Source organism: Vigna unguiculata, chromosome 7 (genome assembly GCF_037176805.1).
Source record: "Vigna unguiculata cultivar grain cowpea cultivar isolate G323 ecotype 2 chromosome 7, ASM3717680v1, whole genome shotgun sequence".
NCBI lineage: Eukaryota > Viridiplantae > Streptophyta > Magnoliopsida > Fabales > Fabaceae > Vigna > Vigna unguiculata.
In genome coordinates, this window is record NC_140798.1 from 32,063,521 (window position 1) to 32,135,609 (window position 72,089).

A 72,089-nucleotide genomic window follows, 5' to 3' on the forward strand; every position below is an offset into this window, starting at 1 on the left:
GGGTTTGGGATTTGGGGAATCGAGTTTGGGGTTTCGAGTTTAGGGTTTGGGGTTTCGGATTTCGGGTTCTCGGTTTCGGGTTACAGGTTTCGAGTCTCGTGTTTCGGGTTTCGTGTTTCGGGTTACGGGTTACGGGTTACGAGTTTTGGGTTATAGATTTCCGGTTTAGGGTTTCGAGTTACAAGTTTGGCGTTTGGGGTTTGGGGTTTGAGGTTACTGGTTTTGGGTTTTGGGTTTTGGGTTTACGGTTTGAAATTTCGGGTATCGGATTTGGGGTTTCGGGTTTCGGGTTTCGGCTTTTGGGTTTGATGTTTGGGGTTTCGGGTTTCGGCTTACGACTTTCCGGTTTAGGGTTTTGGGTTAAATGTTTCTGAGTTTGGAATTCGGGATTTGTGTTTCGGGTTTCGGGTTTCGGCTTATGAGTGTTCGGTTTCAGTTTTCGAGTTTCGTGTTTCGAGTTTCGGGTTTCGGGTTACGGGTTTCGAGTTTGCGGTTTCGAGTTTACTGTTTCGGAGTTGGTATTTCGGGTTTAGGGTTTGGGGTTTCAGATTTCGGGTTATGAGTTTCGGGTTACGGGTTTAGGGTTTAGGGTTTAGGGTTTAGGGTTTAGGGTTTAGGGTTTAGGGTTTAGGGTTTAGGGTTTATGGTTTAGGGTTTAGGGTTTAGGGTTTAGGGTTTCGGGTTTCGGGTTTCGTGTTTCGGGTTTTGGGTTTCGGGTTTAGGGTTTGGAATTTCGGGTTTCGGGTTTGGGGTTTCGAATTTGGGGTTTCGAGTTTCAAGTTTCGGGTTTCGGGTTTCGGGTTACGGGTTTCGGGTTACGGCTTTTCGGTTTAGGGTTTCGGGTTAAATGTTTAAAGTTTTGGTTTTCGGGATTTATATTTCGGGTATCGGGTTACGAGTGTCCGGCTTCGAGTTTCGGGTTTGGAGTTTGGGGTTTCGTGTTTCGGTTTTCGGGTGACGGGTTTTGGGTTTGGGGTTTCGAATTTTGGGTTTTAGGTTTCGGATTTCGGGTTACTGGTTTCGGGTTACCGGTTTCGAGTCTCGTGTTTCGAGTTTCGGGTTACGGGTTACGAGTTTCGGGTATAGGTTTTCGGTTTAGGGTTTCCGGTTTAGGGTTTCGAGTTACAAGTTTGGGGTTTCGGGTTTCGGGTTTCGGGTTTCAGGTTACGGGTTTGGGATTTCAGGTTTACGGTTTGGAATTTCGGGTACCGGATTTAGGGTTTGGGGTTTGGGGTTTCGAATTTGGGGTTTCAGGTTTCGGGTTTCGGGTTTGATGTTTGGTGTTTCGGGTTATATGTCTCCGAGTTTGGATTTCAGGATTTGTGTTCTGGGTTTCAGGTTATGGGTTTGGGGTTTGCAGTTTCGAGTTTGGTGTTTAGGGTTTAGGGTTTCGGATTTCAGGTTACAGGTTTCGGGTTACGGGTTTCGGGTTATGGGTTTTGGGTTTAGGGTTTCAGGTTAGAGGTTTTTGGCTTAGGGTTTCGAGTTACAAGTTTCCGTTTCAAGATTCGTGTTTCGGGTTTCGGGTTTGGATTTTCGGTTTTCGGGTTTGGAGTTTCAGGTTTCGGGTTTCAAATTTGGGGTTTATGGTTTCGGGTTTCGGGTTTCAGGTTATGGGTTTCGGGTTACGGGTTTTGGGTTACGGGTTTCGAGTTTGTGGTTTGGGGTTTCGTGTGTCAGGTTTCGTGTTTCAAGTTTATGGTTTGGTGTTTCGTGTTTCGGGTTTCGGGTTTCGGGTTTCAGATTTTTGGTTTCAGGTTATAAGTTTGATGTTTCGGGTTTCGGGTTTGAGGCTTCAGGTTACGGGTTTTAGATTAAGGTTTTCGAGTTTCGGGGTTCAAGTTTCAGGTTTTGGGTTTCGGATTTCGGGTTTCACGTTATGAGTTTTGGGTTTCGATTTAGGGTTTGAAATTTCGAGTATCGGATTTCGGGTGTCGAATTTGTGGTTTCAAGTTTCAGGTTTCGGGTTTCGGGTTAAGGGTTTCGGGTTACGGCTTTCCGATTTAGGATTTCAGGTTAAATATTTCCAGTTTCAGTTTTCGAGATTTGTGTTTCGGGTTTCAGGTATCGGGTTACGAGTGTCAAGCTTCAGGTTTCGGGTTTCGGGTTTCAAGTTTCGGGTTTTGGGTTTGGGATTTGGGGAATCGAGTTTGGGGTTTCGAGTTTAGGGTTTGGGGTTTCGGATTTCGGGTTCTCGGTTTCGGGTTACAGGTTTCGAGTCTCGTGTTTCGGGTTTCGTGTTTCGGGTTACGGGTTACGGGTTACGAGTTTTGGGTTATAGATTTCCGGTTTAGGGTTTCGAGTTACAAGTTTGGCGTTTGGGGTTTGGGGTTTGAGGTTACGGGTTTTGGGTTTTGGGTTTTGGGTTTACGGTTTGAAATTTCGGGTATCGGATTTGGGGTTTCGGGTTTCGGGTTTCGGCTTTTGGGTTTGATGTTTGGGGTTTCGGGTTTCGGCTTACGACTTTCCGGTTTAGGGTTTTGGGTTAAATGTTTCTGAGTTTGGAATTCGGGATTTGTGTTTCGGGTTTCGGGTTTCGGGTTTCGGCTTATGAGTGTTCGGTTTCAGTTTTCGAGTTTCGTGTTTCGAGTTTCGGGTTTCGGGTTACGGGTTTCGAGTTTGCGGTTTCGAGTTTACTGTTTCGGAGTTGGTATTTCGGGTTTAGGGTTTGGGGTTTCAGATTTCGGGTTATGAGTTTCGGGTTACGGGTTACGGGTTTCGGGATAGAGGTTTCTGGCTTAGGGTTTCGAGTTACAAGTTTCCGTTTCGGGATTCGTGTTTCGGATTTCGGGTTTGGAGTTTCGGTTTTCAGGTTTCGAGTTTCGAGTTTCGAGTTACGGTTTACGGGTTTCGGGTTTCGAGTTTGGGGTTTCGGGTGTAGGGTTTAGGGTTTTGAGTTTCGGGTTTCAAGTTATGGGTTTCGGGTAACGGGTTTCGGGTTTCGGGTTACGGGTTTCGAGTTTGGAGTTTAGGGTTTCGGGTTTCGAGTTTCAGGTTTCGTGTTTTGAGTTTGGGGTTTGGGGTTTCGTGTTTCGGGTTTCGGGTTTCGGGTTTCAGATTTTTGGTTTCAGGTTTCAGGTTTGAGGTTTCGGGTTTCGGGTTTGGGGCTTTAGGTTACGGGTTTTGGGTTACGATTTTCGAGTTTCGGGTTTCGGGTTTCGGGTTTCGGGTTTCGGATTTCGGGTTTCAGGTTACGTGTTTTGGGTTTCGGGTTTAGGGTTTGGAATTTCGGGTATCGGGTTTGAGGTTTGGGGTTTCGAATTTGGGGTTTCGAGTTTCAGTTTTCGGATTTCAGGTGACGGGTTTTCGGTTACGGCATTCCAGTTTAGGGTTTCGGGCTATATGTTTCCGGTTTCGGTTTTCGGGATTTGTGTTTCAGGTTTCAGGTATCAGGTTATGAGTGTCCGACTTCGGGTTTTGGGTTTCGGGTTTGGGGTTTCGATTTTGGGGTTTCGGGTTACGGGTTTGGGGTTTGGGGTTTGGGGTTTGGGGATTCGAGTTTGGGGTTTCGAGTTTAGGGTTTGGGGTTTCGGATTTCGGGTTACGGGTTTCGAGTCTCGTATTTCGGGTTTCGGGTTACGGGTTACGATTTTCAGGTTATTGGTTTCCGATTTATGGTTTCGAGTTACAAGTTTGGGGTTTGGGGTTTGAGGTTTGGGATTTAGGTTACAAGTTCTGGATTTCGGGTTTACGGTTAGGAATTTCGGATATCGGAGTTGGGGTTTGGGGTTTGGGGTTTGATGTTTGGTGTATCGGGTTTTGGGTTACGGCTTGCCGGTTTAGGTTTGTTAAATGTTTCTTAGTTTGGAATTCGGGATTTGTGTTTCGGGATTTGGGTTTCGGCTTACGAGTGTCTGGTTTCGGGTTTCGTGTTTCGGGTGTGGAGTTTCGGGTTACAGGTTTGTAGTTTTCGGTTTCGAGTTTAGTGTTTCGGGTATGGTGTTTCGGGTTTAGGGTTTGGGGTTTCGGATTTCGGGTTATGGGTTTCGGGTTACGAGTTTCGGGTTACGGGGTTTGGGTTTAGGGTTTCGGGTTTAGGGTTACGGGTTTCGGGTTAGAGGTTTCCGGCTTAGGGTTTCGAGTTACAAGTTTCTGTTTTGGGATTCGTGTTTCGGGTTTCGGGTTTGGAGTTTTGATTTTCGGGTTTCGAGTTTCGGGTTTCAAGTTACGGTTTACGGGTTTAGAGTTTAGGGTTTAGGGTTCGGGTTTCAGGTTATGGGTTTCGGGTTACGGGTTATGGGTTTCGAGTTTGGGGCTTAGGGTTTCATTTTTCGGGTTTCGGGTTTTGGGTTTCGAGTTTGGTGTTTGGGGTTTCGTGTTTCGGGTTTCGGGTTTCGAGTTTGTGGTTTGGGGTTTCGGGTTTCAGATTTTTGGTTTTAGGTTTCAGGTTTGAGGTTTTGGGTTTCGAGTTTGGGGCTTCAGGTTACGGGTTTCGGGCTACGGTTTTCGAGTTTTGGGTTTTGTGTTTCGTGTTTCGGGTTTCGGATTTCGGGTTTCAGGTTACGGGTTTTTGGTTTCGAGTTTAGGGTTTGGAATTTCGAGTATCGGGTTTGGGGTTTGGGGTTTCGAATTTGGGGTTTCGAGTTTCTGTTTTCAGATTTTGGGTTACGGGTTTTGGGTTACGGCTTTCCAGTTTAGGGTTTCAGGTTATATATTTCCGGTTTCGATTTTCGCGATTTGTGTTTCGAGTTTCGGATATCGGGTTACAAGTGTGCGGTTTCGGGTTTTGGGTTTCGGGTTTGTGGTTTCAATTTTTGGGTTTCGGGTTACGGGTTTTGGGTTTGGATTTGGGGATTCGAGTTTGGGGTTTCGAGTTTAGGGTTTTGGGTTTCGGATTTCGGGTTACCGATTTTGGGTTACGGGTTTCGAGTCTCGTGTTTCGGGTTTCGGGTTACGGGTTATGAGTTTCCGGTTATAGGTTTCTGGTTTATGGTTTCGAGTTACAAGTTTGGGGTTTGGAGTTTTGGGTTTCAGGTTACGGGTTCTGGATTTAGGGTTTACGGTTTGGAATTTCGGATATCGGATTTGGTGATTGTGGTTTGGGGTTTGATGTTTGGGGTTTCGGGTTTTGGGTTACGGCTTTCCGGTTTAGGGTTTCGGGTTAAATGTTTCTGAGTTTGGAATTCGGGATTTGTGTTTCGGGTTTCGGGTTTCGGCTTACGAGTGTCCGGTTTTGGGTTTCGAGTTTCGTGTTTCGGGTTTCGAGTTTCGGGTGTGGAGTTTCAGGTTACGGGTTTGTAGTTTGCGGTTTCGAGTTTAGTGTTTCGGGTTTGTTGTTTCGGGTTTAGGGTTTGGGGTTTCGTATTTCGGGTTATGGGTTTCGGGTTACGAGTTTCGGGTTACGGTTTTGGGGTTTAGGGTTTCAGGTTACGGGTTACTGGTTTCGGGTTAGAGGTTTCCTGCTTATGGTTGCGAGTTACAAGTTTCCTTTTCGAGATTCGTGTTTCGGGTTTCGGGTTTGGAGTTTCGGTTTTCGGGTTTGGAGTTTCAGGGTTCGAGTTACGGTTTACGGGTTTGGGGTTTCGAGTTTGGGTTTTCGGGTTTAGGGTTTAGGTTTTAGGGTTTCGGGTTTCAGGTTATGGGTTTCGGGTTACAGGTTACGGCTTTCGAGTTTGGGGTTTGAGGTTTCGGGTTTCGGGTTTCGGGTTTAAGGTTTCGAGTTTGGGGTTTGGGGTTTCGGGTTTCGGGTTTCGAGTTTGTGGTTTGGGGTTTCGGGTTTCGGGTTTCAGATTTTTGGTTTTAGGTTTCAGGTTTGAGGTTTTGGGTTTCGGGTTTGGGGCTTCAGGTTACGGGTTTCGGGTTACGGTTTTCGAGTTTCGGGTTTTGTGTTTCGTGTTTCGGGTTTCGGATTTCGGGTTTCAGGTTAAGGGTTTTTGGTTTCGGGTTTAGGGTTTGGAATTTCGGGTATCGGGTTTGGGGTTTGGGGTTTCGAATTTGGGGTTTCGAGTTTCAGTTTTCGGATTTCGGGTTACGGGTTTGGAGTTTCGGTTTTCGGGTTTGGAGTTTCAGGGTTCGAGTTACGGTTTACGGGTTTGGGGTTTCGAGTTTGGGTTTTCGGGTTTAGGGTTTAGGTTTTAGGGTTTCGGGTTTCAGGTTATGGGTTTCGGGTTACAGGTTACGGCTTTCGAGTTTGGGGTTTGAGGTTTCGTGTTTCGGGTTTCAGGTTTAAGGTTTCAAGTTTGGGGTTTGGGGTTTCGTGTTTCGGGTTTCAGGTTTCGAGTTTGTGGTTTGGGGTTTCGAGTTTCGGGTTTCAGATTTTTGGTTTTAGGTTTCAGGTTTGAGGTTTCGGGTTTCGGGTTTCGGGCTTCAGGTTACGGGTTTCGGGTTACGGTTTTTGAGTTTCGGGTTTTGTGTTTCGTGTTTCGGGTTTCGGATTTCGGGTTTCAGGTTACCGATTTTTGGTTTCGGGTTTAGGGTTTGGAATTTCGGGTATCGGGTTTGGGGTTTGGGGTTTCGAATTTGGGGTTTCGAGTTTCAGTTTTCGGATTTCGGGTTACGGGTTTTGGGTTACGGCTTTCCAGTTTAGGGTTTCGGGTTATATATTTCCGGTTTCGATTTTCGGGATTTGTGTTTTGTGTTTCGGGTATCGGGTTACGAGTGTCCGGCTTCGGGTTTTGGGTTTCGGGTTTGGGGTTTCAATTTTTGGGTTTCGGGTTACGGGTTTTGGGTTTGGAGTTTCGTATTTCGGGTTATGGGTTTCGGGTTACGAGTTTCGGGTTACGGTTTTTGGGTTTAGGGTTTCAAGTTACGAATTTCGGGTTAGAGGTTTCCGGCTTAGGGTTTCGAGTTACAAGTTTCCTTTTCAGGATTCGTGTTTCGGGTTTGGAGTTTCGGTTTTCGGGTTTGGAGTGTCGGGTTTCGAGTTACGATTTACAGGTTTGGGGTTTCGGGTTTAGGGTTTCGGGTTTCAGGTTATGGGTTTCGGGTTACGGGTTTCGAGTTTGGGGTTTGGGGTTTGGGGTTTCGTGTTTCGGGTTTCGTGTTTCGTGTTTCGAGTTTCGAGTTGGTGGTTTAGGGTTTCGGGTTTCGGGTTTCAGATTTTTGGTTTCAGGTTTCAGGTTTGAGGTTTCGGGTTTCGGGTTTGAGGCTTCAGGTTACGGGTTTCGGGTTTCGGGTTACGGTTTTTGAGTTTCGGGTTTTGAGTTTCGGGTTTCGGATTTCGGGTTTCAGGTTACGGATTTAGGGTTTGGAATTTCGGGTATCGGGTTTGGGGTTTGGGGTTTTGAATTTGGGGTTTCGAGTTTCAAGTTTCAGGTTTCGGGTTACGGCTTTCCGGTTTAGGGTTTCGGGTTAAATGTTTCTAGTTTCGGTTTTTGGGATTTGTGTTTCGGATTTCGGGTATCGGGTTACGATTGTGCGGCTTCGGGTTTCAGGTTTCGGGTTTTGGGTTTCGTTTTTCGGGTTTCGAGTTTGGGGTTTGGGGTTTGGGGTTTCGTGTTTCGGGTTTCGTGTTTCGTGTTTCGAGTTTCGAGTTGGTGGTTTAGGGTTTCGGGTTTCGGGTTTCAGATTTTTGGTTTCAGGTTTCAGGTTTGAGGTTTCGGGTTTCGGGTTTGAGGCTTCAGGTTACGGGTTTCGGGTTTCGGGTTACGGTTTTTGAGTTTCGGGTTTTGAGTTTCGGGTTTCGGATTTCGGGTTTCAGGTTACGGATTTAGGGTTTGGAATTTCGGGTATCGGGTTTGGGGTTTGGGGTTTTGAATTTGGGGTTTCGAGTTTCAAGTTTCAGGTTTCGGGTTACGGCTTTCCGGTTTAGGGTTTCGGGTTAAATGTTTCTAGTTTCGGTTTTTGGGATTTGTGTTTCGGATTTCGGGTATCGGGTTACGATTGTGCGGCTTCGGGTTTCAGGTTTCGGGTTTTGGGTTTCGTTTTTCGGGTTTCGGGTTACGGGTTTTGGGTTTGGGATTTGGGGATTCGAGTTTGGGGTTTCGAGTTTGGGGTTTAGGGTTTTGGGTTTCAGATTTTGGGTTACCGGTTTCGGGTTACTGGTTTTGAGTCTCGTGTTTCGGGTTTCGGGTTTAGGGTTACGAGTTTCGGGTTATAGGTTTCAGGTTTAGGGTTTCGAGTTACAAGTTTGGGGTTTAGGGGTTTCCGACTTAGGGTTTCGAGTTACAAGTTTCCGTTTCGGGATTCGTGTTTCGGGTTTAGAGTTTCGGGTTTGGAGTTTCGGGTTACGGGTTATGGGTTTCGGGTTTCAAGTTTGGGGTTTCAGGTTTAGGGTTTAGGGTTTCTTGTTTCAAGTTTCGGGTTACGGGTTACGGGTTTCGGGTTACGGGTTTCGAGTTTGGGGTTTCAGGTTTAGGGTTTAGGGTTTCGGGTTTCGGGTTACAGGTTTCGTGTTTCGGGTTGCGGGTTTCGGGTTTCGAGTTTGTGGTTTGGGATTTCGTGTTTCGGTTTCGGGTTTCAGATTTTCTGTTTCAGGTTTCAGGTTTCGAGTTTCAGGTTTGGGGCTTCAGGTTACGGGTTTCGGGTTACGGTTTTCGAGTTTCGGGTTTCGAGTTTGAGGTTTCGGGTTTGGGGCTTCAGGTTACGTGTTTCGGGTTACGGTTTTCGAGTTTCGGGTTTTGAGTTTCGGGTTTCGAGTTTCGGATTTCGAGTTTCGGATTTCGGGTTTCAGGTTACGGGTTTTGGGTTTGGAATTTTGGGTATCGGGTTTGGTGTTAGGGGTTTCGAATTTGTGGTTTCGAGTTTCAGTTTTCGGGTTTTGGGTTACGGATTTCGGGGTTACGACTTTCCAGTTTAGGGTTTGGGTTTAAATGTTTCCGGTTTCGGTTTTCAGGATTCGGGTATCGTGTTATGATTGTCTGGCTTCGGGTTTCATGTTTCTGGTTTCGAGTTTCGGGTTTCGAGTTACGGGTTTTAGGTTTGGGGTTTGGGGATTCGAGTTTGTGGATTCGAGTTTAGGGTTTGGGGTTTCAGATTTCGGGTTACCGGTTTCGAGTCTCGTGTTACGGCTTTCCGGTTTAGGGTTTCGGGTTAAACGTTTCCAATTTCGGTTTTTGGTATTTGTGTTTCGAGTTTTGTTTATCGGGTTACGAGTGTCCGACTTCGGGTTTCGGGTTACGGGTATCTGGTTACAAGTTTCCGGTTTAGGATTTCAAGTTACAAGTTTCCGTTTTGGGTTTAGGGTTTAAGGTTTCGAGTTAACTTTTTTGGGTTTTAGGTTTCAAGTTTCGGATTTGGAACTTCAGGTTACGGGTTTCGAATTTCAGGTTTCAGATTTGAATCTTAAATTTATTTTAGGTGTTCCCTGGTGAAGTGATTAACTTTATATGTATGGTAGCAAGTGGTACAAATGGAAAGACACGTTCTTAATTGAGAGCGTGACATTAAACTTTATGGTAGAGAGTACTTCTTATCTTTAAGTTTGTCTATTATGCATCATTCATTAGTTCATATTTTGTTCTCACATCCACAGCATATAGCAATCTTCTTGTCGAGGATGTTGCCATTCCTTGAAATTTAACACAGACAATATCTATATAACTTCAATTTTAATAAATTTGCAATCCGTTCGTGTTATTACTTACCAAAAGCTTATCCAAAATGCAAACATCTTAGCACATGAAGTTGACCAAATGTTAAAATTGTAAATGGTGGTGTTGACCCCAGCATTTTCGTTATGGGTTTATTAAATAAGAGCAATGACTAGACAGTAACCTCTTATACTAATTGCAAGGGAAAATAACTAGTGATCTAGTTGCTTAATATCAACCTTGACATTAGCTTCATAGAAATGAGTTGCATTTCCACATTCAAAATGCGGTAATGTCTCATTAGAGACAAAAAAGAGAAGAAAAATCATAATAACAAAAGAGTTGACAGATGACAGAACTCCAACTATACTTAATTATCAACAGGTCCCACCCTTGTATGCTTGACAGAATGCCGGGGCACACTCAAATGCTTAATTATTTCCAGCACCAGATTTAACTTTAAGGTGATGGCTTAACATTCCGACTAATCTCTTTTTAGTAAGAGACAGAAAATGAAAAATGTAGAACTCGATAAATAATTTTTGGACAATATTCCATTTGTTGTCTAGAGTATTGGAAAAGTAACGACTTATCAGTTACGTTATTTCATTCACTAACTGCCAATCGCTATCTAAACCAAATTGTCAGCAATAAAAATCCAGTATCTAAAGCAAAACTTAACTTATTTTGGGATCAAACCGAGTACATCTTTCTCAATTATTAATTTCCTACAGTGGCATCATTATTCATCCACCAGTTTTTTACCTACTTCATCGTTTTGGATACCCGGCCCCAAGTGATGTTGTAGTTTGAACCATATTTTGACAGAATTGCATTGGACATGTTTGAAAAAGTTGCGCCAAAGTTGGATGAAGGCTTGTACATATTGAAGGTGGATATAATTGAATACCCATCTCCAAATAAACATAATTAGGTATTTGTCCAGTGAAGAAGCCTCTAACAAAACCTTAATTTATAGTAACTTATAACTACAACTTGGTGAGTGCAAATATCCAGAATTGACAAAATTAAGTCAAATAGTCATGGAATGCAGCAGGAAAGGAAACTAGTTAAATTACATGGAGGATTGAGAGTATCTCTGTAAAATGAAGTACCGCATTGATCCTCCTTCAGGCTAACTGCAACATACCTGGAAAATATAGAGGCACGGTCACAGATGTAAAGCATGCAAAATACCAGGTGAAGTTAAATACACGATGAAAAAAGTTGAATGACATTCAGAACTCTAACCTTATCAAGACACAAAGCCAACTATTTCTTCTTCCTACCACCAGCACCCTTGGCCTTTTTGTTAGTTTCTTTAGCATTATTCGGTGGTGTTTCCTGTCCAAAAAAAGTTGTCAAAGCATGGTTCTTCCAAAGCATAACAGTAATTTGTTCGAGAGTGGTGGTTTGACTGCTCCCAGTATTTTTCATTGAATGCCTTATTTAACAGGGAAGAAGTATTTTGTTTGTTCAGTTTCTATCGGCATATACTTTTACAGATGGTTCTTCTAAAGCAGATCAAGGGTATAAAGGAAGGGGACCAACCCATTACTCGGGTTTTGCCAGGTAGCCAACCTAAAATGTTAATTTCACATAACCAACTCAACCACAAGTATAATGTCTATTGATCGTTACTGTGCCAATCCAACTTTAACGTTCATGTCGAGCTTTATAAAAATATAGCAATTAGGGCAGAAGCCAATAATATATACAATGGATGGCCTTTTATAATAAATAAGTTGGATAATAAAACATATAAAGAGAAAAATAGTAAAAAACAGCAAAAAAGAAAAAGATGAAATATCTCCTAAACAATGACACAGAATAACGGACATTCAAATAAGGTAAAACAAGCTATGCAGTCCCTAATGCTTTTCTTCCTAAACAAGTTTATAATAGTAATTGTCAAGATCCACAAACCCACATGCTAAAGGAATTAAAAGTGAAGCCACAGACAATAAATCAAAGGTAAAAGATATACATATACTGGCAATAAAATATGCTCGAGCATTGTAAGAAGGCTTGACATAGTTTTCAAAACTACTCAAGCAAAGTTTGTAGAAGAATCACTATAATATCAGAACAGATTGTAAAAAGCTATAATTTATCACTCGGACTGTAATCATGTTAACACTTATATGTTGGCCACTGAAAGATAGATTATGCATAAGCACAGAATGACTTTGGAGGTTCACCAGGGATATTCAGCTTCAGGCACCAAAGCAGACACCTCTAGACAAAGGTATGGAGCTCGGAACCCAGATTATACATTGGCAAGCTCAAGTTGCCAAAACCCATGGGCCTTGACCAGTTACAAGTTTGCAGAGAGAACATCTTATGCTCAATTGCTGGTTTGAAAGATCTAAGCATGAATTTGATTTCCTGCCATTAATTGTAGCCAAAATTATCTAGCATGTCGATTTTAAGATTTCTAGTAAATATGGCGAAAAAATTCCTGCTTTTGGTTCTTTTCTCTGATTTGGAATTATTACCAGTGAAAAGCATACATGAACAAGAAAGGGGGCTGAAGAGCTCAAAATCCACTTTAGGGTGAAGATGATATGATAAACATTTTGCTTGCACACAAACAAGAGTGTTTCTCATCGCATTTTTTTAGCAGATATTCAATCATAAGAAAACAAAGTGTCAGATTTGACACATGAACATGGCCTGTATCTGTACTTTAAACTTCCAAAAGTTAATACTCTATTCTTCACACAGATTATGTTAATGATACGTTTTCATGGAATGGGAGAGTTTTTTCATCATCCATATTAAACCTTAAGATGATGAATATAATGCAAAGAAACAATAGTTCATCATTTAGTTTCAGCAAGATAAATTAGGGAGAAAAAACAGATTAACTGAATCACAGCCAACCAAAATTCTGACCGTAAAAGTTTTGGTGAAGAACTTGCAAGTTTTCAGAAAAATTAAAATAATTACTGATGGCCACTTCTTGGTTGATGATAGACATAATAAATACATACCTTGCGTTTGATCGGTACTGATGGATTTGCTGTGGGTTTAAAAAATGATTCCAGTCTGTTATTTACAAAGAAAAACAAGGAGTTAAGGAGTTAGGTACCAGAAGAAAAGAGAAAGGTTTAACACTAATGTCCAAAGACTTATGAATCACCTACCGGCCTTGCGATGATTTGTTCTTTGCTGCTTTAATCTTTTCTATTGCCTAACATTCATATGTAAATCATTTGAATTTTCCTGAAGAGGCAATTGAAATCGTACTAAAGCAATCCAAAATAATACTAGAGAGCTCACCTTGGTCACTCTATCACTGTTGAAGCCATTCTCATTTACTAGAAATGTTATTAACCCCTGTAAAGCAACATAATACAACTTAATTATATTGCCAAAGAACATAATATATAAGATAGATAGACAAACAGATATAATGTATTTCGGTATAGAGTCCATGTGCATTTGAAATGATATTGAAGTTCTAAAACGGAATGTGTTACTTCTTCATCTGGAGCAGTCCATTTAATATCAAGTTCCTTTTCATCAGTTAAGACCATTGGTTCTTTAAAAAGCTGCCGAGCCTCCTGATATGGCCAATTATCTGGTATTTGGTACCTAACCAATGCACTCACTATAAGTACTTCCAAGGATGAAAAAGCAATATCATAATTAAATATCATGAACCTAGCCTTCAAAATAAGTATTTTAGATTTGTTGTCATAAAACAAGTAAACCTTATTCCACAAGGCTATGTCATGCGACTAACAAACTAAATTGCATAAGCAAAAGATGGTAATTTTCAATAGAAAGAAAAAACCTCTCTTTGTTTATGTTTTCCAGCATATTTTCGATCGAGCCATGTTCACGTATGAGTTTCAAAGCTGTCTGTCCCCCAATTCCTGTGGCACACATCATTTATCAATTACACCATATACATTGCATGTAGAGCTGATTCAAACATCATAAAACCAAGTTTAGATCAGACATCATACAAATAAATATGGGTTGAAATATACCTCGAATACTTTCACAATAATCACAGCCAGAAAGAATGCATACGTCAATAAATTGGTCCATGGTCAGATTTAGCCCCTCTAAAATCTGAAACCAAAGTAATGCCAACGTGAGCATGTCAGAAAGTAAAAAACTAAATTATCTTGAAAGCTAAAAGGACCTTTGCAGTTTCAAATTCCATCACTGGAATTTTTTTTGAGCTTGGATCCATTAAGTGGCGAAGAAATTTAGGAGCACCAAATGTTAAGGAATCCATGTCTTCAGAAGCCACAGCATAAACCTATAATATATAAATCATTCAGCATAAATTCTATAGAAAGCTTATATTAAAGGAAATGCTGCCAATTAATTAGAAGGAATGAGTTGATAAAATTATCTGAAGGCATGCTTATCCAAAGAAAGAGGTACGAAAGCAAGAACATAACTGAAATTTAAATGGATTTTATAAGAAAAAGTGGTAAAAATTTAAATCAGTATTCAATCTTTTTGTTTTCCGAGAAGTCTCTTTATTGTTTTAAAAGGATTAGCAATAACATTATCACTTTAGTTTTCAAGAAACCAGTTCAAAAATCATGTGAAACATAACAGGTATGAGCTTACCTTTCCAGCTTTGCAAAGTGCAGCACATTGAGCCTCTGCTTCTGAGGGTGCCTGTAGAACCCAAAATTTAATCAGATGGGAAAAACACACAGAACAATGAATACGTTAGTAATGCAATGTGACCTCAACAACGGGAACGCCCATAAGTCTTAAAAGTCTTTTGCAGTCATCATTATGCTGCTTTGTCACCTACAAGAATATGGAGATAGCATCAAATACCATGTACCAAAATCCATGTTTCTTTCTCCATCTACAACGTGCAAAAATTTTCAAATAAAAGCGAATAAGAAACAAAAAGCCCACCTTCACCGTCCGTTTACTGAATTTCTCAATGTCTTCTTTATTGGCACTCTAAATGACAAGAAGAATCCGTCCACGGATGAGAATATATTGATTTTAAGAGAAGAAAAATTACTGCCACAAAAGGAACTCAAGAGAAAAAACAACAACAAACTGCGCATATACCTCTAAGGCTTCTGATAAATCCTCAGTAGCATCTGCCCTCTTCGAATAACTAACAGAATTTCAGTATGAAAAGCATTATTGAGGAACTTTCTGTAAGTTACAATCCTATAGTAATATAACAACCCCACCTCATAACAAAGATCATAACTCTCTAAAAATAACAGAATATGCACTAAAAATACCGTTTTGCCAGCTCTTGTTTCTTCAAATCTGGTGGCTTCCCATCAAAAACATATCTGCACACCAGCAATAGAAAAACTCAGCAAATACAATCTATACAAAGAAAAACAAAAAAAAAAATCATCCTCGGAGGGTTACAAGAAAAGAAAAGCTTAAGTAAGTTAAAATCCATAGTTATGTACACTGGCTTCATCCCAGCTTCAAGAAGTCTGATTGTCCGTGAAAACATCCCTTGCAAATGACTACAAGACACATAACCAACACCATCATCATACAAAGCGAACCACATTTATCATCAAAAGGAAGACACTGAATCCAAAACCCCGAATCACAATTAATCTTGTCTAATTGTAAACATATGAAGTTATTACTGCACATACCTGGTAACTTCACCGGCTTCATTAGTGAGCATTTCGGTTCCGCTTCTTCCAACAACAATCTGCACCAAAATCCAAGACACGACACGTGATATTATTAAGTTAATAGCATAACTATAACGCATCAATATCGCTGTTGAAACTGCGTAAGTGCTGTGAAGGAAAGTACTGACAAGAAACTGGTAAATGCTCATGCTGGCATCAACAGCAATCTTGCGACCGAAGTAGCTCTCGAATTTGTTCTCCTTCATGGACTTTGGAGCATTGTCCGACAAAAGCTTAGTTAAACCCTAGAAAACAATCGTCATTAACAAAATTAATATTAATGACAATAAATTGAAAGGGAAACGAAGGAATAGGATGATGAAAAAGTGACTACCTTAATACCCATTTGGGTAGTCTACCAATGAAAACAGAAATTTGCAGAAAAAATTAAATGAAAGAGTGCTGTGTGACAGAAGAGAAGAGGAAGAAAAAGAAAGAGAGAGAACAAACTGTTTCCCGCGCACTACTCTCCTCAGCAATCGATAATTTATTTTTGCTGGGCCTCTCAGCCCATCCTGTCTATCGGCCCAAAATTCGAATGAAAAAGAAAACCCTATACATACTGCACCCATCAAATCTCTTTCCCACCCCATCAAGATATGCAACGGTAAAAGGAGGAATGTTTGTTTTTTAATAAAAAAAAAACCCGAAATTATTTATTGTATTTCAAAAAATAAGATATGATGGATTTACCAGGATTTTTATTCAATTTTTGTGTATTATAGCTTAAAAATTGCATACATAAAAATTTTAAAAAATATATCACGCTTGAAAACTGTTTTTCAAAATATATTATAAATACTTGAAAAGATCATTTGGCATTATCATTGTTAAACAATAACATAAGAAGTCAGATATATGGGGGTGTGGGTTATTGTAGTTGAATTTTTTCTTAGAAAAATAAAATAAAAGATGGAGACTTATGTTATATTTATTGTGTACATAAGATTTGTAATTTAAGTCAGTTTTAGTAATGCAGTTTTAATACCACTATTTATAATTTGGTCCTTTCTTTCTCTCTCAGTCTATATAAAATTATTTTCCTTATTTTCATCTTCCAAATAATTTCGTGTTTTTTTAATCTTGAATTTTGAAAAAAAAAAATCCATTGAAGAAACATTTTTAAAACAGAGTGCCACGCTGCGCCATTTGTCATTCACGTAAATATGTGTAACGTTGCTGCGTTGCCACAGTACGTTACATTATGTGACATTGGAAAAAAAAATTACTAAATAATAATTTTATATAATATGGTTGTTTTTATGTGAAGACTATGATCTGGAATGTAATTCATTAATCTTAAAAGGTTACTTGCCGTGGTTGGGAGTTGAGGGGAGCTTTAATAACCTGATACTTTATATATATATATATATATATATATATATATATATATATATATATATATATATATATATATATGTATATATATGTACATATATATACATACATATATATATATATATATTAAAAATAATATATTTAATTTTTTTAAAAATTTACATCCACTTATAAATAAAATTTTGAAAATTTTAAAATATTTTTAAACATCACTGGTTACTTGAAAAGTCATATTCAATAATGTATCAGAAGAAATATTACGGCTGAAACACTAAAATATAGAGAAAATTGAATTAAAATCAATCTTAACAAAAGATAAGTTATAAACTACGTTTAAATAAGAAAGAATCCTAACTATATAACAATTTAACAATAAATAATTAAAGTTTTGTGAGATCAGTCGGACATTTTAAGATTTCCAAGTGCGTTTTATTATAGGATAAAATAAAAAAAAATAGAAAACAAGAAATAAAATATAAATTGTAGCTACTAAACCTCATCTTTATAATTTTATTAAAAAAATAATTCAATATAATAATAGATTAGCCACTATTATATAAGTTAAATTCTTCAATACAAAGGTCTTCAATATTACAAAAGTTTTTAATAAGTATTTTAAAATAGTTTACTAAAAAAAACTTCTAATTCATAAACTACATGGATTTTGTTTAATATTAAGATTTTTTTTTCTATCACTATATTTTATATTTTGATATATTTTTTCATAATTCTTAATTTCTTATATCTTACAATATCCCATTTAAATAGAATAAATATACTAAATAAAGCATCACATAAATAACATATCAAAGAGCACACAACGAAGTACATAGGTACTAACTTAAATATTTTATATTGTAGTTATCCATAATATATTTGGAAAGAAAGTTAAGACACAAAACAATTGTCAATAACATAACAATTAAGTTAATAATTTTCCAGAAGGGTTTTAGCATAGTTATAAATTTCAGCCCTTAGATGGAGGATAGGAATCGTTTCTAGAAAAGAGTAGAATGAGAATGAGTGAGACTGAGTGGGAGTTCTGGAGGTCCCCGATGGATTGGTCTTGGATTTTCAAAAAAGAAAGGTCAGGTCCAAACTTTTTAAGAATAGAAAAAGGACTTACATATATTACTTGTTTCAATTTTATATAGATTAATTATTATACTATTTTCAATATTTGTTATGTTATGTATTAATCTTTTAGGCATTTTAAATTTAAAATATTACAAATAACTAACATTTAATTATAAATGTTTTAGGTAAAAATTACATACAGTGAAAACTATTCTTAGTTATTTATTTAATTATATATTGCTTCACTTGTTTAGACTTTTTTATCAACTTATTTACTTGTTGCTTTTACTTTTCTCTTCTATTAAACAATCTATAATACATTTTTGTTGATTAAAGAGTAATAATTGTGATCCATTTTGGAATAAGTTTGAGTTGTCCTTCAATACATGCATTTATTATAATAGAAGCGGTTGATGCTCTTTATCATTAACCTTCCATGGAGATTTTGAAGTAAAGTTTTTGATTACGAAAGTTTCTAAATGATTCAATGAATATCATATATGCATTTATGATAATGTAGGCTGTTCATATTCTTGACCATTGACCTTAAATAGGAAAAATAGAAAATTTTGAGATAAAGTTTGTGAAAATTTATGATTGAGTTGATGTATATGATAGATTAAAAATTAAGTTTAATAAAAAAAACAATATTATTAAATTGTTCTTGATTTTAAAAATAATTTAAAATTATAATTAGATGAGTTAGATTTATTTTTAAAAAATATTAAAATAAATAAATTAAAATAACATATTTTAATAAGAAAATATTTATAAAAAGTTTTAAAATTAATAATTAATTTTTAAACATTTTCTTATAATAATTTTTAAATTTTTGCTATTAATCATTTTTTAAACATAATTTTAAAAGTCTTTTTTCACATTATTATAATAATTAAATTAAAAAATAAACTGAACCCATAAATATAATCTGTCCTATATCTATCTCTTCAAATTATGGTCTAGGAAAGAAGATTGAAGAACAGAGGAATGTCATCTTCCTTCCTCTCTTTATCTCAAATATATTGAAATGAACAACTTCATCACTTACTAATAATTTTTTTTAAGTAAATCTGTGTCTAAGTGATGAGAGAATAAACCTAAATAGATTCAATCACTTGTTAGTCTTTTCAGTAATATTGGTTTGTGGTATTCTTTATGAAATCCATTATGTCCAGTGTCCCATGATGTTTTCCACACGCGGTAGAATCTTTTTAAAGTATTTGGTCTCACCTTTTCACGGTAGTGAGTGAAGTCTTCTAATCTTTTATCTTCTAGTATTGTCAAGACACATTTTTCAGGAATCATATTAATGTGTTATTTATTACACAATTTAAGCATGTGTAATAATCAATAGTTATAACCAAATAGTAGAGTCAAAACCAGGATAATAGTAAATTAAATCCATAGGTTGACATGTTTTTTGGTAATAGACAATTCGACATAACTTAACATTCTCTCTCTTTGATAACCAAAAAAGTCATTGATTTTGTACTGTTTTCTTAACTTAAGCTAAATGATTCAATTTAAAACAAAAACTTGATTTAAACAATAATAAACTGTGTTATAATTTTTCTAATTTTTTTTTTTAAATATAAACTTTAAAACTGAAAAAAAAAAAAAAAAATCATTCATGTTTCCAAAGTACACTCCACGTGTTACCTGCCCCAACCTTTTTCCCTAAGTTTTGTTCCTTGGCAATAATTAAAAGGAGTTTCATAGACACAAACCATATGCATGCTATACACTTAGGCGCCACCATCATTTTATACTTTACAATAACACCAACGCCACCAAGGTCAAGTCCCTTCACTTCCACAACACGAACTAAATAATCATCAATTTGAAGCGACACATGAGGCACTTACACTATACACCACACGCCAATGCCAGCTACTACTATTACCACCACACTATACTTCGATCTTAGTTTTTTGACTTCATTTTTTTTTTCTTCAATATTTGACGCCAGAACATAAAAAATAAAAGTTGAAGATTGGTTGATGAAGTTCCGTTTAACAGTGTCGCGTTTTGGAAGTTTTGTTAAACAAGTATTGAATTGAATGATCCTCACACGCATACGTAGGCACACTCAGAAGCGGACAGATTCTGGCACGAAGTCACAGCATAGCAGGAGGGTGTCGTGGACAACAAGAAACAACAATAGTGGAACTGCGAAGGTTGAAAACTACTGGAACACGGTGTATGTGTCTAGAAGTGGGAAGTCGTAGAAGAAAAAGAGAACAGAAGATGTGTGTAACTTGAGAGAAGAGAACACACACATGCTCAATCACTTTGGAAAAGTCATGGACCATTGTGAGTAAAAAAAAAGTGATAGAAAGGGTGTGTCATTGACAAGCACAAAGCATGGAGGGTGGGGTTAACAAATCAAACTTTATGAAAAAGAACATTTATGAACTAAGGACCATAACACTGTGCCTTTGATGAGATGCAGAAGCATCTATATAGCCTTTATCAAACTATTATTATATTCATTCATAGAATGCCACACACACGCAAAAAGGCTGTGTCACAGAGACTAAAAATTGATAGGTTTGGTCCAAATTTTTCAACTGCATTGCCAACTTCTCCCAACACTGGACCAAGGTGGCTATTAATTGACGCCCACCAAGGCATTAACATGTTACTTTTATCTTCCATCAAAGTGTAAATTTGAAACTCAATAACTCCACCACTCTTTCACCTGTTAGCCTACATTTATATATTGAACCAAAGAGAATTTGTTTCTGACTACATCTGATCCTAGTCCTACCTATGCTTTTAAGGAGTGGGATATGAGCAACTATATATCCTTCTTAGTTTTGAAGTCTAAGTTCAGAATTTGCTGGCAGTTTTGGCTGCTTTCAACAATCCTTAATTTTCAATTGTTACGATGTATCTTAACCAATAATCTAGAGTTTCAATCATGAATATACAATTATATGAAACCAAATCCAACTCCAGCTTATTGACTTCTACGATGCGGGACATTTATCACACGGAATGTTTTGACATTCTACTCAAAGGACAATAGCATGAGTTGGAAATTCTTTGACAGGAAGCCTTAGAATACAGATACTGATACTGCTCTGTGGTGTCCTTGTTTTCTCGGGAATTTGGTGGGACTGAGTAAACACACCAATCGAACAGGGTGGAACATACCAAAATTAAAGAAAGCGCTTTCCCATTGACAACGATTTTCAAACAGAAAAAGGTTTAGTATGATTGACATAGTAGAAGTAAGATTGCTATTTTGAAAGAGACAGTTCAAAGGAGAAGCGAGTTTTATCATTGGAACTAGACTAAACACCAAAGCAAAAGGCGAAACTGAGTTTCAATGAGAACATATAAGAAGGGTAAACTCAGGTTCGTGAACTTTTGCCTAACAATGGAGCTTCCTCGGACATGAAGGACAGCATATTAGCTGTATCATGTGACCCTTGGTTTAGTATTTGACTTAGGATTTTTTTCTGTTTTTTTACAGTTTTGAAGGCAGGTTGATGCTGCATGCCGGCTTGGACCTGCATTTTTTTTTTGTGTAACATTTTTCAAAAGGAAGCATTCAACTATGTCCTCTTAAAAATGTTGTTTTTTCTATATTTTTTGCGACCCAGATAAAATGATGGAGCTCCACTTGTCACTGGAGGATGAAAGGTCGATTTTGGAGAAATGGGCATGTTGAATTGTGGGTCTGGTAAATTGTAGGGGTAATTGTGGTTTTTCCCATAGCAGGGATAGTATTGGATCCTTTTCCTTCTGACAATGTTGTCTAGTGCCAAACCAAGGACAAGTTTGAACCCGATTCATTCTCTCCTACCCTGCATCACCAAAAATTAAAAATGTATAAACACGAGCTTTGCACATTTCAGCATCAATAACACTAGTGTAGAGTTACAGAAAGACTTAATGATGATTAATTATTCCTTATGAAGATTATGGAGAGGACATAATTAAGAGGGGATAATTAGGGAAAGCATGTGATATATGCAGGGTTCAGCTGTAAAGAACATAACAGTCTACGAATTTGATAATGTAGCCACTGGCACTGGATCACATGGTATGCATCAAGAGGGAAAAATGTTGGCATCCCCACTCCCAGTTTTTCTCTAAGTATACCCTCTTCCTTTCAAATTCACCCGTGAGCTTTACTCAAAAGCTTTCTAGTTTAGGAACACTCACACAGAGCCTCCTCAAACGGATTCTTCACCCAAGACAACCTTATACACGTTACAAACCAAAGCCTAAATATTTGTCTCGGTGCTTGGGTTGATTAGGTTTTAATAACTCTTTATTTTGTTTTCCAAAAAATTTAGTTTCATTCTTTTTTAGGTTTTAATGAATGTAAATGATCATAAAAGTTTATTTTAAAATGTCAAAAGTATTATTACTCATGAAAAGTTCTTAGAGAAAAAAGATAATATTATTTAAAAAAAAAAGATCTTCCTTGATATAACATGAGATGTAATGTGTGAAACCTTATATGCAATTATAAAAGTATACAGATAGAAATAATTTCAGGAGAAAAAGGGAGCAGTTATTGTGTAGGTAAATCAATCTGTTTGCTATGTTCATCTTTTGCTCAATGTAAAATTGAACTTGGAGCATCCAAAAAGATTAAATATATTATTCCAATTCCAATTTGTAAAGTTAAAAAATGAAAATGTAATGACCACTTTTTTTAATGTCATAACCAATAATAATACTCTTACAATAATTATTTGCTATACATTAAGGGAAGAATAGCTCAAATATAATATGTGGTCTTAGATGTGAAATTTTATTGGAATAATCTCAATTTAAGAAAATATTCTCTAAATAGACTATTTTCAATTTATTTATCCTAATATACCATTCCCTTTCCATCGATAACAAACCGTCCATTAAATTGATGTTGAAATCGGCTCTCCATATGAGTTGATTTAATATGCAGATTATATATATATATATATATATATATATATATATATATATATATATATATATATTTGGTATAATAATATGTAAATATAAATTTTAAAAATTAAATATATTTAGTGAATAAATTTGTAACATAGGTCATATGTTTTAATAGTATTAAATCATTTTAAAAGTATTTTAATTTAAATGAGTATAGATGTTCAAAATATTTAGCTTATGTTTGAATTGGATAATAAATTTGGTTAAGTTAACGAATAATTTGATGGATATGAGATAAAATAATATTTTAATAGATAAAAAATTATGATTCATAATAAAAATATATTGAAATTTAAATGAATTAATTTTTTTTTTTACTATTTTAACTATTTACTTATATTAATATAAAAATCATATTAATATCTTCTTTTTTTCACACACTTCTCTTACTTTCTTTGCACACAAGAGGGGGAAATTGCATTTTCTTTTTCACTTTTTGTACAATGCAGCTTTGGAAAATGAGCTTGTATTTCTTGCCTGTTTATTTATCCATAGTTAGACACAAACAATTAAAGATTATCAAAATCTAATTAAATTTTTAATATTATTAAAAATGTTATAGTAATTAACAGTTGTTTTAGTGGTATACATAAAAATAATTAAAAAAATAGCATTTACAATTAATGTAAATATAAAAGTAATTTCAATATAAAATATTAATACTGAATTAAAATGTAATAAATCAAATTATTAATAGGAAATGATGATTTTATTACTTTTGAATAAAAATAATAGTCTAATAATTGAACTACTGTTAGTTGAAAAATTGTAATTGACTATTATTATTACTAGATTCAGTGGGAAACGTATTATTTTAGAAAGTATAAAAATTTTAAAACTGATTTAAAACACCACAAAAGTAAATACTGAAAATTTTAAATCAGAATACACATTTTCCAGAATTTGTTGTGGGGCTCACACGATGATGGCCCTGATTAACATCATTGATTGAATCAGCATCCATAATTAAGCTTTAGCACCCTTAAACTAAAACTTTTAAATATCTCCACCATCTGTTTCAAATTTCTGGTGGTGAGCCTGGTGTCAATAATAATTCAACCAGTAATTTGTTTGTTTGTTTATTTGGTCATTTGAAACTGGTGCGCAAATCACAGAGTCCAAGAGAAAAAAGAGAGAAAGAGAACAGAGGGAACATGATAAATAGCATGGAAGACATCAGAAGCAAACAGTTTAAGGCATTGAACTAAACTTCTCTCTTTACCACATATCCTTGTCTGAAGTGAACCTTTGTCCCAAAAACCTTCCTTTTTCAGTTATATGTTCACCACCTCCATTTTCAATTGAAACTCAAGAATGGTAAGTAAGACTAGTCATTCAACACCTCATTTCTTCTACCTCACAGGGATGTTGTTGTTGTTGTTGTTGTTGATGAGTTTCAGATTTTCTCATGCAGGGAGACAAAGAGGTGAAGGAAGAACAAAAGGGTGGATTCAGGGCTTCCATGTTTATCTTCGGTAAGTAAGCACAATGTTCTGAAGCTTAGCTTGCAAACCATCCTCATCTCATATTTTTCTTCCTTGTTCATGCAGTGTTGTCAGCACTGGACAACATGGGTTTTGTAGCAAACATGGCGAGCTTGGTTCTATACTTTTATGGGGTGATGCACTTTGATCTGTCCAACTCTGCCAACACCCTGACAACCTTTTTGGGCTCAACTTTCTTGCTCTCCCTAGTTGGTGGTTTTATCTCGGACACATACCTCAACAGACTCACCACATGTTTGTTTTTCGGATCACTCGAAGTTTTGGTAAGTGCTAAACAATACTGTATATATTAATATTATTATCTCCGAAGTGTGTTATTATGTGAAAATTTCAAATCCCAATGGTCTGTCCGATGAGACAAAGGCGGTTCGAAAACGATAAAGTTGATTTCTTTGTGGTGTTTGTGATTCCCCACAGGCTTTGGTAATGCTCACAGTTCAAGCTGCTCTGGACCATTTACACCCGGATTCTTGTGGCAAGTCGAGCTGTGTCAAAGGGGGCATAGCTGTCATGTTTTACACGTCATTGTATTTATTGGCTTTGGGCATGGGAGGAGTGAGAGGTTCCTTGACTGCATTCGGTGCTGACCAATTTGATGAAAAGAATCCAAGAGAAGCAAAGGCTCTTGCAAGCTTCTTCAATTGGCTTTTGCTGAGTTCAACCTTGGGATCAATTATAGGGGTCACTGGGGTTGTTTGGGTTAGCACCCAAAAGGCTTGGCACTGGGGCTTTACCATAGTAACAGTAGCTTCCGCCATTGCCTTTCTCACTCTTGCTCTTGGCAAGCCATTCTACCGCGTCAAAACCCCTGGTCAAAGCCCCATTTTGAAGATTACTCAGGTCAGTTAAAAATCATTTTTCAGTTCAGTTATACAACAACTTTAATAAATTACTTTCGGTGAGTGTTTTGTCAGAAGTTTATCCAAACCTGCAAAATCAAACTGTATATGCAATAAGCACCAAACCAACCTGGTTTTTCCGCTGCAGGTTATTTTCGTGGCTTTCAAAAATCGGAAGCTACCACTGCCAGAGTCACATGAAGAACTTTATGAGGTCTATGAAAGTGCTAAGTTAGAGAGGATTGCACATACCAACCAAATGAGGTAACTCCTTGTGTACATGGTCAAAATTCATGGTTAACAGCTTGCAAAATAATGTAACACATCCTAATGATGTTCTGTGAGCGATGAGACAATTAACTAATACATGGTCCAGCACATTGGCGTGTTGAGATTCTTTTCTTCACGTACGACGTAGTAGGTAGTGCCAAGGACTCTGGGCCTACTACTATCACTGCTGCACGCTTGGAGCTGCAGCTATGCAGAGAATGATCAATAGGTCACGGAAAATATATCTGAACCCCTTGTAAACATCACACAAAATAAATAAGTTCCTGACAACAATAACTCGGTGAAAAAGTTTTAAAACTACAGTACTATCTGCAATCAACCTCTTTTGTTTTTCTTGTTGGCTTAGTTCCCAGTACTTCTCTGATAAAATGAAAAGCAATTTCCTTCTCAATACAAGCAGTATCCTCAATGATTTGATTCTTCTTTCTTTTTTTTTTTTTATTGCTTTTCAATGGCTAACTCCCATGCATGTTAATAATTGATGACAACGTTGTTTTTTTTTTCTTTCTTATTTGTTTTAATGGTGTTGTTTCTTGAATCAGGTTTCTAGATAGGGCCAGCATTCTTCAACAGAACATTGAGCCAGAAGCATGGAAGGTGTGCTCAGTGACGCAAGTAGAAGAAGTAAAGATCCTAACCAGAATGTTACCGATATTAGCCAGCACCATTATAATGAACACTTGTTTAGCACAACTTCAAACATTCTCAGTTCAGCAGGGGAATATGATGAACCTGAAACTTGGTTCTTTTACTGTGCCAGCTCCATCAATTCCAGTGATCCCCCTGCTTTTCATGTCCATCCTAATTCCCATCTATGAATTCATGTTTGTGCCATTCGCACGAAAGATCACTCACCACCCTTCTGGGGTTACTCCACTTCAAAGAGTTGGTGTTGGGTTAGTACTTTCTTTCATTTCAATGGCAGTAGCTGGCATAGTAGAAGTGAAAAGAAGGGATCAAGGACTAAAGGATCCTTCAAGGCCAATAAGTCTGTTTTGGCTATCTTTCCAATATGCTATATTTGGAATTGCGGACATGTTCACTCTTGTAGGACTCCTAGAATTCTTCTACAGGGAAGCACCTGAAACAATGAAGTCACTGTCAACTTCTTTCACATATTTGTCCATGTCTCTTGGTTACTTCTTAAGTACAGTCTTTGTGGATGTCATTAATGCTGTCACCAAAAGGGTCACTCCAAGCAAGCAGGGATGGTTGCATGGCTTAGACTTGAATCAAAACAACCTTAACTTGTTCTATTGGTTTTTAGCAATCCTAAGCTGTGTAAACTTTTTTAACTACCTTTACTGGGCCTCTTGGTACAAGTACAAAGCTGATGAAGACAGCAATTCAATGGTGAATTTGAAAACTCTCAAAAGTGTTGATGAGGAAGAAAAGAAGAATGGAAAAGTTAAGGCTAAAGAAAGCAGCCAAACAAGTGAAGCCAACACTGAGGGACCCTCCTCCTCTGATGAAACAGATGATGGAAGAAACTCTAGAGAATGGAAGCACAGATAAGGTCATGAGGCTCAAGACACCATTTGGTATTAAGGATTAGATATGATAAACATATTATGTGAAAACACTGGAATAGATAGTGCTTCAAATCTCTCTTATCCTACATGTGTGCTTATTGTATGATTGATTGACACTGTTCATTCTGGCACCATCTGGGTGTCGGTTCTGAGCAGAGTCAAACTTTTTTTTTAATGTGTTCTTTTTAGTTCATAAGTTTCTTAATTATTCACCTTAAACTGTAATTGTCTACTAAGAGGTGCTTAGTTCATTGTTTAATGAAGTCAGAGAATCTATACTCGTTTCAATACTTAATACAATAATAATAAGACATACCATTGCAGTTAAACAATTACCCTTTCTGAAAAAAAAAAAAAAACAAATTGGACATTCATCTGTTAAAGGAACATATGAAAACCTATTTGTAGTCACATTCACCATTCATCTGTGCCATAAACAAAATCTAAATTTCATGTTATGGATCTACCGACAAAAAATTCAATTAGAAAACAAAACTCTTCACGAGCTGTCTATTGTATAAACTCTGTATAGGGTCCCGTATTCAATTCAAATGTGAATTTTACGATATCGTCTGATAACTAAATTTTCAATCAAAATATCAATCATAACAACTCATGCTTGTAAGAATGTTGACTTGAGTACCACACCAAACATCTTAATATAAATAATTGGCATCATAATAACAAAAATATCAATTCACTGTTAAAGCAAAAGATGAAGTAAGAGAAAAAAAAAACTGATCTTACTGAGTAATAGAGAAGTGCAATAACACTCTTCTTCTCTCAAGGATGAACACTGTTACTTAAAGAAAATTAAAAAAAAAAAAAATTATCTTTAAGTAGATTGAGTTTACAAAAGAAAGAAATCTACCTAGCTCTTAAAAAGAATTGGTCGTGAAGTTGGAATCCAACCAAACACAGGTCTTCCCTTTCTAATATTCTAATCCTTAAAAAAGCTATTTATTTGATTGAATATGAAACCTACAACAGGTTCAAAGAGTGATTAAAATCTAATCAAAATCATTGATCCAAGTGGTGATTAAAACGATGATTGAATGCTAAGTTAAATTTTTAGTTTTGTTGTTTTCTCGTTGTTTTGAAAGGCAATTAAACTTGTTCATCTTGATCAACAAATATTAAATGATAAATTGACTCTATTTCACCAACTTGTAATTTGATATTTGCAATTACTTATATTTGTAATTTTATTTTGGGTTAATTATGTTTTTGTCCTTTAACTTTTACTTATAGTAAAAATTGAAATTAGTCCATTTTTAAAATTTTTGTTAAATTTAGTCATTCAATCTTAAAAGTATGTGGATTTAGTCATTTTAATCAAATTTTGTTAAGGGTATAGTAGACATTTCGCTTAAGTCCGCACTCATTTAAGTTTGTATCCCGCATAAATCCGCATTTGAAAAGAGAAAATTCTCAGATCAATAATTTTGGGATTTTATTTTAAAAAAAAAAAAGAATAACGTAGAATCATTTTGTAAAATATGACGAAGGGTAAATAGCGTACCCTTAATTTGATTTAACTTATCCTATGATAAATAAAAAGAATCTTTCAACTCACTCACATTAACATCAAGAAGGTTGATAACACTTTCTAATGATTTGAAGATAACATCGTGCTGGTCAACTTTAACTTTGTCAAAATCAATTACTTATATTATATATTCTATTACATTTTGTTATATATATATATATATATATATATATATATATATATATATGTATGTATGTATGTTTGTGTGTGTGTAATATGAATAAAATAAAATAATAAGTTCATCAATATATCTCTTATATCTTATATCTCTTATATTTTCATAATCTCTAAAAATTTCAAATATCCATAATATTTCATACTGTAATATATGACCCCTAATATTTTGTAATATAACTCTTAAAATTTTATAAACCGCATCTTAATTAAGTATGCATCAAACTCTCAAGATCAAAATGCGGACTTAAGCGAATGTTTACTGTATTTGACGTTTCAATCATGTTTTATGATAACATTTGAGTTGTTGACACTGTTTGACACACGTTTCATGAAAAGTATTTAAGTTAACTGAACTTAACAAAATTTGATTAAAATGATTAAATTCACACATTTCTAAAGTTGGAGAATTCAATCGGGTCAAAGTTTCAAAAATAGATTAATTTCAATTTTCACTAAGTTAAGGGATCAAAAACATATTTAACATTATTTTTAGTTGATGTCAATATAACTAATAGGAAGCGGTATATTTCTCAAGAATGGAATTAGACATTAACGAGTGGATAATAGGTCACACAATTAACTTAAGAAACCTGCTTAAATAAATTTTAGATAACTCTGAAATTTAAATCTAAATCAACCTTATAAAATAAAAAAATAAAAAAGGTTTAGGTCACTTATATAAATCAAAAATCGATATGATATCTTATATTATCAACGGCAATCCTTAGAAGATTTACCTTATCTCTTTTTTTGTTTACTTCAATCTATCTATCTCCAAATACGCCACGTTAAAATTCAAATTGCGCTTTCTCTTTTCTCTATGCCTTACGCTTCATTATTTTCCTGGTTTTATGCCAGTTGTTGTTCCCGTTGTGGTATCATACAGTGGCAGCACCCTTTTATGGAAGAAATGGTGGAGAATTTGGATCCATATGGAAGATGAAGATGGGAAACCTAAAGGGTAGTGTGTTGGAATTGGAGGCAAAGTTGGTGTTGACAAGCCATTTCTTAGACAGCGATACTATGCCAGAGTCATCGCAACTGTAACACTGCCTTTGTTTTTTCAGCTTTCGCAACAAAACTTTGAATTATGCAGTTTTTTTTTTTCACATGTGAAATTCACAGATCATTAATTTTTCTTCCAACTCTCATTCGTTTAATTAGGCGAAATTTGACTGAAAAAGATACATCTTTGATCAATTATATAGTCTGTAAAAATAGTATATATAAGCTGTCAATTTTACCTGTATGAATAGGAGACTCCAATTGCAGCATTGTTTACTATTTAACTTATTCTGTATGTGAATTAAATCTAAATAGTATTACATAGAATAGTCTTAGGTAAAGTTAGATTCAGACATGCATGCATGGTTACTGTCTCATAGTTAAACATCTTTAGTATGACAAATAGTTTGAGTAAAACAAAGAGCATGTACTTTTTCAAGTTTTTCTCGAACAGGAAAATTCCAGTGAAACATTCATGAACTAGTTACATACCTTCTTTTATATGACTCGGAAAAGTGACCATTCAGAAGTGTTCGAGAGAAAGAGTTTAATTGGTTCAAGTTTTATGAAAACTGACTAATACTACAGAAAGCTAATAGGTGAAAAATTGGTTGTTTGAATGTCTTCTTTAAAGAAAAATGAAATTAACCTGATTCTGTGTTGTACATTTTATAAAAGATTAGATGCATGTATGATTTATTAGAGTCTTTATGTAGAAAGTATTAGTATTACTGTATTAAACACTACTGTAAACTTTAGTTCAATTTTGTTTGCACAACTTACCATAAAAGTAGAAGCATAGACATGATACTATACAAACCAATAAAAGATAAAAATTTCCACAAATAGATAATCTAGTATTTCTATAATGTACTAAGTCGTTTAGATATTCACATTTACAATAAAAATAATATATCATTTTATTTGTTTCACACAAATGTTTAGAAATTAATGTAACATAGAAAATATCCAAGTAAGTTTGTTTGCATGAACTTATATTATATACAAGTATTTTTTAAAAAGAAAAATTCCTTCATATATTAAAATTAGTTTATATGTAAAAATTCTTTCATATAATTTTTAAAAAAAATAGTTTTAATTGATGCATAAACTCATTTTAAATTATATTGAAGTAAATTTTATTTTCTCTCTCATATTTTTCTTTACTAAAAATATCTTTGAATAACTTGTCAAAACATGTATTTATTAAAAATATAATTGCATATAAAATATAGAAGAAATTGTGGTACCAAATAAGGAAGGGGAGAATCCAAAATTAAATTTTATAAAACGAATAATTGAATAGAATAAGAAAACGTAGTGATAAATGAAAGAAGATAAAATTGAAAATGATTATATCTTTATGAAGTGAAACGACAATATTTGATATATGAGATAATTGATTTAAAAAGCTAATGGCCATGTAAGAAGTGACAAAAAAAATTAGGTGATGAGTTAAATTCTTAACTATCTTATTTTAGTACATGTACAGTTAATTATGTCATTTTAAAATTTAGGAGTATTTCGAATTTACAACGTTAGGAATGTAATATTTCTTTTTATAAGAATCTTGGATTGAGCAAGCACTTACAATAAAATTTAGAAAATTTAAATAAGTTAGGTGATATTCTCACACAAAAAGAAAAAAAAATCTTATATACTTTTATTTTTGTTATTAACAATATCATAATATCTACAAGTTAAAGTTGGACCAAAAATATCTGTTCAGATAGAATAGTGCCAATTGGAACTTGGGCCCAAACATATGATTGAACGAAGAATACGAAATGGGCTCATTAGGTCTTAAATTGGATTCGCCATGAATTCTAGTACATTTTAATAAATATGTACATGTATAAAATACCATAAGAATACTTTTTAAATATTAATTATATTATTAATTCTTTAAAATATCAATATATAAATAGATAAAAAGATAAATATATTTTTTTAAAATTTAATATTGCAATATCAATTATTAGTTTTAGATGTTAAAAAAGTATATTATGTCAAAGAAATATAATAAACATTACTATTTATGCAAAGTGATTATAAATGTTAGCAAAATATCTAATTAATTATTATGTTGTAGAAAAAAAATATTTTATTACTCACTTGAGAATAATAGAATCGTGATCACAAGTATGCACGAAAACAAAAATTAATAAAGGTATATTTGGACAAAATTTATTGTAATGATTTTAAAAAGAAAAATAAAATAAGAAATTAATTTATTAAGTTATTATTTAGACGTTTTATCATTTATTTTTTCAAAAAGAAATATTTTTAACTTATGTATATGTTCAGAACATTATTTATTTTTCTCTACAAAATCTTATGAAGAAGTCTATACACAATATCCATGCAAGGTAAAAGAATGTGTCAAAGTGGTGCAAACGGTATTTCCATGAAACAAAAAATAAATTAATAACACAAAAATAAATTGCAAAATAAATTTTTTATAATTTATTTTAATAAAAATACTACTATAATATTTATACAAATAATAAATTTAGTTTCAACTTCAAAATGGATAATATTACTCCATTTAATGGAAAAAATTGGATCCGATTAAATAATAAATATATCAATAGAAATTAATTTATTTATAAGACAATAAAACTTAAAACGTGAAAGTGACACTCACACCATCTGACATGTGAAAAATAAATATTGTTGAAAAAAAATTACAAAAATAAAAAAGAATGAAAAAGAAAACTATGAATCGATGTAATATGTCTTTAACATCTAGGGGTGGCAATTAGGGCCTGACCCGACGGATTGACCTGCAGGTCTGCACAAAATACGCAGGGCGGGTTTAGAAGTTGAATCCGCAAACTCGTCACAACCCGGTTTGCATAAACATGCAGTCCGCGCGGGCCGGTACGCAAGTCCGCATAAAAAAAATGTGTACTTGTGTATATTAGTTACTTTTTTATGAACTCTTGCATTAACGTTCTAAATTCTTGTATAACTAGAAAAAACAAGTATTATATATTTTTAATGTGTTAAAATTTAAAGAATACATTGTGTATGCCATAGTATAAATGTGAATATGATAAAAATGTTGAATTATCAATTTATCATTCAATTTCCCAAAATCTTTACTTAATTTTGTGAATTTCTTAAAGTTTTCCAATTTTTAAATATTTAAAGTTTTATTATAAGAATTGAAAATAATTAAGAAAAAAATAAAAAAAAAGCGAGCCAACCCGCAGGCAGACCAAGTGATGTGCGAGTGATTGCAGCCCACATAAATTGTGCGAGACGGGACAAGTGGACCGGGTCTAAACGGACCAGGTCGACCCGCATTGTCATCCCTATTTACACCCAAATATCCATGTTTGAAAAGTAATTTAAAAAATAACTCATTATTGTATTTTATTATTACAAGTTTTGTATGCCTAAAGGGAATAGTATTATTATAAAGACTAATTAAAAGGTAAAATGCACCTAAAGCCTCGTCATTTTATCAATTGAAAAAAAAAAACACAAACAAATAAATTCAAACATTTTACTAAAACAGCCGGATCTATGTATAGGCAGAATTTTTTATCTCTCCACAAATATATCAAAAAAATAAAATGGACAAGACACTTTATTAAGTTGATAAGTTGGTGTTATAATTTACTATTATATTAAATACACCAACATTCATATTTTATACTCACAAAAATTGCCCAAGAAAATATTGAAAGAGAAAGATAAGTTAACTACAATCAACAAATTAAATACTCTTTTTTCAATTCCTATTTACTTCTCTATAAATTTTTAGGATATTGTTTGAACAACTTATATTTATTGGGGTATTAATTTGAGATAAGACAATGATAAACCATTATATATTAGGTAAAGAAATAATACTCACTAAATTCTCTCATAAATATATATATATATATATATATATATATATATATATATTTATATCAGAATATTTGGAGTGTTCCAATTTATATACAAAATGATGTACAATATTTACATTTGCAATCCAAATACTTCTTTACTATATATTCCAATCTTGATAATGATATTCATAACTCATAACATATTAATTACACAAACAATCTTCCTACATAATGTGTTTATTTCGATGACCATTGTCTTGTGTTATGTCCATGCAGTACTTATATCCAACAAGGTTTTATCAATACCATCTAATCAAACATGGCCTTGGAAATTTGAGTTTCTCATACGAAACTTTTGCACTTCAAATCTCCTTTGAGTGATGTTCTTCTCTCACTATGTATTTGATTGGTTTTAGATCCCAAAGGTTTTGACCAGAATTTCCTCCCAGGTAAGCCTTCATTCTCTATTCATTTTCCTGCAAAAAAATCCTCAAGACTAGATCGTCTGAGATTTGTTAGTCCTGGTTAATTATGCCTTTTATGCAGTCCTCTACTTTATTGTTCTATTATCCAAATGCCTACTTATAGTTTGTGCAAAGTAGCTTGTGTAGACATCTTATAACAATGTTTTAATGTAATGCAGAGGATATAAATACCAGTCAAAATATGAGAAAGATATTGTTTTTATTTACTCCTCATCCAAGACTATCATTTGGGTCATATATATGATTTCTTCTTCATCTTGCTTTGTTTTTCGAAACAAAATGTTGTTTCTTTGATTTCATACACTTTGTTGGTGTATGGCTGGGTACATCCCGGCCTAATAAGACAGAAATAGCCGGGATCACCGATGAGGCACATTCGTTATGGCCCAGTCACTGGGGTACCTACTTTTCACCTTTTCTCCAACACAACACGGAGGGCCCAATAAGTGTAATGGTCGGATATATCTCGGTCCCTCTTGGCCGAGTACATCCCGGCCCAAGGGAGTGGCAGATGGAACATGTGATTATGACGCAGAGGTACAGAGGAGCAACAGCGTGCAATCTTAGGCAAAAAAGGAAGGAGTTGATATTTGAGAAGTACAGACGACCAAACCCCAAAAAGGAAGGGGTTGATCTTTGACAAAAGTACAAACGGACAAATCTCAGAATGGAAAGAGCTGATCTTTAACAAAGACACAGAAGAACAATCTCAGCCAATAAGGAAAGAACCGATGCATATGTAACCTCAGTCGGAAAGGTAAAGAATCGATCCTCGGATACAAATGGCCCACAAATAATAATAACAGGTTCATTAAGAAATTAGTATAAATTAAGGCCTAGTGAACAGGTAAAAGTACGCTTTTCTCACTAACCAATTACACCTCATATCAATCACTTTCTGATTTGAGCGTTGGAGTGCCTGCAGGTACCCCCACCCCCGGAGTGAGGACGGCAGGGAGATCCAGGAGGAGTCCAGGGAGGAACAGGAGGAGGTTCGACACAAAGGGTTCTTGAGATCGTCTGATTCCGCACCGAAATAGTATCGATCAAGTACACACTCCATATAATAGTTATCCATGTACTTTTTTTAGATTTAAAATGTAAATACTGATATGTTTGTTATTTCAAATATAAATTATAATTTCATTCTTTGAATATAGTAATTGTAACATTTTTTAATTTTTTATTTGTACTAAAATCTTTTTTTTTTTTGGAAAACTTAAAAACTTTATTGTCTTAATTTATGAAAACCAAAAAGAGGTGTCTATTCCTCTCTTAATTTTTGCTAAATCATGCAAAAATATCTATAACTATGATTACCTCTTTTGTGTTTACATTTCATAATTTCAATTTTACCTTCTATAATGTAATTATTTGTTAAATTTTAAAAAATGAACGGTTATTTTCACAAGTTTTTTATGAAACTGATTACTTATCTATTTTTTCCCTATTCATCAACGGTTATTTTTCTCATCTTTTCTCCATATATTTCACTTTATTTTTGATAAGTATAATTTTATTTTATTTATTAACTTAATAGCATTACAGTATCATCACTTACTAATATAATATCATACATATTTAAAAAAGGGTTAAGTATGTTTTTAATCCCCAAACTTTGATTCAAAATTGAAATTCGTCCCTATTTGAAACTTCGATACATTTTAGTCCCTAAACTTTAGAAATAAATGAACATAGTTCTTTTAACCCAATTATGTTAAATTTTTTTGACGTGTTTAACGCTTCTCATATTAGTATTAGAGTTTTTTACAGTGTTTGACACATTCTTGGTTCAATATCTACTGAGAAATATGTTTGACACTTAAAAAAAAATTAATGTAATTGAGTTAAAAGAACTATATTTATTCATATTTAAAGTTTAGGGACAAAAATATATTGAAGTTTTAGACATAGATCATAGACGAATTCCAATTTTGGATCAAAGTTCAGAGACTAAAAACATACTTAACCCTTTAAAAGATGTGTACACACATATAACATACTTAACCCTTTAAAAGATGTGTACACACGTATACTATCGTGTCTATGTTTAAATTAGTCATAATAATTACAATTATCAAGATAAATTCTAGAATTTCACCGAAATGAAAAATCTGGAATGAGTGTGATTGTTAAATTAAATTTGACATTTCTAAATAATCTTTCTGCAAAACACGTTTATATTTCCAGATTATGATTTCCGGAACACACACCACCCGGTTCCGAAATTGTTTTTCTGAAACATAAATTTAACATTATTATTACGGAATTAAATTTACTAAAATGTGTTGGATTTTTCAATTTAAAACTCTACTTAACTAATTCTGGAATGATCCGATTGCTACATTCCTCTTCCGGAAACACATTTTTCGCTTCTCACACTTTATTTTGGATCACCTAAATACACCTACCAATATTTTTTGGAGTAATTGGTTGCATTTAAAATACCAAGGACAAAGCAGGAACTCCAATAAATGATTGGTTGCATTTAGAAATTGATGGGATACAGGAAGCGAGAACAATAACAGATGGACAGTTCATTTACAAAATGGAGACAAGCTCTTTTCGGTGGTTGGTTACTCCTACTCGCATATCAATAATAATAATAATAATAATAATAATAATAATAATAATAATAATAATAATAATCTACAACTATATATTTATAATTGTATATAAAAAAATTATCTTTTGTATTCACAATTACTTATTTCTAATTTATTTGTTATGATATAATTATTTATTTATATTTAAAAGAATAAAAATTGTTTGTTTTTAAATGTTTTTTATAAAACTATTATAATAATTTTTTTAGAGTTAAATATATTTTATGTCCTTTAAATTTTAGTAAAAATTAAAATTAATCTCTTTTTGAAACTTTGGATCAATTTAGTTTCTATCTTTAAAAGATTTGGTGAATTTAGTCATTTTAATCCAACTTTGTTAATTTTAATTGAAGTTTTAAAAGCGTCAACTAAATACCCGTATTTCTAATGTTGGAGACTAAATTAGTCAAAAGTTTTTGAAAAAGAAACTATTTGCACTTTTCACTGAAAGTTACATGACAAACAACATATTTAACATTTTTTTTATTCATTATCAGTTTTTTTCTCTATTTATTCCACTTTATTTTTAATAAATACAAATTTACTTTGTATTTTAACTTAGTAATATAATAATATCATCACCTATTAATATAATATCATATATATTTAAAAAATACATACACACTTGCATGCAGTAGCGCTTGTGTTTATAGTAGTAACCTATAATGAAGACTCTTTTTTTTTTATGTTCATAATTACTTATTCCTAATTTATTCTTTATGATATAATTATTTTTTTATTTTTTAAATATTAATAATTATTTTTTACATGTTTTCCATAAAACTATTTTAATAGTTATTTTTTTCATTCATTTATTGTTATTTTCTTTTTTTTATTTCACTTTATTTTTAATAAATATAAATTTATTTTATATATTAATCTAATAATATTAAAATATCATTACCTCTGCTAATATAATATATATATATATATATATATATTTCACAATAAAAATTGAAGAATTTTTTATAAATAATTGCCTATATTAGTAAGTTTCTTTAATTTATAATTAGCACTTTTTGAATTTAAATAATTGGTGAAAATAAGATACATATGTAAACCATAATTTTATTTATGAGTAACTACTATAATTAACTTTAGTTTAATATGGTTAAAAACTTGTTGATATGAGTGAAGTACTTACTTTATACCCATGGTCTGTGGTAGGGAGATCAATAGGGTGGATAAGATACGAGTAGTAGCTACCCCGTACTTTATCCGTTGGATAAATATTTGTCCCGTACCCGTATCCATATCTGTCGGATATTCGTTATGCGGGTACTTGTATAATATTTTAATATCTATGGGTACTCGCGGGTATTTACAATAAATAAAAATAAATATTTAACAATATTTTATAATCATAAATTCAAATAAAATATAATACATAACATTCATATATTTTAAACAAAGTCCAAATAATCCATTTAAATAGTGTTAAATGACAGTTTATAAAGAAATGATTTTTTTAAAACTAATTGATAAAAAAAATAACTCATTCAAAATCAATAGATTAATATTTTAATCATATTTTTTTTATAATTTAAATTAGAGTATAGCGGGTACGAGTATCCACGGACACAGATACTATGATATTTGTTAACATGCGGGTATTAAAAATATCCGTACTTGTTACCCGTGGATATCTATTTACAATATCCATTTTCTATCCATTGAGGGTTTTATGAGCGGATACCTACGGGTACAGATTTTTTTTGACATCCTTAGTTGGTGAAGAGAAAAAGGTATGAAAATTTTGTCTTTGTAAATGCAACAACTTCTCTTCCGTTCTCAACACTAAATTTGGCTCAACCAATGTGGATACCAAATAAATGCTTCCAAAAAATATTATGTCTAATAAAAAAGTATAATACAAAAGACAAATTACCCTATATCATAGTTGATAAGGTACTAAGTGAATTAACTTTAGTTAGTTACCGTGAATTATCTCATACATGTTTTTATATATTGTTGTAGTTCCTTAATTTTGTAAGAACGTTATAGTGTACTTGAAAAGGAATCATGTCCTACAATTTTTCTTCTTTTACATAAGATAGATGATGCTTTGACACTTCACCAACAATGTATAAAAATATGTATGGGGATAGTCAGAAAAGAAAAGAAAAATCTATTATATTATTTGTGTAAAGACAATGCATGTGTAGAAACAAGTATTTTGTCTTCTCATAAAAACAAAAAGAGAAAATAAATAAAGGAATGGATTTTTTTTTTAAAATTAGCTGAATATAAATTTGATAATGATTCGAGATCCAGATGCACGGTTTGTCCTCGTGCACTTCATCTTTCTCTCATTATAATCTGAATTGAATGCAGTACTTTCATACTATCTTTAAAATGTTTGTTTGATAAAAATATATGAAGAACACGTTTCTCTGTCCAAGGATTCTATGGACCTAAAATATAGATATATAATGATATAATATACTCTGTATCTTCAACAATTTAAATGAGCAAGAAGATTCTAATATGACCCTACAAGTTAATAAACCCTACAACTTTAAATTCATTAACTGAAAATGCATATATAACTTGTTTTTACTTTACATCTCCATTAATTATAAATCTTGTTTTAACACATTTTCTCAGGTAAAACTATTTTAACTTCCATACTTTTTCTTTGACTTTGTAGAATTTATTTTAATTTTTAAGATGAAAGATAAAAATAATTTGTTACTCATGAATTGCAGGAACTTCAGTGTAGTTATTATAATAGTATGCTTTTTATTTGTTAGGGTTAAATTGTTTTTTGTCCATCAAGTATTATTGAAATTTGAAAATAGTCCATCTTCAAAACTTTTGACTAATTTAGTTTTTCATATTTAAAAATGCGTGAATTTAGTCTTTTTAACCAGATTTTGTTAAGTTTATATGATGTTTCAAGCGAATTTTATGATAGTATTTGAATTGTTTACACTATTTCACACATTTTAGTTTTAATGTTAACTCAAATATTATCATAAAATATATTCAAAATGTCAATTAAACTTAACAAAATTTGGTAAGAATGACTAAATCCACGCATTTCTAAAGATGAAATACTAAATTGGTATAAAATTTCGAAGAGGGACTAATTCCAAAATTCACTAAAACTTGAGGGACCAAAAACATATTTAACCATATTTTTTATGTAGGGACCTAATGTGTATTCAAACAATTTTGTCATGTTCTGTAGATATTTACTCTAATCGTACGTCTAGTGTTCTTGTCGTTCAGTTCGCCTACTCATCGGTGTATTTGTTAAAGAGGCTCTAATGTTTCTATTTATAGTTTTCTATATGAGCACGTGATTAGGCTTGATCTAATCATGAACCAATTGCATTTTAAGCTGATTATCAACTTGTTGTACAATAATTGCGATGTTTGTCTGCTCCAACCGTCGCTTTACATGGGTCTCACACAGCATTACTACGCGAACCATCAACGACTGGTTGATTGATGTTACACATATTTCCATAATATCTTAAATGATCACCACACGATCGACAAATGGCCTCTTAATGTTGCATACATTTTCATGATTTCCGAAGTGATTGTCACACGACTGGCGGATGGTCGCTCGATGTTGTACATATCTTCATAATTTCCAGAGTGATTGCAGGTCGTTTGATGACAACATAAGTTTGATCCTCTTCAATCATCGGCACATGTTTGCACATGTACGAAATAAGACTAATTATCCAAATTTCTTTGGAGTAATTTCAACCAATCGGTCCATACATTACATTTTTGAATGTATTAATCTATTAATCGATAAAAATACAACATATGCACCTGAAATAAAATATAAATACACGTACCTGTTATTTGTCTAGAAAAAACTAAAGCTTAAAAAAAGGTTAAGATATGCATTTGTTTTATACTGTTACACTGTGTTCTTTTGAATGGATGTAATATTCACATGGAATGAAAAGCAATGATTAGGGAGTGAGTAGCGTGTTCTTTTGGAAGTGATACAAGGTGATGGGAGGAGATGGTTAGGAGGATTCACTGAAGATTCAATCTTACTATCCATAGTGAGATTAGAGAGTGACACTGTCGAATTTACCAAATCACCCCTTCATTATTTAATTTTTGTTGCATGTGGTGTATGTAGCGATAAAAATTAATACCGGAGATCTCAGTTCACTTTTTTATTCTATGTTAATTGTATTTTGTTCAAAGACAATGTCTTTATGACTATTGCAATTACTTCACTTACATTCATTCTCTTTATTATGAAAATACAAAAATAATATAAATTAGTAACACAAATAATAATTTATTATGGTTATAATAAAAATTTATTACTTCTAAAATTACTATTAAAAAAAAAAAAAAATTTAATGTAAATAAATTATTTTTCACCTTCTATATTATGTTTATTTTCATACAAAATATATCGTATTATTTATTTTTTATAAATAATTCTTTTTATATTTTAAATCATTCAATAAAATTTACAAAAATAATTTTAAATCATTTATATGTGTAATTTTATATTACATATAATAATAAGAACATTTTGATAATTTACCTTTTTTATTAAATATTTTTTTTAATATATTATATAAGTCAATTTAGGTAAAACTTGTACAAAAATTACTCTTTAATTTATTTTAAAATCACTTCTGAATCCCTTCTAAAAAACAACATTAACTTCACACTCTAATATTTTAAAACTTTTTCTTAGAGATCTAAAAGTTAAAATATTTGAAATGTTTAAAATATTTTTATTTTCTTTTCATCAAAGTTAAAATCTTAGTTCCCGTCAATAATCAATCATCAAGTCCTAAACATTGACTTATTATATCTTATTAGTACTTATCAGTAGAGAAATCACATAGATAATAATATTAAGAGAAAACAATAACTAAGAGAGAGAAACTGGTGTACCACCACCGACACATCCACATGGTTATTTATTTCACAACTGCTAGGAAATCTTAATTCTTCTTAAATATATATATATTAATCTGCTACTTGAGGCATCAAATTAATTAACCATTGAAAATAAATAATTGTTTGGATCTAAGTTGATTACACGAGTAACATGATTTGACCTATGTTTAAAATGGTGGCCAGCCAAACTTAATCTGTTCTTATGTCTGACTGCGGCTTCTTCTTCTTTCTTATCTTGCCGTTTCTAAATTTTATTATATGCTTCTGGATCTAATTAGTAATTTTTTTTTTGCTTTGTATGTTTTTTTTTTAAACTTTGGCTTGTTTTATTATTAGTTTTACATATTTTATTGAGATAGTGACACGATATTTTAAAATAAATATGTTAGAAATCACACATTAAATAATAATAAGGTTAGTTTATAGTATATAGAAGAATCAATTGTTTTTTAAGATTAATAGGTTTAAAATTCAATTTTTTATGAATATATTTGAAGTCACAGTATATAAAAATGGAAAGAAAAAAAAAATCAAAGACAAATCTTTACTTTTCTTAGATATTGATTAAATGGCTTATTTTAATATATTGAGTAATCTTGCTGCGTATAAAAATCAAGACAAAATACACTTTTCTGTTAATCTTCTTAGATGCATTTTAAAGGTAGAATATAGTATTTTGTATATAGTAAGTAATTAACGTTAATAATTAAATAATAAATAATACTTAAGCATAATGTAATATTAAGACAAATATTTGTTATATTTATTAAATAACTAATTGTTCATAATTTGTAAACACAATTTTTTAAAAAAAATGTAAATTTTATTAGAATGAATAATTTTTACTCGAATCACATGTTTTAAGCCGAAATTCAAGCATTTAGTTTTCTTTGTCTGAATTAGGGCCTGCTAACATTTTTTGTGCACTACAGCAAGCAGCGAAACTGTTGAGCTACTTGAGCTGCGCGCGTAAAACCACTGGGATTCCACGATCGAAAATGATGGTTTAATAAATTTTTTTTTAACAAAAACTAATCATTTAAATAAACAAATATTACTTTATTATTTTATTTTGGTTAAAAAATAAAAAAATTAATCTATTTTAATTCTATTTATAAAAACTTTATTAAGTCAAATTTTTTTTTATCTAAACATAATTTTCCTTCCACAATACCAGATCTCACATGCACCCATACCATCCTTCTCTCTATTTTATTTTTAAATAGAGTAACCAAAAACAACACCAATTTAGTTTTTGGATTCTGTATGGGACGCATATTCTAACCACACAAACGCTATGATTAGTAGTTTGACACTGTGTTCATCTGGCTTACCTTGATAAAAAGTTTATAAGGGTCATTAGTTGAGTATTTGACACTCAAATGAAGTTTTAGTGACGTTGCTCATATTGATAAATTTGATTAAGACATAGATAGTTACATTGAAAACAAACTCATAAAATAATGGAATTATGGGTAAACATATGGGTTGCATCGAGAGTATTAGAGGACCCATAAATGTGCCCAAAAATTGGTTTACTTACGTTGCGTGGAAGATTGTGCGAACCGCGTGAATGTATGTTTAGGTGTCTTCAACCGAGACACAAATTCTATGTATTAGATAGACACAACACAACTACAATAACAAAAGGAAATGTTACGTGAACGAAACGAAGACAACCAGTGTCGTTTTTTCTGGGCCAGTGACGCGGGGTTCGTTGAAAAGTTATTGTTGTTTATCACTTCACCAAGTATTTGCATGCGTTTAGTTCATAGTTTTATATATATAAAAAAAGAAATAGAAATTCTTACTAAACTAGAGATTAATTTCAGCAACCTTGGTGACCCAATGTGAGTGTGGGCATTGTTGAAAATGAGAGGTTGGTAACCGTAGTAATTATTAGGAATTCAAGCGTGAGTCTAAGTTTTACGTTAAGTGAAAATGAAAAAATAGAGTACTATATGAAAATAAAGATCTATAAATTAATTATTTTAAAGTTTTTTTTATTAAGAGTGGTGTCAATTTCTTATGTCGTTATGGTTGGACTTAAATCTCATTCATTTTGTATCTCTCTGATAAACGTCTATGTAAAAACCTAACAGTATTAGCCTAAGAAGGAAAGAAAAATAAAAGCAATTTGTTGGTTTCAGAAACTCTAAACTTGGCGTGGCATGAGGTTTAGGAAATATAAAAGGTGATTCAAGAAATTTGAAATGTAGCACTGTGTTTGTTTCTTTGATTGACTGGGTTGGCGATTCCGAACTGTGAATTGGGTTGCAGAAGAACTTGATCCAGTCCACGTCAAATTGTTGTCACGTAACGTAACTCATTGATGTTTACTTAAATCATGGTTCCTTTCCTTTAAACAATAATTCAACCAACTTTGAAACTTTTCAAGACCAAGTCGTCAAAGTTAATTATTTATTATTATTTTTAATTTGCGGTTGATCTCACTCCCGATAACTTATGGCTAGTAGAAAGTGTGAATCTTCCATTGATAATATTTTTATCTATTTATACTATATAATTAGTCATTTATAATGATATTCAATTTTTTATTAAAGTTATCAAAATATCAAAATGAGTTTAATTTAAAATGAGTTTAACTTAACATTATGTTCACATGTGAGGATTGATTTGGATAAAGGAAGATAACAAATTTGAGTGGATTAGATGATGACGTTTGTGTTTTTATTTTTAAAAGATTTAAGGGTAAAAATGAGTGGATTTAGAGATAAAGTTTTGAATGATTTGATTGGTCTAATATATTAAAAATTAAGTTTCGAAAAAAAAGTAAGATTATAAAATTGCCCTTTATATTAAAAGTGATCTAAAATTATATTTGGATGAGCTAGATTTATTTTATAAACAATATTTAGATGAATAAATTGAAACAAATATTTTAAGAAAAAATAATAAAAATACCATATATTTACATATTGAAAAAAATTTGGTAAACAGTTTAGAAATTTGGATACTAATTATTGTTAGGGATGACAATGCGGGCAAACTCGACCCGTTTAGGCCCGGCCCGCATAAAGTCTGCACAACGCGGGCTGGCTCGCCCCAACCCGCACACTTTATGCAGGTTGAAAACACTGGTCCGCCCCGCATACTTCTTGGCCCGCGGACCGGCCCACTTTTTTTATTATTTTTTTTAATTTTTTTAAATTTTTATGATAAAACTTTCAATATTTAAAAATTGAGAAACTTTAAGAAATTCACAAAATTAAGTAAAGACCTAATTATTGTTGTAAGCATAATTTTAAAATAAACGAGAAATGCACATGCACATGAATAAAAAATAGAAATGAATTAAGTGTATAATCGCATTTTATCGTTAATCACCATCAAATCAACCAATGTAAGGAGAGATAGGAAAATAAGAGAATTTCTCAATTTCTTTATTTCTCTCGCTCTCAAATACCAGCTAATAAATACATTTGTTACCCTCATATCATGTCTCCCTAATTCTTCTGAAGAGTAAATCTTCACAAGTAAACACATTTAAGTGTGTTTGAATTACTATCGAAAAAGTTAGTTTGATAGAATAAAACTGGAAAAAGAAATTAAATGTGTTGCTTTGAATGCAAGCACAATTTAAACCTTTTCAATATTCAATAAAACGGAAAATTAAAATTGCAAAATAAGCGGGTGTGACTTTTAATTATTTTCAAGTGACTTTTAAGTTCTCAAATGGTAATCTAAACACTTCCTAAGTCTATGAATCAAATGAAAAGAAAATTTAAGGAACGAGCTAATTTAGACAAAAAAGAAAAATTCAAAATCCAAGTACTTTTTTTCTCATTCAATATGGAAATTAAATAAATTTAGGTTTGATTGTTATGTAAACTTAACATTGTTATGAAATAATAAGTACGTTTATTTTAAATTGAAGTAATATTATGTTAAAATATGTATATATTTTATACTTCCATTTTTTTAAATTAAAATTATCATGACTTCCATTTAAAAAAAATATGTTTCACTTTTTAGATGTATTCTTTTTTTTTTTACTTTTAAAGTGAACTGAAATGTTTGGTTGGCATGATATAAGGCATAGAAAAATCAATTTTATCGTTTGAAGACCCAAAAGCCAATTGAAGAACATTAAGCCAGTTGAAGAGCATTGAGGGTATATTCTTTTTGATACATTATTTTGGAGGAGAGGGAGGTAGAGATATTGATAGATTTGAGGGTAAAGTTGGTGTTGTTTCTTTTGATGGATTTAGAGGTGATTATTGGGTGAATTTGGATTGAGGTTTGTGAAAGTTTGAAGTTTGTGAGTGAATTGATTGATATGACAAATTAAAAAAAATTAATAAATAAAAAAGTTAAATTATTAAATTGTTCCTTATATTAAATGTAATATAAAATAATACTTAGATGAGTTAAAATTATTTTTTTAAATTTTATTGAATGAATAAAATTATAAAAAAAATTATAAAAAAATAAATAATACAATGGTGCACAAGAACTCCTCTATTGGCCATTCCACTTCCTGAAACATGGAACATGATGGAGGAATGTTGGAATCGATACATGCTCAAGGAAACCATTCCAAGCACATGCAGAAACAAATTGGAATCGTTCCAAGCACCACATGGAATCGTTTGTTCCAATGTGGTGGAATCATTCCAAGCACAACATGGAATCGTTCCAATAGGGAATTGTTCCCTAGCAACATGTTCAAACATGGAATCCTTCCATGACGAAGGCAATGGTTCTCTAGCATGTTTCGTCTTCTTTGTTTTCCTCACGGCGGAGCACTGCATCACACTTCACTTGCACAACACCATGGACTCTTATCTATTTCCAGAAACACACCATGACATATACATGTATACATGTGAAAGTAGGAAATGAAGATGGGATGAGGATAATTTAGTAAATGTGACTTGATCACCCTCAAATCACCCTATATACAAGGGGTAGGTTTTTTGCACAATCTTGCTGATCATCGCTTTCCATCACCTTCTCTCACTCTCAAAGGAATTTGAAAATTATGCGCTATTCTTTGCATTCTAATCCTTTTGTACAATAGATCTATGCAAAAGAACACAGTGTGAAAGTCACACCCACTTTTTTGACATTTTTTTAAAGCTTCATTGAATATTAAAGAGGTCCAAACGTTTCCATTAAATTAAATACACTAAATAAAGATTCAATAAATGAAATTGAACTTTTAGCCATAATCCAAACATATACCAAGTGTGTGTTTGGTTTTCAGTTTGGAAGCTCAAATCCAAGTTTACTTTGCATTGAAAGTCACAAATGATGTTTGGCAAATTTTTGTTCAGTTTCATTAAGCTCCAAACGTTGGTTGCTTTCAAAGCAACATCATATATGTGTGTGTTTGATTTTTAGTTTGGGAGCTCAAACCCAAGTTTACTTTACATTGAAAGTCACAAATGATGTTTGATAAATTTTTGTTTTGTTTCATTGAACTCCAACCATGGATTATTTTCAAAACAAGACAATAAAACTTTTCCTTTTAATGAAATCTCCGGTTTCATTGAACAAAACTTAATTTTTCTAACTGCAATCCAAACATTTCGTGAAATGAGATTTTCAATCTCATTCAACCAAACTTAATTTTTTTAACCACAGTTCAAACAATCCTAAGTAGTTATCACAATATATTCCCAATTTTAATATCTATACTTTACAAGATTCCTTTACAAATGTGAAATCTTTATTAATAGATAGAAGATTAAATATTTTTAAAATAAGATTAAAAAATTATAAGTAATATAATATTGAATCATATATCATCCATGCCTATTTAATTTCGTACATAAAATATTTAATTCTCTCATTAAAAACATATATGAGATATACTACTTTGATTACAAGTTTAATTAAATCAACATAATATATATATATATATATATATATATATATATTTCATTTATAGATCAAAATTTTGATATTATATAAGATCTAAAATTCATGCCTAGATTTAAAAATATTTGAGTGTCTCTTTTTTTTTTCAATTTGTAGTTAAAATGTCACCTTATTCAAAAAGTTCATTTTGACAGATATGAACGTGGAGGCTACCAAAAAATAAAAAATAAAAAATTATAAAGCTATTATTTCAAAACTAATTAGGTAAATTTTGGATGAGCTATATTATTACTTGACGAATTTATTTGTTTATAATATTAATTTTCAAATAACTTTTATTTTTTATAATGAAATTAAAATATCTAATTAATTATTTTAATTTATGTTTGGAAAGATGTGTGTTAAAGAGTTTACATCGTTTAAAAATAAAATAATTTCACATCTACATAAATAATTACAAAGTTCATCTTACAAATAAAATTGAATTAAGACTAAATTCACTTCTAAGATAAAAAAAACAAAAAAATAAAAATGAAGCAAAATATGTAGAGTAGAACACTTCCTAAAATGAGAACAACAATATAAAATATTTAGTAACAACATCTCTACATGTAAAACCAAGCATATGCAGACTTTTATAATCTTAATAACAAAATCTGTTTTTAAGAACAAAAAATCATTGTAATTAATTATACAAAATAATTAATATAACGCAGGCAGATAACATCATGTTAGGTAGAAAACAAAAAGTAGAGATGCCACCTTTCGTTATTGAATGAAATCAATAAAGGAAAACGGATCAAATTGTCAGGATATCAGGATAAAATAGAACATACTAAATGACAAGATTTTTGTGTTTAGAAAGTTTCAAACTTGTTTTTACATTCTTCGTAACATCTTTTACATCAATATGAAAGATCGAAGGAGATATACAATAAAAAAAAAAAAAGAAGGAAGAAAATGTTATAAAAGATATCTTAAGAATAATTATCAGATTCCTAATTAAAGATATTTATATACGTTATCAGAGATAATATACTTCTCTCTGTCTCTTCATTGAAATGATAAATAAAATTTATGAATAATATTATAACTTCCAAAATTTGCAGTAATTAAGAACAATTTATATAAATCGCAATTAGTTGACATGTGATGTGATACCGTGCATATGCAGACTTTACATATATATCAACGTCTATGTAAAAAAATGGATATATAATAAATGTTAAAATATATTTTTAGTTTTCTAACATTGGAATATACAAGTTTATTTTTAGTTCTTTCATTAATCCTAACACTTAGTTTTGCAATTTTAAAAAAAAAAAATCTGAGTTTCTCATCCAAATGAATATTTTCAAAAGAGATAATAAAATATTTAATGATAAAATGCAAAAGTTACATAAATAGTTTATATTGTAATATTTTACTCACAGAAACAAAATATTTATGGTATTTAAAGGAAGGGACAAAAGCATATTTTTCTTTCTACTTAGAGCCAAATATTTTCGAATAGATTTCAACTACTATTTATTTTACAAATTCAGAAGTAGAAATAATTATAACATTTTAATTTTTTCTAGGTTTTTAAACATTAATAGATTTTACATTAATATTTAAGAAAAATCAAAACAAACCTAGAGCACTGGAACTATGAAATCGTGATTGTGAGAGGCGTGTCTTTGAATGCCCAGTGTGAGAAGAAGTTAAACTAGCTTAAGAAACTTAAATCCAGATTTATAAGGATTACATATTTTTTTAGTTGAATCTTGAAACGAAATTAGGATTTGTTCTTTGATATATTTTTACATCTAAATTTTAAAAGTAATATACATAAATTTTTATTTAATTATGTTAAATTCTTTTGACATATAAAACGTATTTTCCAATTCACATAGAAGCAAAAATAATCATTCAAATATTATTATAAAATAAAATAATTATATCTATTTATTTTTGTGGTTTTGGAATTAAAATATATCTAAATTTTAAATACATACGAATTTCAATTTAAGGTGGGGTGATATTTAACGATTCGTAAAGTTGTGTTTGTTAATTAAAATAAAACGTTTCAACAATACGAGGAAATAAATGTTAGAGTAACTGTTGAAAAATAGTAATTATTAAATAAATTGTAATTTAAATCCTACATCAAGTGAAGACCGTGTTGAATTCTGTCCCTGGTGAAACCTTAAGATCCTAAGCGCGCAGGCTGTAATTAAAACCTTAAAAAGCCCGGCAAACACTGTTCTGCGTCTATAAGTACCCCTCTTCTTCTTCCTTCTTCTCTTGCCATAAAACCTTCCCACATTTCTCTATTGTGTGTATTTGGCACATAGTGCATTGTTTGGCCCATTAATTAATCAAGGAAGCTCTACCTTCTGGCTTCTTCTGCTGTGCCAACTGTGCATCTGTGTGTTGTTTCTGTCACAAACTCGCACCAGCAGCAAAGCCAGAATGGGAAACCTCTTCTGGGCTGCCATTGTTGCAGCACTTGTTTTTGGTTTCTGGGTTGATGCCTCTTCAGCCTATCAATATCACCACTTCAATGAAACCGAGTTCTCTTTGTTGGAGGCTCAAGAACAAGCCTATTCCTCCCTCCTTGGGAGGTCTCCTCTTATGGTAGGACTCACACTCATTCCAAGTGCTGCTGCCAAAGGTGCAGGTACCATATAACTCCAACCTCTTTATTTTTCATCTCGTAAGAGCTTGGAACAGAGTTCATCAACTGTTCTGTTGTTGTTCTGGTGAGATCCATTGTTGTTTAGAATGTAGTTTGTCTATGTCTTGTTGCACATGGTTCATCCCAATTAATTTTTAATTGGTTAACAATATGAGGGCATGTACCTAGAGATTAAATCATACATAGAACCAGGTGAGTGGTTAAGGTTCCGCTATGAATTTTGACCTTTCCCATGGGTCTAGATTTGAATCCTGTGATGAAAATTTCTCTGCTTGGTGAACAATTCTTTCTTGTAAAATCCCCTGACACCTTGGCGGATCTCTTCATGCATTCTCATCATGCCATTGGTGTCCTACCTAGCAGTATATACTGAATCATTACCCTGGAAAAAGGAAGCATATTCCGAGCCTTTCTTTTGGGTGATAACAAACATTTTATTGCCCTTTAATTTAGCTGAATATACCTATTTTCTTTTGTTGTGTTGTGGCAGTTTGCTTGGATGGAACATTGCCTGGTTATCATTTACATCGAGGATATGGATCAGGAGCTAACAGCTGGATTGTTAATTTAGAGGTATCAATGAAATGGATTTGGGTTTTCATACTGATCAATGGCACGTGCTTGTTTTTATTTCTACTTAATAGATTTAGATGTGTCCACCAAAATAATGTCCAATGAAAGTTTACTAGTATATAAAGGTTGTTGTGTAAGCATTTATAGTTAAAATAAAATACTGTCGGAGTCGATCTTTATTGTGTGTGAAAAGACAATGATTGAAATACTCTTATAAATAATTTGGGATCCGAACATGTCATGTACGACAGTTTTGAAGTGTGGGTGAAGCAAGTTCCCTTTTGTTGTGCTATAAAGAATTCTGTGGATATTTAAGTGAGAATCCTGTGACAGGGAGGTGGGTGGTGTAATGACGTTAGATCATGTGTTTATCGCAAGAAAACACGGCGTGGGTCATCAAGATTCATGGAGAAACAGATACCATTTACAGGAATATTAAGCAATAGTGCTGAAGATAATCCAGGTTTTCATTCAATTAAACAACCGAACTACTCTATTTTTGCTTTCTACATCTCCAGCCCCCTTTCCCTCATGTCGTGTTCCCTGTGGTTTCAGATTTTTTCAACTGGAACAGAGTGAAAATTCGTTATTGTGATGGTGCATCGTTTGCCGGGGATAGTGAAAATAAGGTAAACTTTTATGTTTTGATCTTATTGAAAATTGAAATCATGTTGAAGTAGCTTATAATAGTAGTTCAGTGTGTGCAATAACATTCTTTGCAGTAAGTAGATTTGATAATTCCAAAGGACAATACACAAGATACCTCTCTTATTTCTTAGCTTTAGTTGTTTTTTGAAACTTTCATTTTTGACATGTTTCATGGAGATGTCTGCAAGGCTCTGGTTTAGACAAGACCTTCATTTTCTTTGCTGTTATCCAACTTTTTTCCTTCAGTTTCTATAGTTGTAACAACATCTGTTAATGTTAAGGGTTATCATAAAATTTCTGAGTGTGGCATGTGGAAGAAAAGATTGACATCACGTACAGTGCTTTACATTAGACAATACTTACTTGCAAATATCATGTCATAGGCTGCTCAACTGCAATTTAGAGGACAACGTATATGGTCGGCTGCAATTGAAGATTTGATGTCAAAGGGAATGAGATTTGCCAAGCAGGTTGTACACACACTCATGCACACATACAATGATGCTGCTACTTAATCTTTCTTCTCACAATAGATACTACTATGTTTTCTTCAGGCTCTGCTTTCTGGATGCTCCGCTGGTGGTCTGGCTACTATTATACACTGTGATGAATTTCGAGGGTTTTTCCCACACACTACCAAAGTGAAGTGTCTCAGTGATGCAGGGTTATTTCTTGATGCGTATGTGGCTAGCTGCACTATTTCATTCCATGAATGCGTTTCCATTGTTACCACAGGATTTTTGGTCCTTCAATTTTTGGTTAATGCCTCCCTTGAATTACAGGATTGACGTGTCTAGGGGACATACCATCAGGAATTTTTTCAGTGGTGTCGTAGGGCTGCAGGTACCCCAACATCTCCTGTTTTGTGGTCATCTTATTGACTCATAGTATTTGGTTTAACTATTTGAAGTAAGCTAATATCAAATAAAACGCCATTTATACTCAAACTCCATGTTGGATACATGCTGTTTTTTATCATGGACTTTTGGCAAGGTTTTTCACCAAATCTGAGTAGGAATTGTTGCCAGTTAAATTGAATTTTTAAAATCTTTGTTTAATATGAAATGAGGATCTGCCAGTTGCCAATTAGTTAGCAAGGTTTGAAATTTGGCCATTTTGTCATGCTTATAACTCTTTACTACTTGATGGTAAATAGTTTTTTGGTTCATTGCAGGGAGTGCAGAAGAATCTGCCGCCCAGTTGCACTAATCACCTCGATCCCACTTCGGTAATCATTGATAACTTTTACGCTGAAAATGTAGAAAATGAAGTTTCATTTGAATGGATATCTGGAGATTTGATGATCCATAATTTGTTGCTTGCTCTGAGTTGGCCTTTCACTGACGTGTCTTTTTTGCCCCTCTTTCAGTGCTTCTTCCCTCAGAACTTGATTGCCAGTATTAGAACCCCGCTATTCATTCTTAACACTGCTTATGACTCATGGCAGGTAAATGTCAGGTTTTGTCAGTGGTTATTGTCTTAATTCCTGATAAATCGTGCATTAAATCAATTGTAGATATATTATACTAAACAAATATTTTCTGTTTATCAACAGATCCAATCAAGCATAGCCCCTTCATCAGCTGATCCCCGTGGCTATTGGCATGATTGTAGATTAAACCATGCTAAATGTACTGCTTCACAAATCCAATATTTGCAAGGTGGTTTGACTATGAGATGGTTTTCATTAGAAGTTAAAAAAAGGTCTTGAATAAATTAGTCAGTGTAAAAGTCATTTCCCTGTATCTAATGCAGGATTCAGGAATCAAATGCTGAATGGTATTAAAAGCTTCTCAAGATCATATCAGAATGGATTATTCATAAATTCATGTTTTGCTCACTGCCAATCTGAGAGGCAGGATACATGGTTTGCAGACAATTCTCCTGTCATTGGGAACAAGGTGGGTTCATCATGTCTCTAATGCAGTTTTAGTTAAGAATCTTGCATCTTGGTATCTTGCACCTTGGTACACGGAGGAGTTTGAATACTAGATGGAGCTTACTATTACTAAGTAATGATTTGATTTTTTCCATAATTCACATTTTTAGTGTCTGTCTTTGATCTCTGAAGCTAGTATATGTAATTCCCTTATGCTTCCCTTTTAAAATTTAAGATCTTTGTGTCTAACTATAAAGTATGTGCATTGACAATATGCAGGCAATTGCTCTGGCTGTTGGAGACTGGTATTTCGACCGAGCAGTTGTTAAGGACATTGATTGTCCTTACCCTTGTGATAATACGTGCCACCATCTTGTCTTCAGATGAGCCAAATTTCATCAATGGTCATGATTTCGTTAGTCTCTTTCCTTTGGACCTTAATACACTCGATTAGGAATATGCTATTCAATTATGAGGAATGCAAGTAAGAGTATCTCTCGTTTATTTATCATCAAGGCCAATAAAAGAAAATGGTTGTTTGAAGTGCAAATTTAATAAGCCTTTTCCAGTATTTAGAAATTGGTGGAAGTAGTTTTGGTGTATAGATTAATTAGTTGAGAAAGCTGAGGCAAAGATTGGCAGAAGTAAGGAACTATTAGACTATATATATGCACTGTAATACAGTAAGCGAGTAAGCATTGGCAGAATCTCAATCTCATATTTTCCTTTCAGTTTGAATGAAAAGTTCGTCATTATTTCCCTTTTACTGATACTGTGTGAACTTATCTTGTGTAGTATTAATTGTTATTTATCACACAATCTATCTGTTTATAACATTAACATGTATGAGTATGTTTCTGTCATATCAACCGATTTGTTTGTGTAATCTTAAGTTTTTAAATGTCTTTCTATCCTTCAAATTATAATTTCTTCTGTCATGCATCAAACACAACTACTCAGACAGATACATAAGCTGAAGTATTCTTAATTCATAGTTTATTGTTTTTTTACTGTGGATACATAGGGTATAATGTCCCATAATGTTTCCTCAAAACTCTTTTCTGTTGTCAATTTTAATTTTAACTGCACATAAGATCAATACAAATGAGCTAAAATCTAAATCATTTAAAGCACCATAAGTATGATGATATATTAGCATTGGTGGTTGGAAATCATTGATACAATGGTGGATTGTGTGATTTAGAAGATGATAATGTTGAGGATATGATAAGGAAAGGTTCCTTCAAATGACTTGACCTATAAAGGAAGGTGTATTAAAAAACGAGGGGCGAAAATGATGTAGTTGAAAAGACTATGTAGAATTGGACTATCAAAGAACTTAGTTGGAACCAGTTGGATATGTTGTTTTGCTGTTTACAAATGTGATAACCTTTGATGGGATTCGTTCTTGTCCTTTAACTATCACTTTCCTTAATGTTTCGTTTAAAAGGAAAAATATTAGGTACCAAAGAAAGGAAAATAGCTTATATTTAAGTATTTGAAAATTTTGACTGATTTTTTTTTTCCAATTTATTAGAGCAGAGATTCATTTCAACACTGATTATTATTTTTTATTTGAATGGTTTTTACCGGCAGTGAAATTAAACATGACATTTTTTTTATTAAATACATAAGTCCTGTAATATGTGATGGTAACACTTAATTACTAAAAAGGACGATACATTGAATTACTTTTACTGTAAAGATCAGAGATTTTTTTGAGTTTTATTTTTATTTTTTTATTGAAACTATTATTGATTAACTTTTAAAATGCTAACTGACCACATTTAATAGGTCTCTCCTTCAACGCTTTTTCTTCTACCAGGTTTAATTAATTGATTATGGATTATTTGATTACTGGATTAAATTAAAAATGTTAAGTAATATAAATCATGAAAATAATTTTTTATGATCTGATAAATATATATTATATACACTTATGACGTAAATGCGTTTATAATGAGTTGAGTTTTTATTTGCTGCCAAATTTGGAGTTTTTTACTTGTATCTGCATGTTATCAAACTCTTGTCTATTAAATAAATTTATAATGAATATGTTTTGTGAAATTTTAGTTATTATAAAGATAACATTTTTGCCAAATAAAAAAAATTATATAAAGATTTCTTATGTCAAATCTTCCTGCACAAATTTTCAAATTAGATTTCAAGTATATGTTATTTCTGATGAAATATATTATAATTTTATTAAACTTTAACAAAATTATCGACAGTGTCATGCCTTGTTTTGTCACTTCTTTATTATTATTTCCTTATCTTCTCTGACATTTATTTAATATTTCGTGACATTTATATCAAATACAAGGTTACTCAAAAACTCAAACCAAACTATTATTTTGAAATAATAATAATAATAATAATAATAAATAATAATAAATATTATATGTTACAAAATATTTTTATATAATTAACAAGTTGGGTTGATATATATTTTTTTATATATGAATTATTATGGTTATATATATATATATATATATATATATATATATATATATATATATATATAACATTAATATTACATATATATGTTTTAGTTTTAGGAAATAAGTTAATATTTTAGATTAAAAATAGATATTCTAAATATTTTATACTTAATATTCTGTTACATTTTACTCTATATATAAAATATATCAATAAAATATAAAAATATGTTCCTTCATATAATATATCACATATATCTCTTATATCTCTCATTTTTTAAAAGTTCTAAAAATTCCAACAACTAAAAATTGTTTCTAATTATATTCATATAAATAATTTTGTTGAATTTATTTATTTATTATTATTGTTTATCACTTTATACATCTATAACTAAGTCTATAACAAAATTGTTAATATATTTGATTTATTTTTGTTAGCACCGTAATATGCAACAGTAATGCAAAAGATTGACAGTTTCTTTTTTACAATTGAAATATAAATCCAACCCCACAAATATTCGCTTGATAATAATGTAGTTTTTAAAACTGTTTCTAATATCAAATAAGTCCCTAAAATAATTCGAAAGAAAATTATTTAAAATTATGAGTATATGTTTGATAAGTTTTGTCATAAATATTTATAGAAAAATAATTTTTTCATTGGTTGAAATTAGTTTATGTCGGTTGTACCACAAGAAAGAAAGTTGTCGGCGTAAGAAGAAAAATCCAGTGGTGTGAAACTATTCGTAACACGTTTGGGCCTATTGGACTATCTGGACTGTTAAGCCAGCAGGTCCAGGACAATATAAAATTTTTTGTTTATAATTTAATTCATAATTAAATAAGTACAAAAGATTATGTATTAAAAGTGGAAAATATTCATAATAAAAAGATAAAAATGATATTCTATATTTTTTTAAGGTTCAATTTTTATTGTTTCTTAAATAAAATAATTTGGTGTAATTTATTCTTAACAGGAGAAAAAAAATCTAAATAATATCATAGCAAAACAACCTAATAACATGTTTAATACGAGGAGTGAAAAGAGATAAAAAAAAATTAACATACAATGATATTTTCTCCCTTTGAAAACAAAGGAAACAAAAATTAACTTTAAGAAATAAAATTTTAGTTTCTTCCTTCATTTTCTATTTATTAATATACATAAAGGATAAACTACTATATATTTTTTTTATATCTTGGTACAAAATATTTATCAATTTTTGTCCATCACTAATTTCCTTGGATTAAATAAGGTATTTGAAAAAAATAGTACATTTGATTGTTCATTCTCCTTCAGTATCTTAAAACTATTCTCAAATTACCTGTCACCAGAGCAAGTCTATCGATAAGGCTATATAATATTACACAGCTTCATCAACACCGTCATTATCACTTCAATCATTGTGATCATAATCAACAAATTTTTTATTAGGTTCTTGCCTTTGAAATTATGAACAGTATACAGATGTATATAAATATACTTTGTTCCTCACTCAATTATATGAGTGCAAAGAATTTAAAACTGAAAAAACTTTATGAAACTTGTTTAACTGGGACATTAATATTTTACAAGGATCAAACTTGAGATTGCACAGTCAGCACCCCATTATCCCCCTCAGGATTTTTGTTCTGTTCCTGTGCACTGATGATTGTAGGGTCCCATCAAATAGACCCAATTATTTGTTTCACATGCATGGAGATTGAAAATGTAACATCACTAACTCCCCCAAATTAAACAAATAATAAGCTTCAAGATATTTAATGATCCACAAGACTATTGTATTTGTGTGCACATGGACAATCAAAGGGGCTGCAAGTGTTTATTGCCCTAATGCATGAATAAGCAAATCCTAATATCTGAAAGATATTCCATTTTCGCTATAATAGAGACATATCTGATTAATATGATGCATCAATCTTTTCTTCCTGTTGGTAAGATAACTTGTAAAATTTAGCCCTTTTGACAGGTAATTGGAGGAAAAATTATATGCTGAAAGGGAAACGAAATCACTGTCATGCATGGATGCTTCCAAACTATTTGACTTGAGCTTTTCTTTGCTGATGCAAATTGACAATAAGAAAGAGTAAATATACACATATAATATAAGGTCTATTTCAATTTGTTCTTATGACTTCCTATGTATTTGGTTGTATAGTTACTGGTTCCTCGCTAGTTTCTATCCTGAACTTTTGTCAATTGTTTATTCAGTGAAAATTTTATGCTTCAAAGTTTTGGTGTAGCCACTCAAATTATGAATGGATATGTTGGAGCATCATTGGTCAAAACTATTTCAGTAATCAGAAAAGAAAGAAAGGAAAACATAAAACTTGTTTCAATGGTGGGGGAATGGTTCTTGAGAACAAGTTCTACGTGAATGATGCTTACTTTCTTTCTTTTTTTCGTTTTCATGTTGTTTTCTCTCTGTCATTTCTGTCATGTCTTCTGCGAAGTGAACAACCCATAATTTTTTTTATCTTGCTACTTTCACTTTCAGCAACAGTACATGTAGATGCCCACTGAGGGACCAATTATCTGGTGTGAAGCTTTTAGAGGAATAGGCCCACGCTAAGGACATTCACACAAAATCCTTTTGTTTGTAATGGGTACACTTCGTGTCACTTCCCAATACACCACAATAAAATAAATATCCTCTTCTCTAACACCGAGTTATGATTTTGTTTCCCTTATTTTTCATTGTTCACTTTGTCCGTACCGAATAGTTAACCGAAGAAAGCTGTTAAATATGTTCTTTTTGTGGCCTTAGAGTTTCTCAAGTAGTCGGTGGTGTGGCAGAAAATTGGTGTGGTTTTTTGCCTCGTTGTGGCTGCAGTCTTACAACTGTTGAATTAGCAATGAAATCTATCTGTGTCTGTGTGGTGTGTGGTGTGTACAACTGGATGACCCTTTTGAAAGAGGTAAATCAGAGGAAGACAAGTATTGCATACTTTCTTGTCTTGAGTGATTGAGAGGGGAAGGGAAGTGTGCTCAGGTCCTTCAAAAAGTGAAAACAATCTCTATCTGTAGGAGACAGTGACAGACACCCATTTAAGAAATAGGGTCCCTGGTGCTTTGACAGTGAGCGAAAAAAAGAAAAGAAAAGAAGAAAGTTCAATGGATTCTCAGTTTCAGAAGGATCAAGAAAAAAAAAACTGTAAAAAGAGACAGAACAAATCCCGAACATATCAAAAGATATTAGGATTTGAAACTATTGCAATGTCAACTGTTCAAGTCTTGGTACAAAATAACAAGAATTTGTATACACAAAAATAACTCAGAAGCTACATGTACATTGAAATGAACAGCTTAAGAATTTTGAGGGAGAGAAGCATTGAATTGGAACAAGCCTTATTTCAGCAGTGGTTGGTGCCTCTATGTTTGATTAACAAAATGGTGGGAATATATAAGAAGCTGGAATTAATCACAAATATTACACCGTAACATAATATACATTATGGAAAGAAATTTTTTTACAGCACACACCTGTGGTCAGAACTCACGAGAAAATTCTGACCTGGTTCACATTGAAAAATTAAGTCGGCAACATCTTTGTCTCTTTCGTTGAGTTGAAGTTTCCACATATCACGTACACAGGTTAGAGGGTTTGTCCAAAAGTCACTGAAAATCTCTGCAGATTCTTGCTATATATATCGGAAAGTTGAAAAGCTGGTGGCGGATGGTGCCAACCGGTACACGACTCGTCTGTTATGAATCCTGTTTCTGGTTTGACCTCACTGTAGATAGATTGAGAGGTTTGGATTTGATTCTCCGGTGTGTTTCCCAGAATAAATGGGGTGTTAAGATACTCAGACCATTTTAGATCCTCTTGTTCTGTCTGAAGGGGCACTTGAGCATCTTTGTTAACGTTAACCTTCGTAGACTCTGCCACCCCCCAAGTGTTGTCAAGGAAGTTTGTGCTGCTTTGAAACTGCATACCGGCATTGCTTTTGTTTGTGTTGTCGGATTCCCAGTTTTGAACCGCATCGGGGGATATGGAAGGGTTGTGGTTAGATTGGAGCTTCACCTGTGTTGGGAAAATGGAATGCAGCATAGAGGAGGGTATGGTGGGATTGTTAAGGTCTGAAGAAGTGGGGGGTGGAATGAAAGAAAGAGATGGGTTGGGGTTTCCATAGTTGAAGTGGTGGAAGGAGAAGTATGGTCCTACTACCACATCAGAGGGTCTGCAACTACTGTTGTCATGGGAGGTAGCGGCAAACCTATCTAGGAATAGTTCCTGGGTTGAACTGGTGGAAACCTCAAGAGGGTATCTCTCTGAAGAAGGCAAGGGTTTTGGTGGCTGATCAACCAATGAGGCTTTGTGATTGGTTTTGTCGGTTGAGGGTGGCATGTCCTTGTCGTTCTCAACCTCAGAGAGTGGTTTGTGGGTGTTTGGGTCAATGCTTCTTTGCCTCAGCTTCTTCTTGAGGCACGAGTTCCATAGGTTTTTAATCTCATTGTCAGTTCTTCCCGGTAACTGTGCTGCAATCTGAGACCACCTGATATAGCAGTCACCATGAGAAAAGAAACAGTAAAACATTATATGTAGAAGAACAAAAGTCAAAAGTAATAACCGTACGTTAAAAAAGAAAGAGAAAGATATTTAACTATATTACTGAACTACCTGTTTCCAAGAACTGCATGGAGTTCAATAATCATGTTCTCCTCCTCCTGTGAGAATGCTCCTCTCTTCAAATCAGGCCTCAGGTAATTTATCCACCTCAACCTACAACTCTTCCCACACCTCTGCAGACCTGGCATGCAGAATTAAGATTAGAATGAAGTGACTCCACTCCTTCATTGTGCACGCTGCATCAATGAAACGATATAGTATGTGTATGTGTATATATATAGATATAGATATACCAGCAAGTTTGGGGACTGAGCTCCAACATCCATGACCATGTTTGGTGATGTAATCCAGAAGCTTCTCATCTTCCTCTGGAGACCAAAGGCCTTTCCGTAACTTCTGTTTGTAGCAACAGGAGTGTCTTCCCATGTGTAGGTGAGTGAGAAAGTGTTGAATCCAGCAATGGTTTTTGTGGAAACCTACGTGGAGGAAGAATGAATGGCAAGGAAAGTAAAGGGTGTTTTGGTGGGGTGAGGGGAAGAGTTATGAAGGTTTGAGTTAAACATAAGAGGGTTATTATTATGGTGAGAGAAGCAAAGTGAGAAAATAAAATGGCAGCATCACAGGGAATGAAATAAATAGGAGGAGGCTCAGAGAGGAGAAAGTTGTAGCAAGAGGTGATTGGACAATGCCATTTTTATTTATTTTTAATTCATTTTTGACTTTCCTCAACTGGGCACCTCACGGGACAATCTCTGGCCCCACCATCTGGGTCATCATGTTTGGACGGTCTTCATTCTTCCACGGTTTCTATCCACTGATGTATATGTAGATGTATATATATACTACATGCACTTGTATACCACAACAGAGTATCCACTGAAGTTTCGTTTTTACCTATGTATGTACTATATGTCCCATTGGCATTTTCACAAGATTTTAACACACAAAAGTTCTGATCTTCATGTCACTCTATGTGCCAACTTTTGGTAATTGCCATATGCTACAAAGCTAGCTAAGAGGGTTCTTACTTTTCACCGACCTAGGTGGTTATGGACCATGCTGCTAGAGCTTCGAGAAAAGAGAGTGATGTGTGGAAATTGAAGGAGTGTGTTTGCAAGGCTAAACCTGGTCCAAGAATAGAAACATGAAGTATAAAATAAGCACAAGGTTTGAGAAGGGCAAAATTGTAGTAGACAAGTAATTCCTGAGAGTAGCAAAACAATATACACTGCATTAAATTCATCATAACAGAAGCTTCTCTAGGTTTTTTTTGTTGCTGCCCTTGGGTAATTACACTAAAAAATTTGAAAACTCTATGGCTCTTTCCTTTTTTTGACTAACTTTTTTTCTGGCACCCAGGTACCCTATGCAGAAAAAACTGGCCTTCTTGTCTTCCTTTTGGTTTTTTGGGATGGTTTTTCAAAACCACGATCGTTTCGAGAAGTTTCATCATTTGGGAACAAATGCAAAATTGTTTTTGACATCTGTCTAGGTTAAGGTCATTTTTCCTCCCTTAGAAATTGCTGGAACTTCAACTAACCATCCTAATGATTCATCTTTTTTGCAATTTGAAAATTACGTACGTTTTGAATTAAATGTGGTTTTCTTGAATGTCAATTTTCTGACTTCATACGACTTCTGTGTTTGTGTGGTAAGATACTAAAACCGTTGTTTTTTTAGGTAGGATACTAAAACCTAAGTTAATAATAGAAATAAACAACTGTACTTCCACATACAAATGCGACAATCACAATAATGCAATTCTCCCTATTGATCGTAGTTTGCATCTCTGCCTCTCATAAATATAAATATAGACAATTTTGGGATGAATGAAACTTTTGTTACTACGTTCAGTTTTGAGTTCTTCAAAACAAATTTATATTAGATCATATCATCAGTACTGTCAAAATTTGTACCATTAAGTCGATTTAGTAAGTTAATAACTCTCACAGGATTATGTATCCCTGCAAAAAATTTCGATTTGTTAAGATTTAGAAGAGAAGACAAAACTCTATCAAAATTTACTTAACTTTACAACCATATTTTGATAAACTTCGCGCTATATGTAGATTTGTGTCTTTTATAAAAGATAGTAAAACTTAACCGAATATTATAGTGTATAACTTTTTATTTCACATCATAATTTTGTACTTCAAATCTCTTAGTTTATTAAGTAGTAATTTTGTTTACATGCATATACAATAAATACTATTGGAGTTTAACAAATCAATTTTTAGTTGTGCTGAATTATCATGAGTATAATTAAAATTACTACTTTAAATTAAGTAAATATGTTTCAATGAAAAATTTGATGATTAATTTTAGTGACCAAAAATATATTTAGTGACAAATATAGAAACCAATATTTTTAGTAATCAAAATTTTAGTAACTAATATTAGAATAAAAACTATATCTAATTGTCAATTTAGAGACCAATTATATTTTTTTAAAACTGTTTTAATTATTAATAATTTTTAATTTATAAATTAATATTTAAATTAGTTATTATAATGACTAATTAAATTTAGTGACTAAAATTAGTCATAATTAAATTTTTTTAGTAGTATAGAACATTTTTTTAAGTACAAGTCTATACAATTTTTTTATTTTTTAAATTCATTATCACGAATTATTAAATTGAGTAGAATATATATATATATATATATATATTTCATTTAATTACTAAATATCTTATCACAAAATTGTAATCAACCCACTAGGTTTCAAAATTGACAATAATCATAGAAGGTAATAATTAATTCTAATGATACTACACAAATTTTTTTGATGTTGGTGAGTACAAAAAAGATTAATAATTATTTTTAATATATCTTATACCCCGGAGTCAATCTAATTCATCATAAATACAACCTAACTAAATTGTGTGACAATAAAGTTTAGTTGATAAGTCATGTTAATAAATATGACACGATTGATTTTTTCAAGTTAACTTAACTCAAAAAGTGGGAATTAGATTGGTTCATAAATAGTTACTTATTTTAATAAACTAATCTTATACGTTAAATATTTATTCAAATTATTACTACCTAACACAAAATTTCAAAATAATAAAGTTAAAATATAAATTGTTCTATAATTGTGTTTTATGTATTTGAACACTCCAACTATAATAATTTAACATGGTTGATTATGAGCTTTTATATATTTAATATTTCTTTTAATTTTAGGTTACTATTGAGATGTTACTGCAGTTTTTATTTTTTTATTGGTTAAAAAATTATTTGATCTTATTAATAATATTGGTAAATAAACTTTGTTTAGTAACTGATAGAGTTTATGAAATGTTTCTTTAAGTAATATTTTTTTAAAGACTAGTTTATACATTTCATATTTCTTTTCGTAAAATGTTTAGTCATTTTCTTACTCTTTCGTACCTAAGGCGTGATTTATTTATACAAGACATGGCTTTATTATTATTTTCATGTTTCTTTTTTTTACCAGAGTTTGTTTTTAACTCTTTTATTACATTAAATATTAATAATGCTAGAAAATAAGTTTTCTTTTTTAAATTTCTAAATATACTTTATTGAATACATTATTATAATTTTTTAGATAAATAATCATAGAACAAGTATTAATATATTTAATTTTTAGTATCATAAGAAAAAACTACTAGTAATGAATTGAGATCAATGAAAATTTTGTTTGTGCATACATTACTCTACAAGAATAAAATAAAATTATTGATGATGAAATTCATCAATAATAACAAAACTATTAATAAAGTGAAATTTCGACGAAAAAGTGACCATGTACAAGTTCGACATTAAAATTCATCTCCCTCGTTGGTGAGCTGAATCACTAATTTATTGAACTCATTAATCTAATTAAAAAAAATAAGAAAGAGGTTTTTTTATAGACTTGCATGCCATTGTGGAATTTCAAATATACAACCATTGCATAAGATTTATTATGAGAAAAAAAATAGTGTGAGAAGACAGAGAGATAAAAGTTGTGAGTATCTCTCATGAGTAAAGAAAAGAAGTCATCAGAGAGACCGAATCAAGAAGGAAAATGCAACTAGTTTGTGTAAAGAAACTACCTTGGAAAAAATGTTTTATTCCTCATCTTATATATTGGGGCTTCCTGTGTTTTTTATTTAAGTATCATTTGAGGTTTGTTATCCACTTTGCCGGTGAAAAGAATAATGTTCTTGTTGATCATTGGAATCTCGAAGAGAATTTGTGCTATACCCATTGATTATCATTAGTGGAAGATTGTATTGGACGAGGTCCTGTGAATTTTTCTTCCATATTGAGATTTTCCTACGTCAAGAGTAAGTTTTGATGTTTGTTGGTTCCTCCCTCATCTGTTCTATGCATTTTATTACTTTGCATATTATTTATTTAGGGAAGATTTGATCGGGATTTTGCTTCCGCTTGTTATATGTTAATTTTGAGATCTTTCCAACAACTGGTATCAGAGCCTGGTTCGTGTGGTAACCAGCACAAACAAATACCTATATCGAAAGTTTTTCTGACAATAAGTCAAGTAAACACGTATGTTTAACAAGGTATACAGGTAAGGAGTACTCGTGTCTTGAAATGATTTCTCGAGAAAAAAGTAACAATGTGAAATGACTTACACTTTTAGGAAGAAATTGTTGGGAATCAAGTGACCATGTCTGGAAAAATCTACCAATAGTAACTGTATATTTGATATTTTTACTTTCAGTTATAATCTCCTTTCCTGAATTTGTGAGTTTTAAAGTCAATCTTTGAATTCAGTTTTGAGTTATTTTTGCGAAACATGAGCATAGTGATGATGCAGTGATTTGAAGAGTAGGATGCAGAATGTCAGAAAGAGAAATGATGGTAGAAGAGAGGGTGGTGTGAGTCGGTAAGCACCAAAGAATGGCAGACCAAGAATCGAATAAAAAAATTAACCAAATGATTAGGAGACAAAGTAAAAGGTTATTGTGTTTGGGAAGAAAAGGTTCAACGGTCTTCGTCTAATACTACCATTTCCCCACTCTACGGACAAATCACAAAACCATCTGTCTTTTTTTACAACTACATTCCTGTCATCTTCCAGGAACCTCCTCTCTGTAATAATAAAGATTAATAAATAAATTATATGATAGATCTTCCCTTTTCTTTCTAAAAATATGATTAAATTATACTATAAATGAAAGTAAATTTGAAACTTACATACAAGAAGTAAAGTTTGGTCAACTTTAAATTCCCCTTTCATAATATCTTATCATATTAACTATAATTAAAAATTACAAGCTCATCATCATCATGGATTAAGATGTAATAGTGTTTTAATTAATTTTTAAACACTAATACATGAGTGGAAGTGAAAAATAATTAAAGAACATCTGAACGCAGTGGAAATTCAACGTTTGAATTGTCGTTCTTAGATGTCACCAATTGCACAATATTCTCTGCAAGCTATTCATGGCACACAAGCATCCAAACGAGTCAGTTGTCTGGAAGCACTTATTTTTCAAGAACACGTTCTCAATAATTAAACATTACAGGGATGATATTAAAATTGATATCCTTCTGTGATACCTTGTCTCTTGGCTCTGACATTGTGAACTTTCCATGGAGCTTAGCCATGATTTCAATTATAAATTAAACCATAAAACTTTCATAGTCTTATCTTATACTTCCATATGAGCTGTTCAACCAAGTCAAACTCCAAATATTTCTAAAATGTGTATCATATTTTTCATTCGTATGTGTCGGCTTCGTTGTACTTTGTACACTTCCCACAAATTAATTAATTAGGTCATTTGATTAGTGACCAAAATGAAGTTGTTGAGCTACGTAATTTCAGCCAATGTTTTTTTCTTTCTGCTCTTCTTTTTCTTTGCTTCCTTGCAATCAAATATGTTGCTGTCTCTGTTTATGGGAATCAATTTCTGACTCTCAATCATTGGAACACAGAAACATCAATATTTAAACAACAACCAGATTCAACCTGCTTTCTTACATTAAAATTGTGTCTACAGATAAATATTCTCCACAAACACCAGTTAACACAATGTCATAATTGAAGGTATATCATGATAAAATATCCATGAGAATACCTACCCCTTAAGATCATAACCTATTTTTCCACTATTAAAGGGACAATTTAATTCTATTGGGAATTCAAATGTGAGTTTAATTTCTACATCCAGTAAAATTTAAAAAGTTGAACATCATATAAGATCGAAAACCTATAAATCCATCGTCTTAGGATATTAGTGTCAATCCATTGTGTGTAGGTCGGACTCATGTCTCATTGGTGTTGTATTTGTCCAATAATCCTCTTTCGAAAGATCCAACAGTAGTATTAGATCGTGGTTACCGACAATGGTTCCGATGAAGCTTGTACAATTTGCTGTGCATTTGTCTCAGAGGTTGCTCAGCTGGGGATTCCTTTCGGCAAATTTGAATCTGGAAATCCTGGTCCCTCAATTTTTCTGCATAAGAAAATAAATAAGTGACATTATTGTCAATGCTAATATGTGATACTAATCTTGGTAGGCCATACCTCAAATTGAGCTTTTTATTTAGGTCCAATGCATAATTGTTCTACATATATGAAGATTAAAGAAGGGTTAAAGCTCCTTTTATTTATTATAAACGGTTTTGTTCTTTGCTTCATATTTATGCAAAAAATCATTGATTACTAATGTTGAAATAGAATGGCAAGTCCTTTGCTTTGACGTATGGTCGATTCCAAGAGGAAAAATAGAATGCTGTTATTCTTTATTGACTGCATAAATTTAAGATGAGTTGAAGTATATGCATAAATTACCTGGAATTGGTGCAACTTGAAGAGGGAAAGTTTAATGTGAATTAGTGGTACTATAACAACAATTTTCATGATTTTAAGAAATGTAAACGATGGCATTCGAGTAAAGCAAAGGGTATATGAAAAGCACGAATGATCTAACTAGGATTTTGATGGGAAATTTGTGAAGTGAAAGTGATGATAATGGGGGTTTTGAAGAAGAGGGAGACATAATTGATATGTCCTTGAAAAATTGGAGATGCTTCTGTATTCTCCTTAAGACCATCTTTTCCTAATTCTAATCTCACAACGGACAACTAATTGACAAGAAACACCAATTGATGCGTCTCATTATTTCACAACAACTTTTTTCTTCGCTTTAAGCAGTTGCAATACTTATCTACTTCCAACTATTTCATTACAACAACTTTCATGTTACTCTACAAATTACACTAGTTTCTGATTCTTTCCAATATTTAAGTGTAATTTTGTAATAATTATACTATAAAGTAATTATTTTATTATTGCAAATTTTATTTTCGTCACCTGCCTTTTTAAAATATATATTTAGAATAATACGATAATTAAAAAAGTTACAACTCATTTTTCCATTTCGGTTGTAAAAATGGAATACAATTTTTATTTTATACCATTATGGGATATTCAAAGAATAAAAATTATATTTAAATTTATTTAACTATAGTATATATAGATATGGTTTTATTTATTTAGGTTTATACATAGGGGTATCACCCTGGGGAGAACAAACACCAATAAGACCTGAGTTCAACCACATAAGGCATTGACACCACTCTCAACCCAAAATCTTAAGGCAACGGGTTTATAGGTCTTTATTCTTATATAGTGCTTTACTTTCTCATTTCTATTCAATGTGAGACTTAGATTCACACTTGGATTCCTAACAATAACACAGTAACAGGTTTAAGGTCAAAACATTAATGATAAAAACAGACAATTCTTTGGACATGCAAGTTTGAGGACAAAACATCTACCATCTTAACTCTTCTTAATTAAGTTATGATTTTCTTATATTTAATTTCTTAAACAAGATTACAAACAAATAAACCCAAACTGAAAAGTAAACAAAAGGATTATTAATGCATGAATTCCCCCTATTATTCGTGGGATGATTAGAAAGAAAATTATAGTTACTGACAAATTATAAAGGCGTAATTGCGAAGCATTCTCTCCCCAACGTTAATCTTAATATGAATATTGATTATCTTCACTATTCCCTTGTGTTGTGTTGCTTATACCAACATTCATATAATTATCAAGGTTTCATCTAATATTATAATTTTATAATTTTGCAACAAATTATTTTCTGAACCAAACAAAAAGAGAAGTAAAATGTGAGTTTTTATCATGTGTTTATAACTTGTAGAATAGATTTCGTTGAATACTATAGGTTAATTTAAACAGTCTGTAAAATTAATCTGGTTAGTGAAAAGTCATCACATAAAATCAACATAATCATTCTTGTTGGTCTCTTTAGTCCATGATTTTTATAAGGCTTTAGAAAGTTGGCTATAGATCTATGGACATATATGTTTTTCAAAATAATAATTATGTTTTTTTAAATATACTATCATTTTAACTAGGGTTAAATATGTTTTTGGTCCCTCAAGTTTCAGTGAATTTTGGAATTAGTCCCTCATCAAAACTTTATACCAATTTAGTCCTTCATCTTTCAAAATGTGTGAATTTAGTCCTTTTAACCAAATTTTGTTAAGTTTATCTAATGTTTCAAGCGCATTTCATGATAGTATTTAAGTTAACATTGAAGCAAAAATGTGTCAAACAGTGTAAATAATTTAAATACTATCATGAAATGTGCTTGAAACGTCAGGTAAACTTAACAAAATTTGGTTAAAAGGACTAAATTCACGTATTTTGAAAGAAGAAGGACTAAATTGGTCAAAAATTTTGATGAGGGACTAATTCCAAATTTCGCTGAAACTTGAAGAACAAAAACATATTTAACCCTTTTAACTATATATATATATATATATATATATATATATATATATATATATATATATATATATATATATATATATATATATATATATATATATATATATATATATATATATTGGCGGAGGATCATTGGAGCAGGGGTGCCCATGGCCCCTCTCTCCTCCCCACAATTTTTAATTTTTTATATTATATATATTAATTATTTTCAATTTTTTAAATATTTTAATTGTTTTATTATATGTAACATATAGAAATTAATAAAAGTTGAATGATGTATTTTTTTATTTATTTTATAAGACATAACATTTAATGTTAATAAATATTAAAATATAAAATCAAATATAATAAATAATAAAAATATTTATTAAGATATTTTTTATTTTTTTTCACTGTATTTTTAATTTTTTCAGAAGTTATATTGATCTCACACTCTCACATGTTTTCTTTTCGTTTTGAGAATAAAGAAACAGTTAAATACAAACTTATTCTTTTTTCTTTCATTTATCATTTGTTCTCTTTCATTTGTGAAGACAAAAGGTAATTTTTTCGCATTACTTGATAATGAAATATTTGTTTAATAGTTAACATTATTTTTTACCACATGAGCCTTATATTCATTTTTTATGATTATAGGAAAAACATGATTGTACTATGTGTTTTTTCATAATCATCTTTTAATGGAACTTGATTGTCATTGATTTTTTTCTTTTAGTAACTTAATTTTTATTTTTTTAATTAAATTATGATAAATTATTTTTTAATCTTAAACTTAAAAAAGAAATAGGTATATTGATGAATAATAAAAGAATAGATTTATTTCTTAAAAGTGATAAAAAGAAAGCTATTGGTGAAGATGAAATCAATACAAATTCAATATCTTAGCTTTATGTATCCTGAATCATGATACAAATGATCATATTGTTCTATTATAACGTGTTTTATATTAATTTTTTGGAACATGTTTATATTTACATTGAAAAATAAATAGTTGAAAATTTTAGTTTTGACTCAATTATGGATGAGTTCAAAAATTTAAAAAACAAAGGACAATCCTTTGTATATGTGTGATTTCTTTTGTAGATACATAGTTATACTAAATTATTTATTCATTTTTATTGTGTTAATGACAATAATTAAATATATAAATTTTGAATTTTGAATATATTATTTTGACTCCCCCAACATTATTAGTCAAGATCCGCCAATATATATATATATATATATATATTGACACATATGTATTATAGTTTCTATGTTGTTTTAAAATAAGTCAAATTCAACTAATCAGTCTTTGACTCTTCTAAATAATAATGTAGCAGGCATTTGCTAATTGTATTTATCATTACTAGTAAAAATATTAAAAATTGTTGAAAATTTATGTGTGAGTCTAATTCCCACATCGAATAAAAATAATAAAGTTGATCACCATATAAAAATAAGACCCATAAACATATTATCTTAAGGTTTTGGACTAAGAGTAGTGTCAATTCTTTATGTGTGACTCATGTTTCATTAGTGTTATATCTTCCAAGTGGTCCTCCCTCGAAAGACCTAACAAAAATATATAAATACGCATTGTGTTATTTTTTTATAATTTAATTATAGTAATTTTAATTTATTTTGTAAATAATTTTTTAATTAAAAAATAATCAAATCGAAAAAACATTTAAATTTAAACAAACAATCACTTAAAAAATAAATTTATAAAATAAGTATTTTAATTTGAAAAAATATATTAAAAAACACTCCTAAAAAATCTTATATTACCTGTCAATTTTGTTTTGAATCTTTTTTTATTGAAAATACTTATAAATTTTATTATGAAAAAAAATTTGTAGAAAATTACTGTCAATTTTTTTGCAAAATATTTTGTATAAAACACTTTTCATAACAAATTTTGTAAGAAATACTTATGAATTTTATAATTTTATAAAAAATAATTACCTACGAAGAAATTACCTGCTAATTAAAATTCTTAAAAAAATAATAGAAAAAATATTTTCTTACAATTTTTTTAATAAATTTGTAAAGAAAATCTCATTAATATGAGAATTTTTAGTAGGAGAATAAAATTGGAAAACAAATACGTCAAAAAGAAAAATCTCCTATGGATATATTTTATTAACATTTTTTACCCGTGTTATCTTCAATAATGATTTGTCCTGAGAGAAGGTTTATTATGATTTTATCTATTCTTGCATAGGGAATTTAAATCAATTGTCTTACTAAACTAACTGGAACATTTTTGCTTAGACTTCACCTTCTGGTTGGTATACTGTCTTTAAGTCTAATATCTGTCACAATTATGACTAATTTTGGAATTTGTAATTGACCTAAAGATTAAATATATATTTTTTGTAAACTTCTTCTAACTCAATTTAATTTTGTAATGAAAAAGTTGCAATGAGAGTGGAGTTCAACTTATCTCATAAATTGACCCTTTAATCGGAAACAGAAGCACATGCATATTTGATAGATTCTTAATGATATTTTCCGTCTTCTGAAAGCAATAAGCAATTATTACAATAACAGGAGTGTCTATTTCATGACGTTGGTTTCTACATATGGAAGATTAATATCTAGTAAACTGTCATTATTAAGCTTAACTCTACATTTCATTCCTCATTATTTGCTGGGATAGTTAGTTATATTACTATTAATATTATTTATAGCATGTGTGAGAGTTTTTAGTTATAGCACTTCTATGGATATGAAAATTCTCCTTATACCTCTTTTCTTCTTCTTTTTTCAAGTTAAAAATAATTTTCAGAATTTGAAATTTATGAACAAATTTTAAATTAAATAATTTTAGTTATTCAAATTTTGAAAATTTTTAATTCAAAAATATTTTATAAAAAATAGTTTGAATTGTGTAATTTGAAAAATAGACTTTGCGTGTATAGGGCCGGTAGAATAAGAATTAAGCCCACTTTTTTCTATTTCTGAGCCCATAATTGTGGAATGCTTGAGCCGGTGCAAGTTCCTAAGTTTGTCATCCTAATGATGTGGTAGACTAAGGAAGAGTATTTAATTTTTGTTTTATATTAATATAGAGGGGTGCGATTAATAATAATGGAATATAGGAAGAGAAAGCCATTACCCAGTCGATAACAAAATGGCTGCTACCTGCATCCTATTTTTTTCTTCCTACACCTCAAATATTTTAAATGTCCCATTATATCCTTTTGAGTTAATAATATAAGTTGACTTTCTTCATTAGGCTCTATTCTCTAATTTGAAATGCTCAATTTCCGTCCACACCTTTTTCTCCTACATCGTCTCTCACTATTAGGGATGACAAAAATATTCGCGCCCGCGAATATCCACAGATAAAATCTGCGACGGATAGTTATTACTTGCGGATATTTATTATCCGCGGGTAGCGGGTATTTTAATACCCGCTTATAAACGGGTCGAATACGCGTATCATACTGTCCGTACCCGCGGGTATCCGTTATCTG

At 31.9% G+C, this 72,089-nt stretch overlaps 4 protein-coding genes across 4 annotated transcripts; 2 read left to right on the forward strand and 2 right to left on the reverse strand.

Moving 5' to 3' along the window:
- Positions 1–11,670: 11,670 nt before the first annotated feature.
- Positions 11,671–15,616, reverse strand: LOC114189546 (5'-3' exonuclease family protein). The gene is given in 18 exon segments (XM_028078139.2): positions 11,671–11,723; positions 11,725–11,858; positions 12,467–12,521; positions 12,620–12,666; positions 12,756–12,812; positions 12,956–13,070; positions 13,273–13,354; positions 13,472–13,556; positions 13,630–13,749; positions 14,070–14,120; positions 14,193–14,258; positions 14,373–14,420; positions 14,535–14,583; positions 14,717–14,770; positions 14,897–14,956; positions 15,095–15,153; positions 15,265–15,381; positions 15,471–15,616. Coding segments are annotated over 18 exon segments (1,248 nt in total). The 5' UTR covers positions 15,483–15,616; the 3' UTR covers positions 11,671–11,686.
- Positions 15,617–23,550: 7,934 nt separating this feature from the next.
- Positions 23,551–26,890, forward strand: LOC114189820 (protein NRT1/ PTR FAMILY 4.5-like). Its single transcript, XM_028078521.2, has 6 exons — positions 23,551–23,821; positions 23,919–23,979; positions 24,055–24,272; positions 24,427–24,849; positions 24,997–25,112; positions 25,682–26,890. The coding sequence occupies exons 1-6, from the start codon at positions 23,819–23,821 to the stop codon at positions 26,652–26,654; spliced, it is 1,794 nt and encodes a 597-aa protein (XP_027934322.2). The 5' UTR covers positions 23,551–23,818; the 3' UTR covers positions 26,655–26,890.
- Positions 26,891–49,357: 22,467 nt separating this feature from the next.
- LOC114189861 (pectin acetylesterase 12-like) lies at positions 49,358–53,630 on the forward strand. The gene is made up of 12 exons (XM_028078579.2): positions 49,358–49,746; positions 50,255–50,337; positions 50,671–50,800; positions 50,893–50,966; positions 51,369–51,455; positions 51,540–51,664; positions 51,768–51,828; positions 52,160–52,213; positions 52,355–52,432; positions 52,541–52,646; positions 52,741–52,886; positions 53,144–53,630. Exons 1-12 carry the CDS (start codon positions 49,539–49,541, stop codon positions 53,249–53,251), a joined length of 1,260 nt encoding a protein of 419 aa, XP_027934380.1. The 5' UTR covers positions 49,358–49,538; the 3' UTR covers positions 53,252–53,630.
- A 5,064-nt stretch (positions 53,631–58,694) lies between these two features.
- LOC114189637 (transcription factor MYB61-like) lies at positions 58,695–60,509 on the reverse strand. The gene is made up of 3 exons (XM_028078261.2): positions 60,167–60,509; positions 59,925–60,054; positions 58,695–59,799 (listed from the first exon to the last, which is right to left on the reverse strand). The coding sequence occupies exons 1-3, from the start codon at positions 60,297–60,299 to the stop codon at positions 58,899–58,901; spliced, it is 1,164 nt and encodes a 387-aa protein (XP_027934062.1). The 5' UTR covers positions 60,300–60,509; the 3' UTR covers positions 58,695–58,898.
- Between the last annotated feature and the right edge of the window lie 11,580 nt (positions 60,510–72,089).

Bases quoted from the DNA above. Each gene is read 5' to 3' on its own strand.
- LOC114189820 (XM_028078521.2), top strand. The intron at 23,980-24,054 runs GTAAGTAAGCAC...TTGTTCATGCAG, and splicing joins GGCTTCCATGTTTATCTTCG to TGTTGTCAGCACTGGACAAC. The intron at 25,113-25,681 runs GTAACTCCTTGT...TTCTTGAATCAG, and splicing joins GCACATACCAACCAAATGAG to GTTTCTAGATAGGGCCAGCA.
- LOC114189861 (XM_028078579.2), top strand. From the start codon at position 49,539: ATGGGAAACCTCTTCTGGGCTGCCATTGTTGCAGCACTTGTTTTTGGT. The intron at 51,456-51,539 runs GTTGTACACACA...TGTTTTCTTCAG, and splicing joins GAATGAGATTTGCCAAGCAG to GCTCTGCTTTCTGGATGCTC. The intron at 52,214-52,354 runs GTAATCATTGAT...CCCCTCTTTCAG, and splicing joins ATCACCTCGATCCCACTTCG to TGCTTCTTCCCTCAGAACTT.
- LOC114189637 (XM_028078261.2), bottom strand. From the start codon at position 60,299: ATGGGAAGACACTCCTGTTGCTACAAACAGAAGTTACGGAAAGGCCTT. The intron at 60,055-60,166 runs GTATATCTATAT...TCTGCATGCCAG, and splicing joins CTCAGTCCCCAAACTTGCTG to GTCTGCAGAGGTGTGGGAAG. The intron at 59,800-59,924 runs GTAGTTCAGTAA...CTGCTATATCAG, and splicing joins CATGCAGTTCTTGGAAACAG to GTGGTCTCAGATTGCAGCAC.